This window comes from Sesamum indicum, linkage group LG12 (genome assembly GCF_026168435.1).
Source record: "Sesamum indicum cultivar Baizhima isolate 11 linkage group LG12, ASM2616843v1, whole genome shotgun sequence".
Lineage (NCBI taxonomy): Eukaryota > Viridiplantae > Streptophyta > Magnoliopsida > Lamiales > Pedaliaceae > Sesamum > Sesamum indicum.
The window spans coordinates 2,706,035-2,778,123 of record NC_142668.1 but is presented as its reverse complement, the minus strand read 5'-3'; the positions used below and the strand labels follow the sequence as shown (position 1 = coordinate 2,778,123).

The following is a 72,089-nucleotide window of genomic DNA, read 5'->3' as shown; positions in this document are numbered from 1 at the left end:
CCTTGAACAGCTTGGAGGACCAGTTCATCCGACCAAGGAGGTCACAAAGTTTTCAATCCGGATCAGGTATACTCTTACACCTTACTGCGCTTCCGCCCCTTTTTTGGGCTGCTTCACTTCCTTTCAATTTTTGTGCGTACAGGTGTTGGAAGAATGTTCTCTTAAACCAAGGGAGAGGAACCTCTTTATAGCCCCTTCACCCCCTTCGACTAAAAGAGTCCAGTCTCCTTAGGACTCAGGAGAGGGGTTATTGATGTGGGTATATTCCAGCTACTGTTGGGGTCCTTCTCCCTTAAATAAGGCTCCTAACCATTTGGGAGGGGGCTCTTAATCCCCAGGTTGGTAGAAATCCTTCTAAATAAGCCCCCTTATGAAACACTTGGAATGAACCAAACGACCCTTCTAGATCCTCAGACATCTCCTTTTGCAATGAGATCATCCTTTCTCCAAGCTATATCCTAATTAGGTTCAGCCACATGTTAGTTGGGTTCTTCCTAGCGCTAACTTGGCCGCCCATTTTTTTAAGTCCTTTAAGTTTCACAATTGATAAAATTTATCCCGAATTAGAGTTTTGCATGCTATTCTCCAGCAAAATTTTAAAAACCAGTTGGAAAGTGTCCACTTGGCAGATAATTTGTTGAATTTTCAACAACTTATGCTCGTGTACAGCCACGTTCAATGATACATGACCGTTAACGCTGACTGATTATTATTTAAATATCAAATTTCTAAAAAAATATAAATTTTTAAATTTTATATTTGAAATTGAAAAATTAAATTATAACTACAATATAAAAAGTAATATAGTAAATTCATTTTTCAAAATTAAATATCTATATGACTAAATATTAATTAATAATAGAAATTATATTTTGTTAATTAATTTGAACAATTATTTTGTTTAATTAAATATAGTTTAATAAAATTATAGTACTTACTATCATGCCATTAATCAACTTAGCTTTTTTCTAATTTCTTTTAATTACATTTAATCAAACTGACTAAAATTAAATTAACTTTTTATTTTTTTAAAATATTGATGAGAACGGAGACGCTGTCGCCGCACATTAGGGAACCGTGCCCGAAAGTGCAACCCCATCGCCCACTGCAGTGGAGGGCAAAGCCGTCACCTTGTACCTCTAGGCGACTAATGGGGGGTGGGGGGCAACTTCGGTGCAATGGACGCGATCGCGCCCCTCTGCGAAGGGAACTAGGGGGTGGGGAGGAGGGTCGGGGAGGGAGGGATTGAATTGTTTTTTAAATAATAATTTCATATTTATAAATTATAATATAATTTAAAACATATCAAGCATGTTTTTCACCTCATTTCAATTGTCATATAAGCTTAAAAATTTTCACAATTGTCCAGTTCGCTTGCCACGTAATATTTCGGGCCAAGAAAAAAAAAATTGTCTACCAGAGAATTTTTTTTAATCAATTTTTCAAATTATTGAACTTAAAAAAAATGAATATAATTATAGGACTAAAATTAATATTGGGTATACTTAGCCAATTAAAAAACTAATTTTTCCTAAATATTATTGTAAAATCTAATACCATAGAGTACGTAATTAAATTATTATGAATAAATTCCTTATGGAGCAATTGTCTATAATACTCTCTAAATCCTACAAAAATCATGTGTGCATGAATGGATTGACATAATTTTAATTTTTCATATCAGTTTATTTTAAAATATCATTTAATTTGTAAAATAATTCATCAAAATATTTCATGGATCCTCTAAAATATACTATCTATTTTAAGACATTATAATAAGAAGGAAATAGAGAAACATAAAATATGAATTATGTAATTTATTTGATACATACAAGGAATTATTAAATATCAAATGATGAAATTACTTTTTTCAACACTTTTGACACAACCCATTTACGATTTTATTAACGAATTACAAACAACCCAATTGATTTATTCTTCTCACTTTGTGAATATTGGAATTAATTTCACAATCTCATCTAAAATCTTTGTATTAAACATATAAAAATTTTCCATTTACATATATTGTGTTGTAATAAAGTGATAAATCAACAAAATGAGTCAGATTGTTTTTCCATGTAATACCCCAAAATGTAACATGATTATGAAGTCCAAATTTCACTTAATTAAGAAGGTCAGAGAACCAGATTTTTCCTGCAACTATATAAAAAAACATGGTGATTCTTGGCCTTTTTGCAGCACAATTCAACACAACACATACACTATAATTAAGGTTTTATTACAAAAACATTGGTATTAGTCTTATAATACTTATGGATTTCAAATGCATTATTGTTCTCATGTCGTTGTCCATTTGGAGCTGTGTTGTTCACTGCGAAAGCAACATTTTCAAGGTCACTGATTATGGTGCTATTTCAAATCAATCATCAGATAGCAAACAGGTAGCCATTTTGTAAATTTCTAGTTTAATAATCTCAACTTATATATTGTTTTTTGTCAGCAGATATAAAGAAAGGGGAAAATGTAATTTATGATATGCAAATGAGTAAAAACAAATTTTGTAAAAAACAATAGCAAATATTATCTTTTGTGTTTTAAAAAATAAAACAAATTACCCCCTATCTAAAATTTGCTTCATTTTTCAGCATAGGGGATAATTTGCTAAATGTTTTTTCACAGGAAGTTTTTTGCTCATTTCACGTATTACAGAATATAAGTTGCATTTAATCCTATAAAAAAAAGAAATTTCTAGTTCAAATTGTGTACTTAACATTAAAAAAAGAAATAAATTGCGCGCAGTTCCAACCCTTTTGTTTTAAATTTATATTTCTCATCTTATACTTTGTTTTACTTATATATAGACACCACGTGTATAAAAGTCGTATATATATGTAATTAAATTATATATTAGGTGAATTACAACAACTTCTTCTCTCCTGATTTTGGCGGTCATCATACAATTAGCCCAACTTGTTATTCTCTGTTGGGTTTCCATCTATATGATGAATTAATCAAAATACTCTTTTGGACTAAAAATTATAATTTTATTTATTTATTTATGGATTAAGTGGATATTCTTTTTTATGATTTTTCAAATATTTTCATCCACCCTTTTGTTCTTTTGCAAAATTTTAATTTTTGTTTAAAAATACAGTATGACAAATTAAAGTTGACAATTTCATACGTCCGTCCAAAACTTATATAATTTCATGAACCATCAGAGGAGTATTTGTAAATTTTCAAAAAATGAAAAATATTCGTAATTATGTCAAATTTTAAAGGATATCATTGTAATTTACTCTAAACTATTTTATATAGATTATACATGTACACAAAGTAAAATATAAAATAAAATTACCATCTTGAACTAAACTGTTTGACTATATGGGCATGTGAATGTTGGAATAGGGAATATTTATGTGAGTAGTAGCTCAGTTTAACTGAACGTCGATCGATACATTTGATATGAAATGATAATACATGAGGTGGGCGCAGGCGTTCTTGACAGCATGGAGCCAAGCTTGCCAAACTGATGGCGGCGTTCTTCAAATCCCACGAGGAAATTACTCCCTGAGCGGTGCAGAGTTTCGAGGGCCGTGCAATGGCCAAACCAGCGTCTTCCTCAATGGAACCGTAAAAGCTTCTTCTGATCCTGTACTGCCCCTCGACCATTGGATCCTGTTCGGGAATGTAGATAGCTTGAGAATTTATGGAAATGGCGAGTTGGATGGAAATGGAGCCGTATCTTGGGGACAATGTAACGATCTCCAGAAATCCAAGCTTCCCCCTACAGTAAGACAGACTTGTAGAATTAATATGCACATATATATATATATATATATATATATATTGAGAAAAATACAAACAATCCCGTTATGATATCGTAAATAACCAAATTACTTCTTTATTAAAAAATAAATAGCGATTTATCTTCCTATATTTTTTAAAATACAACAATTTACCCCACTATTATTTTTACCTCCCTGTATAGGAGGCAAATTGCTTCATTTTAAAAAGTATAGGGAGGTAAATTGTGATTTTTTTTGTAGGGGGTAATGTGCTCATTTTCAATATCACAGGAAGGTAAATTGGTATTAACCTTATATATATATATATAGAAAAAAAATGCTATTTATCCATATGAAACATGAACAAAAAAATTCCTTGTGAAAAATAAAATAGCAAATTATTCCCTATATTTTAGAAAATGAAGCAAATTACCACTTATCTAAAATATAGGGGGTAATTTTTTGTTTCATTTTCGAAATATAGGGGGTAATTTTCTAATTCTTTTTTACAGAGGTTTATTTACTCATTTCATATAATATGGGGGATAAATTGCATTTGACTCTATATATATAGGACAAAGTATTATTTTAGTTCCATAAAATAAGTGTAGAATTTTTTTTGGTACCACAATTATGGCATGTGATTTTTTTAATCCTATAAAACTCAACATCCCGCCTGATTAATCCTAAAAAGTGGGATTTTAGTTTTATTTTTTGTTCAAAACCATAATGCCTTTTAGTCCAAAAAATCACTACGCATATGACATGTGATGACTAAAATTGCGTGAATATGAGTTTTATAGAACTAGAAGCAACATTACCATAATTATGATACTAAAAAAATTTCTACTTTTAGTTTATTGGACTGAAAAAGCATTTTGGCCATATATTATATATGGATCCTTCGATTACGTGATTAATTAACTTCATGTTTTCGTTTATTATTGTGAAACAGTCGTTGAAGTTCAATGCGGTGACAAATGCTCAGATCCAAGATATAAAGTCAACCAACAGCAAGTTTTTTCATATAAACATAGGCGATTCTCAAAACATAGTCGTTAACAATGTGCATATATGGGCCCCTTCGAATAGCACCAACACCGACGGGATCCACATTGCGAGGTCCAGCAGTATCATAATCACCAATGTCAGCATAGCAACAGGAGATGATTGTATCTCCATTGGAGATGCATGCTCGAACATCAACATTACTGGGGTTTCTTGCGGGCCGGGACACGGCATTAGCATTGGAAGCTTGGGAAAATACCAAACGGAGAAGAATGTCAGTTTGATCAATGTTATGGGCTGCACATTGACCAACACTACAAACGGGATAAGGATCAAAACATTCGCATCTTCTCAATCGCTCGTTGTTTCTGGCATCACATATCAAAATATTATAATGAACAACGTGCGAAATCCAATTATTATCGATCAACACTATTGTCCCCACTCACAATGCGCCTTAGAGGTACACAAATATATATATATATATATATATATATATACACTCGTATTCATGAAACTGATCACTCGGATGAAATGATAAGTAGGGTTTGCATGTATGTGTTGGTAGGGGGAGTCGAACATTCTGATTAAAGGAGTGAGGTACATTGACATACGAGGGAGCTCATCAACACCAATCGCGGTGAAGACAAATTGCAGCAGTAACAGGCCATGCGAAGACATAGAGTTTAGCGGCCTAAACCTCACTTATCAAGGCCAACCGACGACTGCGTCCTGCTCCTTCTGTGATGACAGATTCCTGGGCTCTTCTCAGGTTCCCTCATGCTGTTCTTGACCACCTTCTTGTCAGGATCGACTAATAAGAGACCAAGTCACTTGCCTTGTTTTTTGCTTATTAACAAACAAATGCAACTTTTATGCTATTATATCCGTTGCATTATAAGGATGAGATAGAGTCCCATTTGTTTCAACAACTTGGGCATGACTCTATAAATAGGCATGAGTTTATTTCATTTTTCACACCAAAAAAATATCGAGAGCCTCTTCTTCTCTTCTAGCTCCTTTCTTTTCTTTCACTTCTTTCACTTTTGAGTGTTATTTTTGTTCGTTGCTCTAAATTTTCTTCCACGAGTGCGCATGTATGAAAGTAATAGCTGTGTTAACCTTGGGAAGTGATCGATTTATACTATCTGCACCATGGTAGTACCAAAATTTCGCTTTCAAGGCAGTGGTTTTTCACGGCACAGTCTTTCATTTTTCCAACAGTTGAAAGCGAAATTTATAATGGTTATTCCATTTACGAAGACATTGTCGGATCTCTCGAAGCTAGAACCACTTGATGGGACCAACTACAAACGATGATTGCAGTAGTTGCTCATCTTTTCCAACAATTTGTTCGTTACAGTCTGTAGTTGCTCATCTTTTCCAACAATTTGTTCGTTACAGTCTGTGCTTCAGGTTTATAAGCAAAATGGATCCTTTTATCCAAGTGATGTTAGTCATTTATTTCATAGACTATGTCTGATTTCGCTTCTTTCTAAAGATAGGTAAGTTCATATATGGGTCAACAACTTTTTTATTTTTAAAGAATTAAAGTAGAAAACAGCTTCACCACCGAATTTTTATAAGATAAATTCGCTTATGACATTGATGATTTTGTGCAATAATTAGCTTGTATTAGTTTGATACATATTTAATTTGCCATGTATTTCCAAAGTTCACTCTGTTTTAGGGTATTCTTGGATAACTTGGATGTAATTGAGAATATAACGATTTCAAATGGTTCAGATCATTATTTTATATTGATAAGAAAATAGGGTTGAGGAGAATTGGTTTCACCTTCCTGGATATTTTCTTTTGGGAAATAAAGACTAGAAGGAACATTTGTCTATTTTGGTTGGAAGGATCGGGAAGAGGAGCAAAACAGGAAATTGTGATGCTAGTTTCCATTCTTTCACAGAGAGAACTCTGATTCTCCATTTATGTACGAGAAAAGTGGCAAAGAGTTGAAGGATGGAACCCAATTAATTAGGTTCCATCAGTTTCTTTTCTGGTTCCTTCTCCTTCCAATCTTATTGCTTACCGAATTAGTTGTCATTTGCCAGTGTCTTCGCAACTGAAAATTTCCTACTTCTACTCAACTTTAGATCCTTTTTAGGTACCATGCAGCAAATCTATTGCAGAACATATACATGAAACCTTGAGTGATTTGGTCCTACAAGAAAGTGTTGTCCTTACTGCAGTGTGATATAATGGGCTTCTTGTACAATATGCTTCCAAATAGGGTTCTTAATATGGCTTTATCAACTGTATTTGACTCAGGGACTTCCTGCCATATACAATAACATGTTTAGTGTACCTGGTTCAACACTTCGCAAGCTGCTGCTTTACTGCATCTTTTTCATCTGAAAACTTCTTCGGTCACTTATTTCTTTGTCTTGTGTTTTTATGTACCTCAAGCATTGTATGTAATGCTAGGTCCTTTTTAACATCCAGTATTTAGAGTTCCATACTGCGTTGCTTATATCAATTTCTATAGTTTCTTGGTTACTCACTGTTCCATCTTGGGTTGTTTGTATAGCAATATGTTTCGTTCTATTTAATCTTTTTGGATTTTAGGGTGAGTGATTTTTCACCAAAATTGCAATATATGTGTGTTTGAATTTACCTGTATGTCTGGATTTATCAATGTTATCTATTTGGTTTTGATCGTACGCTATCTCATGCCTGCCTTTGTGGTTCTCAAAGACGTTTACAGGTGTAGGTTCTTGAACCCATAGTTCAAAGTATGAATTAGTATGTGCTAGATGGAAAATAATGACACTGAAGAATTGCATGCTCTACCGGCGTAGAAGATTTATGTAAATCACTTTGTTGTTTTCTTATAATTCATTTATTTTAAATTTTTAGAGACCATTTTACCAACGCAAGCCTTCAGCTCTGTTTATGGAAAATCACAGTAATTGATTTCGATCATTTTTCCTGTGGATTTTGTTTAAATTGTTCATGTGTTTGATTGTTGTGAACCAGCATGAATTTGGCATTTGCTCAAACAAAATCTTCCATTAAGACTGTGATTAATTGCAACAAATAACGGTGATGAGTGTCAGGCTATTTGGTAACGTTTCTTGTTAGGTTTCGGGAGTCATGATATTCTATTATTTCTGGACATTGGGCCTTTTGATTGCAGAATGTATTAATCAAGATAACTAGTGTTGCCCGGCTTGAGAGATGCATTCTATGAGGCGATTGGATAATCATTCGTCTGTCGCCGAGTCTGCCTTTGGATTTTTCCTTTTCCACATCTTTCCTCAAGCATTTTAAATTTTTTGTCTGCAATGTTATCATGCTTATGTGTCCTGGATAGCTGCTTTGCACTTCACTTTCCTATTTGCAGAGGGCTTGGGAAGATCAAGGAGTGTTGTTTTGTTCAAAGAGATGCACTCTATTTGGCTATTTGAAACTGTGTCAACAACAATCAAGGATGACCTATGATTTGGTACCTTTTATTTTCTTATCCAACAGTATCATGATTTTCATAATACGCTTTTTTGGATTTTGGCTTTGGCATTGCAAGGTGTGGTACTAGAGATTGATTGTAGGCACCTTATGATGCGGCTCCACTAGTTCCACATATGGATATACCTAACGAGTAGGTTTGCCTTATATCGGACCTTAGTTGTTTTGTTGGACTATTGTATTTTAGCTCTTGGTTGCAGAATGTTTTAGTGGAGAGGCGAAGCAATGCTGGTACGTTGGGATCTGCTAAGTCTGTCTATGTCTCCCCTCTCTACTTATGTTTTAATGTGCATGTGAATTTCCTAAGATGCACTGCTGTTTTTCCAGTCGGTCATCATATACTTTTGCCAACAGAACTTTGTAAAGAATAGAATATGGTAATGAACATATAAATCCATAGCCCTGTGTTTGGGTGGTCCTAATAAGGACTTGATGGATAAGCCTGACTTTGTTCAGGAAGATACCTTCATAGCTCAGTTGTTGAGTGGTCTATAGACTTGATGAAGCTATCTGGATGAGTGTGGAGGTGGGCCGCCTTCTATGAAAGAAAAATAAAAGTTCTTTCTAGAGCATTCATTAGAACCCAAGGTGTAAGCGCATGGCCATTAATAGCGCCTTGGAACTTTATCGCAGAACAACAAACACTAAAAAATTCATACGTGATTGTGGGGGGTCTCAATTTGAGCTATCGAAAGTTCAAGAGTCATATCACTCTCGTTAGCCAAATTGATTGCCTCACGTCACTAAGCATTAATTCAATCAAAAGATATTAATGCTTAAGTATATCTATTTCTTCAATCAGAAATCATATTCTTCTTCTATATTAGTCATTTGTGGGGGATTATTAGGAATGACTAATAAGAGACCAAGTCACTTACCTTGTTTTTTGCTTATTAACAAACAAATCCAACTTTTATGCTATTATATCCGTTGCATTATAAGGATGAGATAGAGTCTAATTTGTTTCAACAATTTAGGCATGGCTCTATAAATAGGCATGAGTTCATTTCATTTTTCACACCAAAACAATATCGAGAGCCTCTTCTTCTCTTCTAGCTCCTTTCTCTTCTTTGACTTCTGAGTGTTATTTTTGTTCGTTGTTCTAAGCTTTCTTCCACGAGTGCGCGTGTAACAAAGTAATAGCTGTGTTAACCTTGGGGAGCGATTGGTTTATACTATCTGCACCACGGTAGTACCGAAATTTCGCTATCAAGAGAGTGGTTTTTCACGGCACAGTATTTCATTTTTCCAGCACTTCTAACACTACTACTACTGCAAGACTAGTTACAATACTCAGGAGAAAGAGATATATTCTTACAGCATACTTAATGGGTGAGTCATAATCGTAGTGGATGACAATTTATTTGAAAATTATATCAAAGACATCCCTTGTTGATGGAAATTTATATAGATAATATATGGAGTCATTGGATTTTACCGGACAATAATGTTCACAGCACATTCCCTCTCGACCTCCATGGTTTTAGTATCTTCTCATTATTATTAAACACGCATGCATATACACAAAAGTGAAATAATTTTTTAAAAAAATTTTATTCTGTATACAGAACATCTCATATTAAAATTATAATAGGGTAAGATTAAAATTGGCCTGTTTTAAAATTGAATTTGTTACAATATTCCCATGAACTAAAAAATTTTGTTAAAAAGACACCTTAAGATTTTAAAAAAGAAGCGTGTAAAGTTGGATTTATTAGTCCAATATTATTGAATCCTTAATCCAACGTTGGGCTTATATGTGATGCCCCTAAAATTATCACTTAAAATTCTCATTTATTAAGTATAAGAATATGGATATAAAGAGTGGTAAATTATATAATATTGGTGGCCAATGAAACAATTATAAAAAATGAGACAAATTATTATAGGCATTCAAATATTTGTAAAATAGGAATTTCGTGTAGACTTGTAAAGATGTGGGGGAAACAAATACAATCTTTTCTCACATCTTTATCGACATATATATATATATCTTAATATATTCATATATATATATATACACACACATCCGTTTAAACTTATATGCACATATATACTTAGACACACAAACATATATATTTATATAAACATATGAGTTGTATAGATAGACATAAAACTAGAACGTAGAAGAAAGAAGAAACAAAGGAAAGAGAGAGACAGAAGAGATGCGGTGGGAAAGAGGAGAGGAGAAAAGAGACGAGAGAAGAGAAGACTGTTAGGATAGATGACTAGAAAGCTAATTAGATTGGTCTTAATGTATTCTATTTTGATAAATACTCGATATTATGTAATATTAAGTGAATCAAATGAGTGTTCGCTTATTTGATATTTATTTTGTTGTACTCATTCTGTATGTTTGCATCTTCTTGAATGTCACAACAAAGCCCACAGAACAATTGGCAACCGTGCAGTTAGGCCGAGCATTAGATGGCAGTCATAAAATCAACTGCCAAGAGGCTGGGTTTGAAATGTTCCAAGTCGAGGACCTCGAGATTAGGCATCGAGAGTCCTATGAAGACTTGCACTAAGAGTCGCATTCAATTGATAAGTACTATGTTTCATCGGTATGCGGTCTTAGTTGGTTGATTGACAAGGTGTTAAATCAATTGAACTGACTCATGGGGATCATCATATGGATGCCTTGGGGGCTTGGTAGTATGACCTGAATACCCTGATCCGATTGTACGGTAGTAGTCCGTTGACTTGAGGAATCACGGCAGTCACGTGCGTAGGATGACGGTACCTTGATGTGTGCGAGAGGTAATTATGTCGCAGACATGACCATCATAAGCCTCATCCAGTGTAGTCGGAGTATGTTGCGAGGACGGAGAGTTCCAAGAAGAGAATCTGTCCCCTATTAATATCTGATAGAGGTATCTCCTATGTACATGGAGACGTACTCACGCCTTACGAACCTGTGGCCACAGTAGTTGATTTAGTAGGAAAAGAGGTTCCTATGTCGATCAATTAAGCGTAGTGTGCCCTCAACTATTGAAGCATAGATGTCTAGTCTAGGGTGGGAACCAACGCCAAATTCTATGCCCTAAACTAAGATCGAGAGATGGCAGGACTGTACCTGTATAAACTCGAGAGCCTAAATATTCACACTGACGTTCACCTAGTCTCTGTTGTCATGGATCGTTGCTAAACAACTACCCATGGTGACGGGCTTTCTTGTTTAAAGGTTAATAAATAATTATTAATTAAATTAGATTTAATTAAGAACAGTGTTAAACACTAATTAATGAAGACAATGTGGACTTATGTATTTAATTGGATTAAATACATATTGGGCTAAGTTAGGTGGATTTTTATTCGACCTGAATTTAAATAAAAATTCATTAGGCCTTATATTTTAGTTATAAGAATCGGCCAACACATCCCTAATTGAGCACACTGAAAAATTTTATGGAAGAAAATTATTGCCTAGCAAATTGCAATTTTAGAAAGTGCAATTTTGGTCATCTTCTTGATTTGGAAATAAGAAAACTTACCTTCTAGATGGATAAATGTACCTAGACACATTTATGTACATCTATACAATGCGTATATATATATATTAATGTTTGTAATATTGTTGGGAATAATATTATTACAGAATAACACAACGCAAAAAAAATTTCTTCCCTAGTCTCTCTTTCTCTCGGTCGCCTCTCTGTCTCTAATTCTTGGAGTTTTTTTCTTTTGTTTTTTTCTAGAAAGAAAATGCTGAGATTCTAGTACCGGTGTGGTGTGGACGAACTAGAGGGTTTTAAGGTTGGCGCCACACGTGAACGTTTAAAGTAGCCAAATTCCATTAAAGGTAAAATTTCATCTTGGTTCCTTTTTTCGTTTCTTTATATTGTTACCTCAATCCCTTTTATGTAATTATTTCATTTTTATTCTGCATCGAACATTTGGGAACTCCAAAGCTACACCCCTTACACTTTAACTTTTATTATTGTATGCGTTTTACGTTACCGTTTCCGCTCACGTGTTCCTGGGCCAATCCACTTGATCCTTCAAGTTGTATGAGAGAACGATTTGATGTAAGGGCTGCTGGTTGTGTGTAATAAGCATGTTGACTTTGCTGTTTTAGCTTTTGAAGCATGTTTTATTACCTTTTGTTTTTGGTAATTATATGATGAAAATTGCTTGTTTGTTTTTTTCAATTAATTAGATGATTCGAGCATTTGAAAATTTAGAATTTTTCTACATGATGCTTGATTTCTATTACACATAATAAACAAAAAAAAAACCACTACAACAGCACTATAGCACAGTCTGCACGTGGCTGGGCGAGCACGCGAGCGAGGGCCTATGTAGGAGTGCGGCCACGCTCGTTAAACGGTAATGCGCACTGCAGACCGGGCTATTTTTCATGGTTTTCTGGAAATTTAATTTTCCGGACTTTTTTAAATTATTAATTGTGCTATTTTAATTTTTAGGAATAAAATTAATTTTTTTCTAAAATTAAAATTTCATGATTAATTGGATTTATTATGTGCATTGGATGTATATGGTTCTTGGTCTTAAAGAATCGGTATAGCCCGGGAACTCAGTGGAAGCGTGAAATAAAAAAAATTAAATTGGTTTAAAAGGGGTGTTCTCTTTGAAATTCCTGGACGTTAGGTATTTGTCGAAAGCATAATAATAAACATATGAACATGCTAGGCAAGTGGCTAGAGGATGAAACAAAAAGTAGAGAAACAAAACATGAAACTTTACAATTTTTGTTTCTATAGTTGAGCAGCAACATGCATTGTTCCCTCTATGCTCTCCCATTTCGTTCACTTGAGAATTTAAAGTAGAATTCCTCTAAATTGTCCACACCATAAAATGGAATAGATATAGTTCTTTTTCTATTGGAATATAAAATAAAAAACGAGAACAAAAACAACTCCAAACTCACACTATTGTTTAGTGCTTCTGGATTATTTTATATTCTAACATGAATTCAGTTCAATATAGAACAAAAAGAAGAATAATTTTTTAGAGAGAAAAGAAGCAAATTTCGTGGCCCATGTTATGGTTATCCTTGATATATGTGTAGTTTTGTATATTACATACAATTGAATTCAAAATTTAATAACTACCTATACACACACATGCATATAACCTCCAACCATGATGAAATAACCAGTCCATCATGTTTATCATGGTGAGAAGTTTCAACTGCTTCTTAACTTGCTCCAACCTCCTTCAAATGGGCTTGGACTTCAAGTGTGCACCGGGCTTGATATAATCAAATTAAATCAAGCCCAATCAAAGTCCACTAGATAATAATTAATTAGATTAATTTTAGCCCAACTAAGTCCAAGATTCATTTAATTCAATTAAATAATCTAGGCCCAAACACAAATTAAATGATCCAATCAATTGATTAAGCTAAACCTAATAAATTAATTCAATTAATTTAAAGGTGTTAAGCCCAAAATTTAATTGATCCATTTAATTAATTATTGAGCCATCCATCAAATAGATTATTAAATAAATGACCCAATCATTTATATATTCTCCTTGAATAAATTTAGTCTAATTAAATTAATTCATTTTTTTTTGTGTTAATACCAAATTAATTCCACCAATTCCATAGTGATTTATGTGTGACTCTTTAGGTTCACCCTCTGCTAGACTTTTTTTTTTCGGTAAAGGTAAATTTCATTAAGTAAAAAAAGTATAATAGTACAATGAATCTTACTTAATCTAAGTGGTTTCTTCGACAGGCCATGGAATTCGCCATAAGTGATAAAGCGCACAAGTGCTAATAGTAGTAGGTAATTCTATACTAAGAATCCTCTGTTGCACATCTCGAACTATCAGCGCACCCACAGTGCGTGTATCTCTATGTACTCCATCAAATCGCCTAATGTTGCTTCACGTCAGATATGGTACACACACGAGGCCAAAAGAGCGCGGTAGGCCATAGAAACATAGTGTTCGCCTCTCCATCTGCGAGCAACCCATAAGACGTCAGTAGACGAAGCTCGGTTAGACCAATCAAATCAAAGTGTGCGTTGAATCACCATCAAGCAGCCACGCGAATAAGTGCAGCAAAAAAAAAGATGATCATGGGTCTCATCAACACCATCAGAACAAAGTACGCAGAACTATTAATATGAGCCAACCAAGGCTTATCCATAGTAGAGAGTCTACCAAGGATCGCCACCCATAATACAAAAGTATGTCTAGGGGTTTTGAAGCGGCCCATCAATAGTGAAGACCAGCCTACCTTGGACCCTTCACCCCGTAGTGAACGAATCATCATAGCATCTGTTAGTTGTGTATCTCTTGACCCCAAAGGATACGATCAGCCCCTCCATGGATAGGTGGAAGAGACTGTAACAGCTGTAAGGAGTGAGTGTCATTGATAGAGGGCTAACACCATTGCCCATCTAAAAGAAAAACCGCAACCTTGTCCGTCTCCATAATATTTGTAAGTCGAGGGCCCTGCGGAAACTACTAGATGAGTGGACCAAGATCATGCCAAGGATCGTGCCATAGCGAAAAAGTAATTTCATCCCCTATGAAATAATGAATAAAAGGTCGGAGAAGTGGCCGTAAGCGAAGGAGTTTCCTCCAACCCCAAGAACCCCCTCACTCAAGGGCCATCCAGATAGTAACCTTTCTCAGGCGTGTATGATATATTCAATCAATCTAAATAGAAACTCGATTGCCGCGGATAATCTGCCACAATTTGAGTCCCATAAGTGCGCGGTTAAGAGTAGTAATATCTTGAATCCCTTGACCACCTTCATCAATAGGACGACATACGCAATCCCATGCCACCTTTGCATACCCTCGAGCAGATGATCTCTTCCATAAGAAGGTCCTCAACCGTTTTTCTATCTCTCGAATGATGCCTTTGGGTAGAATAAAAACGGACGCCCAATAGATACTAAGGGCAGTAAGAACAGATTTAATAATCTGTACTCGTCTTGCATAAGATAAAGCTGTGCCCTCCTATCCTTCAATGCGTTGATCCAGTTTTCACAATAAGGGTCGGCAATTCAAAATAGTGAGTCGTGATGAGATAAGAGGAAGTCCCAAGTACTTCATTGGCAGAAGTTCCTCTTGAAAGTGGAGTTGGTCAATAAGCAAATCCCGAATCCCCATAGCTGACCGTGAGATAATATAGTTACTCTTTTGCGCGCTGACCCGAAGGCCGGACAAATCCCCAAATAAGTCAAGTCCGTGCTTGAGCACTCGTATGAACTCTAGTTCAGCTCGACAGAACAGTAATAGGTCATCAGCAAATCCAAGCTGAACCAATCTCAACGGCTCGCATTTCCCGTGAAAAACAAACCTCCTGTCTTGATCAATTAGTTGCTGCAAAATAAGATTCAAAACTTTCATAATCAAGATAAATAAATATGGGGACATGGGGTCTCCTTGGCAAAGACCCCGAGCACCAGCAAAGAAACCATATGGTTTCCCATTAATCCCAATAGAGAATGAGGTAGTAGTAATACATTCTTCCACCCAATGAATAAGCCTGTCAGGAAATCCAAAGAGCTACAAGGTAGCAATGAGGAAATCTGATTCAACTATATCATATGCCTTACATATATCTACCTTAAGGGCACAACGAGGTGGCAAGCACTGTTGATTATACCCTATAAAAAGCTCCTGCGCCAGTAGTATATTATCGCTAATAGAGCGACCTGGAACAAAGGCTATTTGCGTTGGACTAATAAGTTTATCCATCACCAAACTCATTCTTTGCACAATGATTTTAGTAATGACTTTATACATCCCTCTGCTAGACTTAAGCACTGTGTCCAACACAAATAATTAACTAAATTTAATTTAATTAATTATTTTCAATTAACCTTTGATTGGAAATGTTTGTTACCATAGGTGGCCTTCTAGCAGCGATCTATGGCACTAGAGACTAGGTGAATGTTGGCCTGAACATTTAGGCTTTCGAGTTCCATATAGGTACGTCCTTCCGTCAACTATCTCCCGGCTTTAGACTAGGGCATGGAATTGGAGATCGATTCCTATCCTGGATCAGGCAACTATGCTGAATACTTGAGATGCATTTACTCTATTGATCGACACAGGAAACCATTTTCTATTCGGCTAATCGCTATGGCCATAGGCTTAGAGAATCTAAACCATCTCAGAGCGCATAAGAGATATATCCATCATATACTAATAGGGGATGAATTCTATCTTGAAATCCACCGTCCTTACCACATACTCTAACTACACTGGACAAGGCTTATAACAACCACATCGAAGATAAAGTCATCTATCGCCAAATCCAAGATATAGTCATAATATGCATGCGATTGCCATGATTCCTCAAGTCCAAGGAATGATCCTGTACTATTGGAGCCGAGAATTCAAGTCATACTGACCAAGCCTCCAAAGCTTCCATATAACGATTTTCGCGAGTCAGTTCAATCAATTAACAATCTTGTCAACTAATCTACTAAAATTGCATAGACATTCCATGTCTGTCGCCGATGAAACATGACACACATCCAATGAATGCAATACTTAGTGCAAGTTTCCATAGGACTCTTAATGTCCAGTCTCGAGGTCCTCGACTTGGAACATTTCAAATCAACCCTCAGAAGTTGGTTTCATAGCTTCCATCCAATGTGCAGCCCAACTACATGGATTATTCAATTGATCTGTAGGCATTTGTGCTGATGTTAATATACCATTCAACGTAAATAGTAAGCACAACAAGCACATGATGCCATAGATGAATGCTTAATACATTCATCAAGATAATAACACATTCATAAAGATTTCTAAGTGGTTCCCAAAACTGTCAATCTAATTGGCTTTCTGGTTACCAGTTCTAACATGGTCATCCTTTTGATTACAAATTTGAAACTTGCGTGTTCTTCGTATAATTATTTTATAATATTGGGTATCATGCTTTGGATTGTACATGGTATATATTATTATTTAATTAAGTGGCTGATAAAGGATGCTTCGTATACTTATTATGTTTGTTGGTGGGCTCGTATACCCTTTCAAAGTCTCTCTTCTCTCATTTTTTCCATTGGAATAATAAAGCTTGCTATCGTCCCCACTATCTACTCATCCTACTATTGATTGGAATTTTTTGTTAAATTATAATGAGAGTAGAATAGGTTTTCTTTTGGTGACGATATTTTTTTTATAATGCAAGCCCACGGAGAAAGGAGACCCAAACGGAGTTACAAGGCCCATTAGCATGTTAATGGGTGGATCAATTCTTTGTAACATCATAAGGCCACCCTAGACAGATCTTAGACTCATTACGGGCTTAGTGGGTCTCATAGGTGGGCTTGTGATCATCCAACAGGGATATGCTAGATAACATTGCATGTGATGTTTTTTTATTTATTGCTTTAATATTTGATGTTTATGCATGCAATATTATTATGTGATGAGGTCTCGGTCAAACATTCAAGCGCAACTCTCACTTTGTTGGACCAAGTTAAATATTAGGACCATAATGGACTTACATCAAGATTGTATTTATCTGTCCAAGCCTTCTATCCACAACAATGTGGTGAGGAAGCTGCCACTACCCAAATGTAGTCTCACGAGTCATGGCACACTTGGAATAGAAGAAAGCTGCACCATTGTTGTTAACAAAAGAGCACGTTTAGTGTTTTCCTGTCTCACGAGTCGTGGGGGGCGACGGCTAAAGTGTGATGGCCTAGAACTGAGTAACATGATTCGCTTGGAGTCCTCGGGATCATGTGAAAAGGTGAGGCAAAACATCTTGAGAATCTCATGAGAGTGTGAATAGTATTGGTTACCTCCCACAAGGATTTTTCAATGTGAATCTTAAAGCGAGGCATGGTAAATTGTTCTTGTGGATCCAAAGTCCACTAGAAAATGGCTTCCCGAAACACCACGAATCTAAGGATTGTTCTAGATTTTGAGAACTAGGCTATGTCTTAGACAAGACGTTCCCGACGGCCTTGCCAGAAGGGTCCTTGCTTGAGGAACGCGGGACGTTCGAAAAGTGGCTAGAGGACAACCCCAAGGTCCGCAGTATTATATTGGCTTCTATGACCAACGATATTCAAAAGCAATATGATATGCTGAAAGATGTTCCCTCAATATAATATCGAAAGGGGCATTGGAAAAGGGAGTTCCTACAACTCCTCTCCAACCCAGGTATGTTTGTGATGAAGTGAATATGATAACTAATTTTGCTTCTTGGGTATTGGATTCTGGCTATGGAGCTCACATCTGCAATGATTTGCAGGTGCTGGAAAGAAGCAAAAGGCTATGTAAGAATGAGATGGTCTTGAGGCTTGGTGATTGCAAGGTCGTTGCTGTGGAAGCTATGGTATCTCTCATCTTAGCTATTAGTAATCATATTCGATAGAATTAAAGAACTATTATTATGTACTGAGCAAGGTCAAAAACATTATTTTCATTTCCATTTTAGAAAATGATGGTTATGGGTTTATGATCGAAAAAAATGATTCTTATTTGATGAATAACAATAACCTTCATTTGCTTGGTATATTAATAAATGGTCTTTATATTCTCCAATAGTCAAATTGGATTATAACTACCCAACACAAAAAAAAATAGATAATGATGACAATGCACAGATTTGGCATGTGAGGTTAGGTCATACTCAGTAGAGAGACTGAGAAGTTGGTAGAGTCAAGGATTCTAAAGGTAGATGACTTCAATAAATTACCAACTTGGGAATCCTGTCTTAAAGGGAAAATGACCAAGAAGTCTTTTGTTGGACAAAGTACGCTTGCAACTGGTTTGTTGGACTTAATCCATATGGAAGTTTGTGGACCACTAAATACTCCAACTAAATGTGGATACTTATACTTCATGACCTTTACAGATGATCACTCACGATATAGTTATATTTATCGTACGAGGTACAAGTCTAAGGCCTTTAGAAGGTTTAAGGTATTCAAACTTGAAGTAGAGAATCAAACTGGCTGTAAGATCAAAACCCTTAGGTCAGACCGAGGTGGGGAGTATTTTAAGTGGTGAGTTCATGGATTACTTAAAAGACAATGGAATTTTCTCTCAATGAACTCCTCTTCGAACGTGCAACTTAACGGCATGGCTGAAAGGAGAAAGCGAACCCTGTTCGACATGGTCCGATCCACAATGAGTTTTACCGAATTGTCCCTATCCTTCTAGGGATATGGTCTTGAGACAGCGGCCAAGTTGCTCAACATAGTGTCGTCCAAAGCAGTGTTCCAGACGCCATGAGATATGGCATGGAAAGCCTGCATCCTGCAACTACTTGAGAGTGTGGGGTAGCCCTCATACGTCAAGAGGCTAGTGGGAGACAAATTAGAATCGAGATCCAGTCTGCGCAGGTTTGTCAAATATCCAAAAGAAATTGTAGGATACTATTTCTATGACCCGTCAGAACAAAAGATCTTTATCTTGAGAAACATAGTATTCTTGGGAAAGAGTTTTTCTACTGATAACCGACGTGATGAGAAACTGCTTGAAGAGTCAAGTGAGATACCTAATCAGGATAATTGAAGCAATCTGTACCTGTGGTTCCCAGTGATAATGCTCCAGTCCTACGTAGGTTAGCTAGATTAACCAACCACCTGATAGGTATGGGTTCTTGGGTTTCACTAGCCAATTGAATGATGATCCAAGAACATATGAAGAAGCGATGTCTGATATCGACTCGGATAAGTGGCTTGCGGCCATGCAATTCAAAATGGACTCGATGGGTTCAAACTAAGTTTGAAACCTTATGGACCCAACTAAAGGCAATAAGCCAGTTAGTTGTAAATAGGTCTACAAACGTAAGCTTGGAGCTAACGGCGAAGTTACTGCCTTCAAGGCTAGGCTCGTGGCAAAATGATACACTCAACGACCTGGGATCGATTTTGAGAAAACCTATTTGCCCATGGCCATGGCCAAGTCCATTTGGATATTGCTTGCCATAGCAGCATAATATGACTATGATATATGGCAGATAGACGTGAAAACAGCCTTCTTAAATGATTTCGTGGAAGAGACTTACATGGATCAGTTGGAGGGTTTCACCTCGGTTGGAGAAAAACAGAAGGTCTTTCATATCTAGAGGTCCATCTATGGCCTCAAAAAGGCTTCCTGAAGCTAAAACACGCATTTTGATGAAGTCATTGTTAGAATAGGTGACTTGAAAGCCAATTAGATTGGCATACTTGTACCAATTCTGACAATAACTCGATTTTATGTAATATTATTTAGTAAATAAAATGAGTATCCGCTATTGGCATTTCATTTTGTGCTCATTTTATATGTTTGCATTTTTTTTAAATATCACAACAAAATCCACAGACCACTTTAACAGTAGTGCAACAGTGCAATAGTTGGACTGCGCATTGCATGACAATCATGAAACCAACTGCCAAAGGTTAGGACCAAAATGTTCCAAGTCGAGGACCTCGAAAATGGGCATAGAGTGTCCTATGGAGACTTGCATTAAGAGTCGCATTCATTTGATAAGTGTCATGTTTCATCGGCGACAGACATGGGACGTCTATGCAATCTTAGTGGGTTGATTGGCTAGGTGTCGAATCGACTGAATTGACTCGTGAGGATCATCGTATGGAAGCCTTGGACGTTTGGTTGATATGACTTGAATCCCCGGCTATGATAGTACGGGAATAGTTCTCAAACTTGAGAAATCACGATAGTAACGTGCATGCAATGACTGTATCTTCGATTTGTGCGAGAGGTGCTCGTGTCTCAGACATGGTCATTATAAGTCTTGTCTAGTGTAGTTGAAGCATGTAGAGGATGGTGAGTTTTCAAGAAAAGGATCTGTCCCCTGTCAAAAATTGATAATGGTATCTCCTATGCACTTGACGATGTGTTTACGTTCTATAAACCAGTAGCCATAGTCATTGGTCGAAAAGGAAGAGGTTCCATATTGAGCAATTGCCGTAACGAGATCTCCAGTATTAAGCATAGACACGTAGTCCAGAATGGAAGTATCATGCCCTAGACTAAGGTCGAGAGATGGTAGACGGAAGGACCGCACCGGTATAGATTCGAGAGCCTAAAAGCTCACATGGATATTCGCCTAATCTCTAGTGCCATGGACCGTGGCTAGACAGCCACCATGATGATGGGCTTTCTTGATCAAGGGTTGATCAAGAATTATTAATTAAATTAGACTTAATTAATAGTAGTGTTTGACACTAGCCTAGGTCTAGCTGAAAGGTGAAGCTAAAGAGTCACACAGAAATCACCAAGAAGGGACAAGGAATTAATTGAGAATTAATTCCATACGTAATTCGATACTTATAAATGAGATGGATCCATTGGACGGAGGAGCCCGAGAATAAATTAATAGGATTAATTTATATTGGGTTTGCCCTTAATATTTCATAAGTTTGACTTATTAATTAATAAAGGCTTATTGGGCTCACATATTTAATTGAATTAAATATATGATGGACTTAATTAGGCGGATTTAATTAAATTAAATTTAATTAAAATTAATTGTGCCTTGTATTTTATCTTAATAAAATTGGCCAAGCACCTAATTAAAAGTTTTTGGAAAATTCTAGAAAAGAAAATTATTGACTAACAATTATCACTTTTTGAAAGTGCTATGTTAGTCATTCTTTATTTGGAATAAAGAATATATTACCTTACAGATTGTAGAATGAACCTAGCCACATTCTAGTACATCCATACCAAGTAAATATATGTGTATTAGTTATTTGGAATAACTAATAAAAACTTAACATAACACAATATAATTTTCCAACCCTAGAAGCTCCATACGGCCGCCCCCTCTCCTACACACTTGTTGTGTTCTTTTTTCTCTCTAGTTCTTTCTAGCAAATTGAATTGTAGGATCCCATACCTCGGTGTGGTATGGACGTGTCTTTAGAGGACTTCTACGTTAAAGTCTCACATGTACGAATCAAATGAAGGAGGTTTGAAGTAAATCAAGTACATGAATAAGAATTAAAGAAGTATTCTTAATGCACGTTTTTTTTTTAAAGTTAACTCTGGATGACTAATGCGGTACTAGCTTCCAGATTCATTCGGATAATATTTAGTCTCAATGTAAATATACGTTCAAATTTAGTGGTGCTGTGGTGGCTTGAAAACGTTTCAAGCAAGATACCACAACGAGTATCACCACCAAACTCGAATATATGATGACTTTAGAAGTTGTTTATGGAAAATGGTATGGACTGCAAAACAACATCATTGGATAAATAAGGTGCCTAACACTACCGAGCTAGTAGTTACCTTGGAGGATAACACAAGGCTATGGCACGAAAAAATAGGTCAAGATCTCGTCATAGATTCAGAAAAAATTCTTAGATACCACTATCTGCTGGAGTGATGGAAGAAAAAGGTAACAGGCAGTTGGACCGTGTTACTTTGGCAGAAGATATGATAGACCCAAGAGACCATCCTAGTATTGCAGTTGCTCATGCTTAGATATATCTGAGGGACATGGGTGATAGGCTTTAGGTCAAGTGGGAGATAGTTAGAATAGGTGACCAAAACGTCAATTGGATTGGCGGTTTTGTAAACTATTTAACAATCTTCATTAATGTGATATTAACTTGATGGATGTAGTAAGCATTCACCTATGGCACTATGTGTTTGTTGTGGTTACTTATTTATGTTGAACGGTGTTTTAATATCACAACAAATGCCCACAAACCAATTAGATAACCCATGTAGTTGGGTTGCACATTGGATAGCAGCTCTGAAACCAACTTTCTAGGATTGGTCTAAAACGTTCCAAGTCGAGGATCTCGAGACCGGGCATCAAGAGTCCTAGAGGGACTTGCACTAAGTATTTCATTAATTAGATGAATGTCGTGTTTCATCAGTGACAGACGTTGGACGCCTATGCAATTTAGTGGGTTAGTTGACAAGGTTGTCACTTGACTGAAGTGAATCCCGGGATTCATCATACGGAAGCCTTGGAGGCTTAGTCAGTATGACTGGAATTCCTTGCTTCGATGGGATTAGTCTTCGGAGTTAGGACTATTACAGTTACGTGCAATTATGGTTGTAGCTTGGATCTGGCGAAAGATGATTGTATCCTGGATGTGGTCATTATAAGTCTTGTATAGTGCAGTCAAAATATGTAGTAAGAACAGTAGATTCCAAGATAGAATCCGTCACCTGTCAGTATATGAAAATTGAGTCTTGTATGTACTCTAAGATCGTTCAAGCTCTTAGAGTATGTGGGCACAATAGTTGGTTGAGTATGGAATGATTTCCTACGTCAACCAATAAAGTAAATGCATCTTGAGTTTTTAAGCATAGTGTCTAGTCTAGGATAGGAACCGACGCCCAATTCTATGCTCTAGACTTAGACCGGGAGACGGATGATAAAAGGACCATACCCATATGATACTCAAGAGCCTAAATGTTCACACCAACATTTACTTAGTCTCTAGTGCTATGGACAGGTACTAGACAGCCACCTATGGTGATTGAAATTTTTGTTTAATGGTTAATTAGAAATAATAAATAAATTAGATTCAATTAATTATTATATTGGACACAGACCCAAGTCTAGATGAGGATAAACCTAAAGAATCACACACAAATCACTATGGAATTGGTAGAATTAATTTAGAATTATGATCAATTAATTAGTGCTTAGGTTAGATTTATTTAATTGGATTAAATGAGTGTTTGGGCTTAGTTGGGTTAAAACTAATTATATTAATTATTACCCAATGGACCTTGGTTGAGTTTGATTTAATTTGATTAAATCAAGACCTGTCCACAACTTGAAGTCCAAGCCCATAAGAGATAGGTTGAAGCAAGTTAGGAGGAGTTTCAACTCCTCCACACCATATGACCAGCCATGATGATGAATATAGCGTGGTATACATCATGGTTGCAGGTTATATGAATGTGTGTATGTATAGGTTGCCTTGGAGGCAAACTTGGCGATTTGAACTTGGAATTCAATTTTGTATGTAATATACAAAACCACACACACAACTTGAATGTATCATGCATGCTCTCACTCTCACCCTAAGCCACGAAAATTACAGCCCCTAAGGCTCTCCAAGCTTCTCCATTGTGTTCTATGTTGAATTAGATTCACGTTTAGAACTTGCAACCCAAAAGTACTAAATAATAGTGTTTATTTGGAATTATTTTCTTCTTGTTATTTTCTATCTAGCAATGGCTCAGAACTTTGGTTCCATTTTATGGTGTGGACAACTTATAAGATTTCTGCGTTGAATTTACAAAATGAACAGAACGGGAGAAAGTAAAGGGAGCAATGCATTACTACCCAATTAAAGAACGAAAAGGTAGAGTTTCATTAAAATTTCTATACTTTTTCTTTTCATCCTCTAGCCACATGTCTAGTATGCTTAAATCTTTGTTATTTTGCTTTTGACAAACCCCAAACGCCTGAAAATTTCAAATGGAACACCCATTTGAAATTGATTTTAAATTTTTCGATTTTCACGCTTCCACCGAGTTCTCGGACCATACTGATTCTTTCATGAACATATATCTTAAGAGCCTCAAATACTTGAGGGATGAGATCAATAACCTTCACCAACGTTTGGAGAAACATGTTGAAGCAGGGGCAGATTAGGAGAGAGAGGAGTCACGACTATCCATCTGCTAATGAAGGGAAGAAGGTGCTGGAGAATATGTGGACCAGCAAGCTGGAGGAACTCAACAAGTCTTTAGATTTTCAAAACATGCTGACAACAGTGCTTTGGAGTACTATTACCACGAGTTCCAATCCTATGTCTTTTAGTTTGTGGATGTTGGCTATCCTTCTCCAAGCACTCCTGCTTCTTTCTTGATACACACACTAGGCTGGCTGATCACCTAAACTGGAGGAGGAGGTCCCTGGTGAGCTACTTGAGGTCTTTCCCCGTGTTAGGCATGAGGAAGAAGTTCCAAAGGCCCTAAGTGATCAAGTGATGGAGGATGCCTTTTTCTCTTAACGTGGAACCCCCAGTTAGTGGTGATGAGAGTGTCCCCCCCGCTTGATGATAAGTGACTATTTTTTCTGCACAAACAAATAATTTAACTTTTAGGTACCTCTTGAGAGGTTACAGAAATGCGGGTGTTGACCTAACAATTGTCAGGTTTCTTTTTCCTAGCACTTAGAAGCATTGAGTTCTATTATTTCCCCCTTCTTCTTGCTGCGAAACATGGTTTTCGTTTAATTAATTGTTGTTGGGTTTTTTCCCACTTCTTTTCCTGTGAACTGATGGAGATATGTGCATGAATACAACTTGTTTTTCCTGCAGGTTAAAATAGAAAGTTGTGGGATATAATATGCTTGCATAGTTGCTTCCTTGTAGGTGGTTATTGATAGAAACAGAGGGGAAACTCTATACTTATTTTTCATGCATAGATAAGTATGGTGTCTTTCTAAGTAAAGAAGAAATAATTTCTTAGCTTGTTAAGGTGGTAGCCTAGTATGTTCCTTCCTGTTGATAAGGCAAGTTCATTCGGTCTGTTTCAAAACCTTCTCATTTACCATCAAGGCATAATTGTCCATGTCTAGCAAAGATAGACCATGATCTATTACACTTTGAAATTAGCAAGTTTAGGAATACTAGGAAAAAAAAAAGGAAAGTAATTCATACAACAAGTGAGGATATGCAAACCATAAAATGGTGATCAAAGTAAATGCATCTGCTAAAGGCATTTTATTATGGCACATGGACTATGAAATGAGCTAGCAAACGCCAACTATTTATAGGATTGGGTTGATGTTACCAAATGACTACATAATGCCTCTATTTATAGGAGTGTATAGAGTAGGATACAGGAGTTGTTAACGTGTCTTGCTGGAATGGGCTTGTTTCTTAGGCCTGCCAGTTCAGTCACACAGGAGCTAATCCTATGAGCCTTGCCTCCCTCCTGGTAGGCCACCTGGGCTCTTATCAAACTGGGCTAATCTGCCTTGCTTGCGTGCTTAGTCCATAAAAGGTTTAGGGGGCTATTATCATGGGTCTATTCCCTGAAAAAAAATGTGCGGAAAGAAATGAGCTATCTACTCAATAAGTATAGCTTATTATTTTATATTAAAAAGCTATGCAATTGACACAACCAAAAATCCTTCGTCATACAATTACCACAGAATCACAAGATGACCAAGACCAATATTCACAAATTGATACAAAATATAATACACTCAAAGTTGTTATTTATTTTCTTGTGGCCTTGCTTACCCAAGCTAGAGTATATCATTCAATGATTTTGTCATATATCATAATCATCATAGATCAATTTCTGATAGGAATCCATTTTGTACTTATTTCATGTAATATTTTGACCTATTTTGTGATCAAAATGCTCCTAATTAAATATTATCTTGCAGCATTCGGACAAACGAAATGGAAAATGAAGAAAAGCACCAAAATAAAAATTCGGACAAGACTCAAACTCAATTTTTTGCAAGAGTTTGGAGCTGCTTGGACTACCTTTTGATGAATGAGGAGTTTAACTAGGACAATAATTTTATTTTCATAAGTCTTTTAGTTCAATTAGTAATCTAATTCTAATCCTAGTAGAATTTGGTATCTAGCTATTATAAATAGGTGATGTAATTCACTTTAAGAGAAAACTTTTGAACTCTTCAGATCTCGATGTTTTTATTACATTTTGTTACTTTGCTTTTCATGCATTCTTCCATGAGCATGTCTAGCTAGTTCTCTCATTCCGGTTGAAGACTTGGTGAATGCTTAATTCCAACAAGTTGTGAGATCTAATTTATGCTTTCTACTTTTATTCATATTGATATTTGTGTTGTTCTTTATGTTTTTATTACAAATAATTTGATTCATTGTCAAGAATATTTGCCTAGCCAATTGAACTTGCAAATCCGTAATTCTTTGTTTAGTTCAATAACTAACGGTAACAAAACATAATTGATTATGTAGAAGTTTTCGATTATGTTGTGGGGAATGCACAATCTAACTTAAATAAATCCTCGTAGGAATTTATTGGTTAGAATTGGCCCTTTCTAGTTCTTAATGTTGCTGGTAAATTAAATCTTGAGGACGTTCCCAAGGTTGTTTACTGATTAGAAATTTAGTTAACGGACGTTCCTTGACTATCCACAAGGTAAGGAAAGGTGAGGTCGTTAGGTCGTACCAATGGCCATAACCAATTTATCAATTATGAATAATTGTTATCTTTGCATCTATGATCAACCATGGAATTAAGCATGATCCTGTCCTTAACTGGAATACTCTTCTTATATTTACCTCTTCTAATTTTATTAGCTTTTTAGTTTAATTTAGTTTTTATTTTTATTCTTCTTCACAATCAAAACTCCCCCTAATTATTTTTATTTTTTAAAGGAATTAATTTAAAATCAATCCCTGTGGATTTGACCCTACTCACACTTCTACAAAATTATTCGTAGGAATTATTTTTGGTGGAATCGACACCCATCAATTTTATATAATATATAGCATATGATACCCATCATATGTGATATCTCTACACCTCTCTAGTATATAGCAATATCAGCATAGGACATCACATCGAACAAAGCATCACCAAACCCTAATTAACTATACTTACTGATTGATCCCACATTTATTTATAAGAGATTATGGATGTTACATCTGGTGCTCTGCTCTTTTCCTAATTAGGAGGATTGTCCTGCTCCACTAGCTTAGGAGCCTCGAGATCCACTAGAACTGTTGGAGCTACTCATGAGCAATGGGTTTGTAGCAGTAGGTCTAGCCATGGGGTCGAGAGATGGATCGGGGGCATAGAGTACTACAACATGCTATGAAGGTGGGATAGTTGAAACCGCTACAACAGGGAGGGAAACCTTTCCCTCAAAAGATTCATTATCACTTCCATTATCTGAACTCATGTCCAAAATCAAGCGTTCCCACAAATGACGCCAATGATACGTATCGTGTTTCAGGTACCAGAAGGAACTAAGGACCTTCAAAAAATATTTAAGATTATCGAGGATTAACTTGCACCATTGAGGTTACCACTTTCATGTTTAAGTCGGTAATGGTTTACTTAATAAAGTGAAAGAAAAACTCAAAGTGATGTGAGAATAATGGTTAAATGTTAAAATAGTAAGATATAATTCATGGAGAGAGCAAAGTGTGGGATTAAAATAGCTTTAAAATCGAGAAAGAGAGTAAAAGTTTAAGTGTGAGAGTAGATATTATCAAATGACATAATGAAACCTTTACTTTTAGGTCTTCGTGGAGTAGGAAGCAGAGGGTCGTAAGGGTGAATCAGAAGCATTGGATAGCAACATCTGTTAGCTAAATAGCAGAAAAAGAATATCAGATTTTGGACTTATTTTGAAGAAGTTATGGTCTTTTTGATTGAGTTTTGTATAGTCTATCTCAATCTTTCGGGATTCTATTACTTGCTGGTTATCAACTAGGTTGCCACCGAAACGGCTAAGAGTTTGCTGGAGATATTTTAGAGTAACATGCTCAAATGTGTTGGCAACTTGTACAATGTGTTCACCTAGCTGTTTGATGATGTGTCAGTCTTATAATGCGCTTGCTCCTTGGGCCTGCCAGTAAAGATAAGAGAAATGGCTTAATGGGCCTGACCTTCCTGCTCATGGGCCAGCCGATTTAGGTCCAGCTAGGGCTAATGAGAATGCCTTGGGCTGTACAACGAATGTAGAGGGCATGTTATATATATATTTTTAAAAACAAGTTGCAACATTACCCCAGTTTTGGGTAGCTTTGCAAAATTCGAGTGAGCCTTTAGTATTTAACTTCTTTTAGAAATATTACTAGATAATGGCTCATGATTTTTTTTATTTTAAGAAATAACGACCAATGTAATTAGCTCTTATTGGTTGGGTAACAACTCAATTTTTTATTTTAAATTTAATTATTATTTTATATAATCAATACAATTAATAATTAATTAATAAATTAGTTTTACTAATTAAAATACTTAATTAATAATATTATTTTTATTTATAATTATATAAAGTTTTTATCTAATATTATTATAATTAAAAAGATTAATAAATAAAATGTATCAAATATTTAATTAATTTTTAATAATTAATTAGTAAATTAGTTTTACTAATTAAAATACTTAATTAATAATATTATTTTTATTTATAATTATATAAAGTTTTTATCTAATATTATTATAATTAAAAAGATTAATAAATAAAATGTATCAAATATTTAATTAATTTTTAACAACTAATAAATTCAAAAAAATTACATACAGATATAAGAATTTGTAAGAAAAAATACAATAAAACTAGTGATAATTACAAATTTTAATAATGTCCATTAGTTCCACATGTGCATTGTTGGCATTGGCTTAGTTCTTCTTTTTTCTTGACCTACTAATTCTATAATGTTTATTTTGTTCTTGATCATCATAGTCGGCATGAATGTACCACCAACTTGATGATGTTGCAGAACTCGACTCTACTTGATCACAATATGCACTAATTATGGAAATTGGATTGATGAAATTTTATATCGTGACTTCATTTTTCCTCATGGTAAGCACCGATATTACTTGAAACATGTGTGTTTCACTTTTAATAATTGTTATAACAATGTAGAGTTGAATGATCTTTGTTGGAGATTTGGTTTTGAATATCAAATCATAAAATTTTATCACACTATGGATGTGGTAAGAAGTATAAAGCAGAAGCCTTCATGTACTTATACCCGATTTAAAAGAAAATATGGGTAGCTTTTCATTATGGTAAATGACGGTGCAATATTATGGCAACCAACGTGTCAGAATGCATCAATGGAGTTTTATTGACACAGCACCTTCCTGTGACTGCAATTATGGAAATTACTTTTGCTCATGTACCTTTTATTTTCGTGAAAGGATGATGAAGAGTAGTGCAATATCAAATAACAACTAACTATGGACAGGTTATGTATATAAGTTGTTCAAATGTTAGTTCAAAAAGTCCGTAGAGCATGCAATTACGAGATTTAATAGATCGACTTAGTGGTTACAAAACACTATCATGGACAAGGGTGTAGTACCCATGTTCTCAAAATCGCTGCGAGAATGTTCATGTGGCAAATGAAGTCGGTTTGGAATTCATTGTTCTCATGCTCAAACGGTACATGTTGCCTATAAGCTTAACGTTGCATCAATAGTTAAACAACATGATTTAATGCATTACAAAAGGACATATCCTAAGTCTTTTAGATATCCTACAATTTTAGCTGGTCCATGATACTATTCTTCGTGTCTCTACTCTTCCGGTTTGCTAGCAAACTACACACATTCCTATTGAGATGAATTAATTATTGGAATGGGTGGCCAAAAGCCAATTGGATTGACTATTTGTCATTCTCCAATCTTTATCAAATAATATTAAATTGATGAATATGGTAAGAATTCATCAAGTTGGCAGTGTGTTTCATTGTTCTTACCACTGATATTGAACGAAGTTTCAATGTCATAACGAATTAAATGCTTACTGACTGAAAGGTAAACCCCATGGAGTTGGGCTGCGTATAGGTTGGCAGCCATGCAATCAACTCGTGAGGTTTGATTTGAAATATTCCAAGTCGAGGTCCTTGAGATAGGGCATCAAGGGTCCTAGAGAGACTTGGAGTAAGTACGACAATCATGTTCCATCGGCAGGAGACATAATTCGTGTGCAGTTTTAGTGGGTGGGTTGGTTGGTAAGGTAGTCGACTGAACTGACTCATGAAAATCATCATACGGAAGCCTCTTAAGGCATCAGTATGATTGGGATTCTTAATTCCCATAGTACGAGATTAGTGCTCCAACTTGAGGAATCATGGTAGTCGCGTGCATGCGAAGACTGCATCTTGGATCTGGTAAGCAACGACTATGGTGCAAGACATGGTCATCATAAGTTTTGTCCAGCGCAATCGGAATATTAGTGAGGATTGTGGATTCCAAGATAGATTCTGTCTCCAGTCAGTATATGACAGCTCTATGCGCTTTCAGATGGTTTAGACTCTTCAAGTTTATAGGCATAGTGATTGATCGAGTGGGAAAGGATTTCCTACAATGATCATTACAGAACACGCATCTCAAGTTTTAAGCATAGTCGCTTAGTCAAGGATGAGAATCGATGCAAAATTTCATACCCTAGACTAAGGTTGGGAAACAGTTGACAGTAGGATCGTACCTGTATGGATTCCGAGTCTAAATCGTATGGATTCAGAGCCTAAAGATCTCTAGTGCCATGGACTGTTGTTAGACAGTCACCGATGGTAACAGGTTGTTTTTGGTTATGGGATAATAAAAAATAATTAATTAAATTAGATTTTATTAGTTGTGTTGGTCACACAAGCTCAAGTCTAGCTGAGGGTGAACCCAAAGAGTCACGCCCTACCATTATAATGGGATGAAATTAATTTTAAAAGCGTTGGATTAATTAAATTAAATTAAATTAATTCTTAGAGAGAATAAATGATTAGACCATTTATTTAGACCAATCCATTGGATGGATGACTTAAACTTTACTTAATTGGATTAATTAGAATTTTAAGTTGGCCACTTGAATTTATTGAAATAATTTTATCGGGCTTGGTCTTATTTATAAATAGAATTTATAAATTAAAAGAAAGATAATAAAAGACCTTGATCCTTTAATTGGATTAAAAGATATTATAATGTTGGGCTTATAAATTAAACTAGGTTTAATTTGAAGTTCATTAGACGTACGCTTGGTTTAATTTTAATTAAACAAGTCCGATTCATTAAAATACAAGTCCAAGGTTTTTGTTTTACCTTGTATGTTAAGGAGCCAAAAATCCTCCTTGGGTGTGGTTTGGCTGAATTTGTGCCCTAGGATGCACAAAATTCGGCCACAACTTGGCCTAGAGGTATTAGTTGGTTGTAGGAGTTTTGCTAGTTCAAGACTTCTTGGTATCTTGTGACTAGGTCACATGTAAAACACCTTAAAACCCTCATAGCCGACCAGCAGCTACTGCACACACACATACCAACGAAATTTCTCTCTAATTTTCTCTCCAAACAACCCTCTCAAAATCTTAGAGATCGAAAGAGGAACTAAGGATCCATCATTAATCAATATCGTTATTGATTCTTTGCTCATCTATGGAGGTTTTGCTAGCACGAAACCTCCACATCCTTTAGTGGTGGTGTGTCATTCTTTGGAGGATCTCCAAATCGAGATATCATCATGAGCGGAATCAAAAATGGAGGGGAACCAATGTTTGTAGCCATGCGAGAAAACGACAAGGGTAAAACTTCTATTTAAGTTTTTTGTACCTCTTATCTTATTTTCTTGTGATTCTTGGCCTTCTTGTTTTTATTGTAGACCAAACGTCCAGAAAAAGATCAAGGGTACATCCCTTGATCGGGATTTAATTGTATGTTTAATTATATTTTTTTATTTTTCGCACTTTTTAGGCCGATCCACTCCCATCACTGGCCACAAGCACGTGCATGACAACAAATTCATATACAACAAGAATCCCAAGAAAGCCAAGCTACTTTCATTAATCTAAGTGCCAAGATGGTGTTGAAGACAGCAAAATAATGGAGCTACAATTTGATTACATTTTTTCTTTTATTTGTATGTAAATTTTGTGATTAAAAATTAGTTAAGTATTTAATATATTTTTATTTTTAATAATAATTTTGTACCAGGACATCACAATCAAAATGAAGTTGAATATTAACACCATTATTGAACCCACATAAGGAATTTTAATGATCTTGAAAGAAAATATCAAAACAATAAATTTGAAAATATATGAATAAGTGCTAAAAATAAGAATAATATAGAGAAAACTTACTCAAAATAGATCTCTAAACTGAAAGTACAAGAATTTTCAATACAAGGAGGGATGCTCAAAGATATTAGGTCTAATAGTTTCTAAGGTTGAATGTCTAGAAGGGGTAACATGATGAGAGTAAAAGTTTGTATTGATTTTTAAAGAATTTTGTTGAAAGAACTTGGCTCCTACAGATCCATTAGGATGTTTAATTTGATCAATTTCTAAATTTTCTATGTGTTAAAATAGGTGGCCACAAAGCCAATCAGATTGGGCTTTTGTAAACTGTATTTGATAATTTTGATGTAATATAATATTATAATTTTGAATAAAAATAATATTCAATAATTGGCAGTGTGCTTTGTTGTGTTTTTTATTTTGTTAATATCCTTAACTGCATAACAAAGCCCACAGACCAAACGAATAAATCCAAGGGTTTGGGGTGCGCATTATTTGGCGGCCTTGAAACCAATCCCTTGGATTGGTCTAAAATGTTCCAAGTCGATGACCTTAAGATAGGGCATCGAATGTCCAATAGAGGCTTGCACTAAATACTGCAACCGTGTTTCATTGGTAAGAGACATAAGTTGTCTATATAGTTTTAGTAGGTTGGTTGGCAAGGTAGTCAATTAACTAAACTAAGTCGTAGGAATTGTCATATGGAAGCCTCCTAAGGCTTGGTTGGTATAATTGGGATTTCTGGCTCCGATAGTACGAGAATAGTTCTCGGACTTGATGAACAATGGCAGTCACATGCATATGATGGCTGTAGCTTAGATCTGGCAAGCAATGTCTGCATGGAAAGATACGAAGGTTATAAGCATTATCTAGTGCAGTCAGAGTGTGTGGTGAGGACGGTGTATTCCAAAAAAAAATCCATCCCCTATGAGTATCGTGATAGTAACATCACTTATACGCTATGAGACATGTTTCTTAAAAATCTATGGCCATAGTGACTGAATAAGTGGGATAGGTTTTCCCATGACAATTCAGTAGGGTAAATTGGTGGTCTCTAGTTATTAAGTCTAAATGTCTATTCCAGGATGGGAACCGACATCCAATTCCATGCGCTAGACTAAGGCTAGGAGATGGTTGATTGAAGGACCTTACTCATATGAATTCAGTTACCTGGATGTCATCTATATTACCTAGTCTCTAATATCATGGAATGTAGCTAAATAACCACACATGGTAACGGGCTATTTTTGGTTATGAGATAATCGAAAATAATAAATTTAATTTAATTTAATTTAATCTAATTTAATTAATTATATTAAAAATACGCTAAAGTCTAGTTGAGGGTGAACCTAAATAGTCACACCCTGCCATTGTAATGGGATGGAATTAATTTCAAAAGAATTGAATTAACTTGATTGGATTAAATTTAATTCTTGGAGGGAATAAATGATTAGATCATTTATTTAGACCAATCCATTGGATGGATGACTTGAAATTTAGTTTATTGGATTAATTAGAATTTTAAGTTAGTATTTACAATTATTGGCTTGATTTTATTGGGCTTCGTCCAATTTATGAATTGGATTTATAAATTGATGGAGAGATAAAAAGGCTTGGATCTCTTAATCGAATTAAGGGATTTTAATTTTAATGATGGGCTTGTTATTAAACTAGGTTCAATTAAAGTCCATTTGACGTGGGCTTAATTTAATTTTAATTAATTAAGCTCGATACATTGAAATACAAGCCCTAGACTTTGGATAGGTCAAGGAGGAGTCACACTCCTCCTTGGGATGAGGTGTGGCTGAATTTGAGCCCTAGATGGAGCACAAAATTTGGCCATTAGGTTTGGTTGGGTAAGGTTGGTTGTTGGAGTCTTGCTAGGTCATATATAAGCCATCCTAACATGCCTAGCCGACCAACTTGTTGCATTTACACACATCCTCACATTTTTCACTCTCTCTCCTCTCCAAAAAAACTCGCTCAAAATCTTAGAGATTTGAAAAAGAAAATTCAAGGATCAAACATTTATCAATAACATTATTGGTTCTTGTGCTTCTGTGGTAGGCCTGTCAACGAGTCGAGCTCGAGTCGAGCTCGACCATTTTTGTCGAGCTCGAGCTCAAGCTCGACGAGCTGGCCGAGGTCAAGCTCGAGCTCGACGAGCTGGCCGAGGTCAAGCTCGAGCTCGAGCTCGGTTTCTCGAGCTCAAACTCGAGCCGATGAGCTCAACTCGAGCTCGCCAAGCTCGACAGCTCGAATCATCATCATCATTATTATTATTATTATTGCTTTAAATTATGAGATCGAATCATAAAATTTTACATAGATATAGTTAATTATGTTCATACCGTCTGATATGATTTAAATCATACCGTCTGATGTGATCTAATTGACACAGTCTTGTATATATTTGAATTTCGTATGAATCGGGTGCCTGAATTTTAAAATTTCATAATTATTGATTAAACTTTTTAATCTCATTATATATATAATAAAATAATAATTAGAATTGTTCAACCATCATCATCATCATCATTATTATTATTATTTTAAATAATGAAATCGAATAATCAAATTTTTACATAGATATAGTTGAAATTAATATATGTCATTAATTTGCAAAATTTATATATTTATAAATGTTAGTATAACATTGATGTAACTATCATCTTACATTGTTGAAAAAATATGGGTTAATCGGGCCATCAAAATTCAGATCTGACCGTTAGATATGATAAAACTTACAAAAAAATACATTTGGTAAAGTTTTAGATTTATTGGATATACGGATGTTGAGATATCGTACTCGGAACATAAGAGTAATCATTCAAGACGGTGTATCATTGAATCAGGCCATGTGATTTTAAATCATACCGTCGGATATGATCTAATGGGCACAATCTTGTATATATTTAAATTTCGTATGAATCAGGTGCCCAGATTTTAAGATACCGTACTTATTGATTAAATTTTTTAATCTCATTATATATATAATAAAATAATAATTAGAATTGTTCAACCACCACCACCATCATCATCATATTATTATTATTGTTGTTGTTATTATTATTATTATTATAATTTTTAGATTAATTCATAGGAATTACTAAATCTTGACATAAATTTATAAATAATAAAAAATTATAAGTGAATTAATTGTCAATTTAAGAAAAATATAACGTAAAACAAATATATATTAAAATATAACATAAAGTTTATATATGTCATATTAAATAATAATTTTAATTATAAAAAAATTATAATTTACTAAGTTGTTGATTAAATTTATTTTTATATAAAGATTAAATGTATAAATAAAAGTACCACAATTTATTAGTATCTAAAAAATAAAATGTATGATATTGATTAATAATTATAATATATGGTCAATTTTAATTATAAAACTAATCAAATATTAAATATAAAATTAAATATATAAAAAATTCAAAAATAAAAAAATATATAAGAAAAATAAAAAAATATTCACCAGCTCGCGAGCTGGTGAACAGCCAAATATGAGCTCGAGCTCGAGCTGGCTCGACTCGAGCTCGAATTTTTCGAGCTCGAGTCGAGCTCAAAGTCGAGCCGGCTCGCCGAGCTCGCGAGCCGGCTCGACTCATCTGCCACCCCTATTCTGTGGTGGTTTTGCTAGCACGAAATCACCACATCCTTTTAGTGATGGTGTGTTAGTCATTAGAGGATCTCCCAATCGAGATATTGGACTGAAAGATGAACAGAATCAACGCTTGTAGCCTGATGTGGTCGAGGTTTTTTTGCTACTGAATAAATCGGGATTTTACCACGACGGAATTTTACACCAGGTGAAATATAATTTTCGCAAAAAATGTGTAATTCCCAAGAATGAGAGGTCTTGTCAATGAATAGTAACTTGACATTAAAAAATTAGTATTTTGGTATTTATAGTGGTATTGGCAATTATACGGTGTGCTAGGTTGTATTTGCTTATGGTGTGTCTCTTACCTGTCCAATTACTATTTTACCCTTACCATTTTATATGTATTTTTTATTAATGTATATCATACAGCCCCCCACTCTCGGACGGAATACGCACCTGCTGGGTGAATATTTTGTGCGAGAGTAAACACCAAAGAAGGCTAAGTACAAGTAATAAATGGGAGTGGGTGGGTGGTTGAGGGCTATTAATTGTCTCCCTTCACATACTTACTCTTTTTTCTTGCATTTTCCTTCATTTCATTTGCCTCCCTATCTCCAAACCTCTCCACATGGCTAGCAAAGGTAACTTCCTTAGTTAAATTTTTGCTTATCTTTTCATTTGGTGCACTTGCTTGTTTGTTGCTTCTTCGATTGAGATGTGGAGTGGAGAGGGTGAATGCGAGAGTAGTCGACGGGTGACGACACGCCCGGAGGAAGGGAGGGCAAGGCGAAGGTGGGGGGAGGGGCACGCCCCGCCGCTTGGTCGAGGCGCGGCCTCGCGGATGGGGGGCGAGTTCCCGCCTCCAGCTCGAGGTCGTGCCTCGGGCTGGGAGGAGGAGACCCCCCTCCCAGCTCGAGGCTCCGAAGATAAATACCTCTTCAGCGCATCAAATGCTTCTTGGCTAGATTTGTCCCACTCAAATTTTGTCGCACCGCGAAGTATTTTGAAGAAATGTAGTCCCTTATCCGCAGACCGCGAGATGAATCTATTTAGGGAAGCCAGTTTTCCGGCGAGCTTTTGCACCTCTTTGATTGACTTGGGAGGGCGCATATTCATGATAGCGCTAATTTTCTCGGGGTTCGCCTCTATACCTCTCTCGGAGATCATGTAACCGAGGAATTTTCCACCTTGCACCCCAAAAGTACACTTGGCGGGATTCAACTTCATGCCAAAAGCTCTTAGGATTTGGAAACACTCTTTCAGATCTTTGACGTGATCTTGTTCTTTGACACTCTTAACCAGCATGTCGTCTATGTATACCTCCATGTTCCGACCTATCTAGTTTTTGAACATGTCGTTGACGAGCCGTTGATACGTTGCTCCGGCATTCTTCAAGCCGAACGGCATGACATTGTAACAGAAGATACCTTGGTCAGTGACAAAGCTCGTCTTCTCTTGATCTTCGGGCGCCAACGAAATTTGGTTGTATCCTTGATATGCGTCAAGAAAACTTAACATTTCATACCCGGAGGTTGAGTCAACCAGCAAATCGATGCGCGGTAGGGGGAATGGGTCCTTTGGGCATGCCTTATTCAGATTGGTGAAGTCAATGCAGAGACGCCACTTTCCGTTTGGCTTCGGGACCAGGACGACGTTAGCCAACCACTCCGGATATTGCACCGGGCGTATGTGCTTCGCTTCCAACAGTTTATCCACCTCCGTTTGTATTGCTTGACTTCTCTCCAGTCCGAAAATCCTTTTCTTTTGCTTCACGGGTTTTGCTTCAGGGTTTACGTTGAGCTGGTGAGTGATGACGTTGGGTGGGATTCCATAGAATTCCGTCATGCTCCATGCAAACACCTCCTCATTTTCTACCAAAAATCGCGTTAAACTCTCTTCAGTAGGCCGACACATTTCCGTGCCTATTTTTACGGTCTTCTCACCATCTTCGGAGAGATGGATCACTTTCAGCTCTTCCACGGCTTCGACTCTCTTTTCCCCTAAGGTGCGCCCACGTACTCCTCTGGGGGGTTCGTTGTCCCTTGTCTCCCGTCGGTCATTTTTTTCTTCATTTTTCCATCGGTCGCCTCATCCGTCTTCTCACGAGATCTTTTAAGTGTATTCATATAGCACTCCCTCGCCATTCTTTGGTCCCTTATCGCTTCCCCCACGCCGTCAGGAGTGGGGAATTTCAACTTCAGGTGGTAGGTAGATACTATTGCTCGGAAGAGGTTCAGGCTCGGTCTTCCCAAGATGACGTTGTAAGCGGATGGGGCTTTCACCACGAGGAACTTCACTAATTTCGTGGATCTTTTTGGAAGAGAGCCGAGGGATAGTGGCAGCATCACCTCCCCCATTGGTTGGATCATGTCCCCGCTGAAACCCGTGAGAGGAGTATTGACCTTCCGAAGTTGTGCATTATCAATCCCTAACTGGACATATGCATCGTAGAATATAATATCAGCGGAACTTCCACTATCCACCAAGATTTTCTTGACCCAGAAGTTAGATATTGTGGCGGAGATGACCAGGGCGTCATTGTTCTAATTCCTCGTAGGGTCTAAGTCCCGTTGGCCGAATGAAATCTCATCCTCTTGCAGCGATCTGATTGTGTGAACTTGGATAGGGGTTTGCGCGTGACTCCCCCTAGCTGCTCGAGTGAGGGCCCTTCTAGCATTGGCCGAGTCGCCCCCAGCGGGGCCACCCGAAATCACGGCGATGACCCCTGCCGTGGGGAGGTTGTCGCCGTTCCCGGCTTGTTTGGAGGTTGAGTCCCGAGGTTGGTGCTTCGGTTCCTGATTGACATATTCTTTTAAATATCCTCTTTGGATCAACTTTTCGATCTCATTTTTCAAATGGTGGCACTCCTCCGTAGTGTGGCCTCTGTCTCGATGGAAACGACAGTATTTGTCGGATTTGAACCTCTTAGGATTGTCCTTCATCTTTTTCGGCCATTGATTGATCAGTCCCTGCCGCTCGACCACGACTAATATCTCTCCTCTGGGGGCATTCAAAGGGGTGTAGCAGGCGAAACCAGCTGGAGGTACATGTTTGCGTTCCTCCTTCTTCTTCGGCTCTTTCTCTTCCTTCCGACCCTTCCTCTTGTTGTTGAAGGAAGGATCCATCGCGTTCGACTCCTCTACGCGGATGTATTTCTGTGAACGCACAATCAAGTCCTCCATAGTGCTAGGGGGTTTACCGGCTATAGATTCCTTGAATCTTCCCGGTTGTAGATTCTGCTGGACGATACTAGCTAACAACTCTTGATTGACGTGAGGGACCTCATGAACAGCATCTACGAATTTTTGCATGAAGTCTCTCAGGGTCTCGCCTTCTCTCTGGCGAACAGTGAACAGGTATGCCGCTGTTTTCGGGATCTTTTTGTTCATTGAGAAATGGTGCAAAAAATGCTGAACTAACTGCTCGAGGCTGGAAATAGTTCCAGCGGGCAGTTGGTTGAACCAAGCTAACGCACGCTTCGAAAGTGTAGTGCGGAAGACTTTACAGTACGCGGCATCACTCAGATCATACCAGTCAATCTTGGCATAGAACTTGTCTAAGTGTTCCTGTGGGTCTCTTGCCCCGTCATATTCTGGTAAATTCGACACCTTGAGACCGGCTGGGAGCGCCTCGGCTAGAATATGGGAGGCAAATGGGCTTCGTCTCGGAGGCACCACAGCCAAAGGCAAGTAGGAATCTTCGGCTCCCCGCGTTGGTGGGGGGGCGGAAGATTCTCAGTGAGGGAGATTCCGGTCGTGAGTTTGTGCTACTTCAGGTCTAGAAATCCGACTGTTTACTTCCTCTCGCCTCTGCTCCTCCTCCTCGGGAGCCGAGGATAGTTCTCGACTTCTGCGAGGGGAAGGAGGGGGCGGGTTTACTGGTTGTTGCGCCACAAATTGGGCCACGGCTTGAGCCGCAGCTCGTGTGGACGCATCTCGAATCAAGGCTAGTAAAGCCTCCTGTGTTAGCTGAATCATCGGCTCTTGGGGGGGATCTCCGGGGGGAATACTCCGGTTGGGGGTACAGCCGGAGATTTCTGATGGGACGAGGGGACTCCCCCCATTGAAGGGTATCTGCTGGTGAGTCAGGGGGGTCGCCTCCTGAGGAACTGATTGTTCACCAGGGGGGTTCTGCTCCATTCCGTTTGCCTGGGCTTCTTGGATGGCGTCTAGATCGTGCACGTCACGAGCTCGGGACCTGGTCTGCATGCTCAACGTCGAGGTAAATTTTCCCACAGACGGCGCCAATGATGTGGTCGAGGTTTTTTTGCTAGGGAATAAATCGGGATTTTACCACGACGGAATTTTACACCAGGTGAAATATAATTTCCGCAAAAAATGTGTAATTCCCAAGAATGAGAGGTCTTGTCAATGAATAGTAACTTGACATTAAAAAATTAGTATTTTGGTATTTATAGTGGTATTGGCAATTATACGGTGTGCTAGGTTGTATTTGCTTATGGTGTGTCTCTTACCTGTCCAATTACTATTTTACCCTTACCATTTTATATGTATTTTTTATTAATGTATATCATAGCCAAATAAGAAAACAACATTAGTTTGTAGGTTTTGTTGCTACGGATTCCTGTAGTTGTTACTGTAGGTATATAATCTAGGTAGGTTTGTAGTTAATTTTTCAGTAATGATGAAATATCCCTTGCAAATATCTAATACTTTTTTATAATTTTAAATACAAAATTTATACTGCTATATTCACAGTGTCATGGCCCAAGCCCGCTCCCATGAACGCAGCACTTGATCTCTTAATGCACTTAGTTTCCGACTTTTCCAGGCGGTTGGCTCTGATACCATTTTGTCGTGCCTCGGGCCCACGAGCCTATTGGATGCGAATTGCTTCCGAGACCACTCGAGTGCATTCTAAAATCCAATTACTCATGAAAACACATTCAATTGATGCACTTGAGTTCTTTTCCCTATGCTTATATATTGTTTATCTTATTAGTTCATAATCCATGTACGATCGGGTATCACATAGTAACAAACAATTTGTAGCCAATATTGCCGCAATAGAAATGAACATTTTGTAGCAATTAATTTTCAACATAGCTACAAAAATTATGTAGCAATTTTTTCACCAAAATTCTGTAGCAGTATCGTTACTATAGAAATAGAATTTCTTTAGCGATATATTCATTACTAGAGCAACAAAATATTCGTAGTTATTTTTATTTCCATTGCAAATGAGACTTCAAAGCAAGTTTTATTTCCAGAACTACGATAATTTTATAGTTCATTTTGTAAATAAGATACTCCATAGTTTTTATTTTTAAATTATTCCTTAGGGAAAACTTTGTAGCTAATTTGTTGCACTAGCAATAGAAATTGGCAACAGAACTTAAGCAACAAAAAATCAACTAATGCACACTTTGCTGCAATATTTGTAGTAATTTCATTGCCTATGTACCTAATTTTTATTGAATATTTTTAATACAGAATTTGCTACAAAATATCCATTGTTAGTCCATCTCCAAAATTAAAATATTAACAGTCATTTTATCGCCTACATATCTTATTTTTTTGAATAATTTTAATACACAATTTGCTATGGAATGTTCATTGTTAGTCCATCTCATTAGCTATGAAATTAATTCCGTTGCAATATTAGTTGTAATATATGTCTTGTCTTCTTGTGGTGAGAGTTTTTTTTTTTTATCTAAACTAGTGGTAGGATTCGTTCTTCAGTTTTTATAGTATATGCAGATTTAAAATCTATGAGTGATTTCTTATAAGTATCTTTGGTACTGATTTTTGGAGGTTTAGTAGATCTTTATCTTCCCATAGCATTTCCCTTGTGCTGATTATATTTGAAATTTCTTGATTATTCCCTGACAAGGAGGCTCCATAATTCATCCTTGTAATGAATTTATCGATATTGTTAGATATTTATATTTTGCTCTCTCGAAACAGCCAATGATATTGCGGCAATAGGATTCAAGAAAGCAAACTTATTACATGTCAAAGTTCCCAAATTTTAAATCTCTTCATATGAATATATTGAAGAGTTGCATGGCTCCCATACCATTCGATACCAAGATATCAATCAAAATAATATTTATAGTAGTAAAATTTTAGGAGGGAAGATTCCAAAGCAGTCATCTTCATTTACTAATTTTTTTATAATATTATAATTAAAAATAATAGTTACTAAGTAATTATTATTAGTAAACCGAAATTATTAATAGAGATAAATTATATTATAATAATTAAATTTAAACAAAAATTGAATCGTGAGCCCAACTAATGATCAAGAGTTGTTACTATAAGATTTTAATATTTTCCCTATAGTTACATCAAAAGTATAAAAAATGTCTATATGTAATTAAATCAAATCTCAGAGGATTGGAGTGTAATTACCCCTTTTTTTTAAATATCTTATAGATGTTTGTGTGCTAATAAGAAACTAAAAAATGTTTGGCAATTTTTTTTGTGGAAAAGTAATGATTTGCCAACTTATTTTTAACATCTTAATAATTTTTTTTTAAATTAATTATAAATTTATCATTAATAACGTCTTATAAAGTTCGGAATCTTATTTTATTCAAACACGAACATATTTTCAAATAACAAGTTTTAAAAATATTTTACAAAATAATATATGAGCTTATAAGATTTTTTAAATAAGTTTAGCCAAATACCCTCTAAATGCAAAATAATTTGATTTATATGCACCAAAATTACTTATTTATGTACAATATATTATGATATTTAATTTAATTTAAATGTTATTTAGTCTTCATAGACTTTGTAAATTACTTATTAATAGCTACATGGATATCCCAATAAACTCACCGTCGAATAAAATATATAAATAAAATGTTAAATATATGTGTTTTGTTCTTCTGAACTAAGAGCCATTATTAATCGAAATAAATTTATTACAATAATTCTTATTCGATATTTAACAAAGAACATTACAACAATCATACTCTAACCAATAATATCGAATAATTTAAATTCAACCAACACCTATTATTACAGTAGAACCAATACCTACTATTAAGTAGAAACAACACACCTACTCAGTAGACATAACATTTCACATATAAGGCGGGATTTATACCTATGACCTTTGAGAACTCAATTTCACCAACTGAGTTAGGCTTCGTTAACAAATATATGCTTTTACACATTAATATGCAAGAACCTTCTTGTATTGTATAGACCATGTCCTTGATTGCAAATTACATTTTTTGGGGGGTTAAAACATAATTATTTATTAGTTTTTAGGTCATCTCCTTTTTATTCACTGTTTTACTAGTGATTAGGGTTCGGCCGCAGTGCGGAGGCACCACAAAAGAAACGACATGGATCTCAGGATCTAATCCAACGGCTAAAAGCGAGTCAGCTGATTCTATAAATACCGTCTTCGCATTCTTCCCATCGCAGTGCGAAGTTGTAAGAGTTAGGGTTTTTGGAGAATCTGCCGTCCCCATAGCACAGTGAGTAACACACACAGAGCGGCTACAATTGAATTGTCATTTGCTACTCATTTTTACGTAGATATTCGCGACGATTAACACAGAATTGGGACGGGCTTCGATCGGTGTTCGTATGACTCAAGAGTGAAAATCGTCGCTAAAGCAAGCCCTCCGTCTTCGTTGAGATTTCTTTTCGAGATTTCCGAAGGTAATGGGGCGATCTCATATCCTATCGCCTTGTTTAGCAGATTCTGCTATGATCTCTTGGGATTGGCCATGAGAAATACATTCCTATTTCTGTTAAATCAAATATTTTCACATTTCTGATTTTTGAGTTTTGTTTTGGCCTGTGAAGAAATCACTTCAAAATTACACCATCTTTCGGGGCTGAATGGCCTTCGAAAGACGGCCTTGCTGATATTCTGCAATTCTGAGGCTTACCTGTTCTGATTTTCTACTTTTCACTTTATTATTTTTTCCTATCCAAAGTGTTGAAGATTTGATGTTTTATTAATGACGTAGATTTGTTGAGTGAACTGTGCTTATGGACGGTCCAGTGCTGTTTGAATAAGCTGGCAGCACTTAACATTAATCATAAGCTATAGTGATTGAGCTTCCTTTCGTCTTTCGAGTCTCTTCTCTTTAACATCAGAGGAAAGGCTATCCACGTTGTGGCTCATATTATAATCCGAATCACTAAGCTTTGCTAGCTTCTTTTTTTATTTTTTACTATGTTATGCTGCATATACACCCAATTGTAGAGAAATAGGTTTTCGAACTGGTTTTCTCTTCGGCATTAACCTGATACAATTGAACTGCATATGTTGTGAATTCATTGTTTTAACACTTAATTGATCATTCTAGGATTTTTGTGGTATCACCACGCCTATCAATGAGATTGTTGCAATTTAATAAGAGTTATTCACCCACGATAATGGTCTTCTACAAGTTAGTAACTGTTATTTGCTCTGTAGAATCATTTTACTTTTGTTTGTGTTACGGTTGGAGATAAAATTCAGAAAAATTTTGAATTGGGGGTGGGCAAATTCAGAGAGAACAGAGAGATGAGGAAGAATAACTTGATAATTTCATTCATAATCCTCAATGAACATCCATTGCTGTTACATAAAATGGAGACAAAAATCTTCTAACAAAAAGTTGGAATTACAAAGCGCAAAACAAATTCTCTCTTGAGATGGACTCCTACAATTCTCTCTTGCTTCTTTCACAATTAGCACACCATCTTTTACACACAAATTTGAGGTTCTACTTTGAATTGGTGATGGTTCTACGATCGATGATGATATTGGAGAGGATGGAGAAAGTGATGAGGGGAGCGTCGAAGGTTTGGTGTGTGGATTTGGAGCGCAGCTTCAAGAGACAGAGGAAGTGGTATGCATGATTCCGACGATGGAGGATAGCTGTATGTTGAGCATGAGGATTGAACTCCTCCAAAAGATGGCTAACGGTGACTTTTCGACTTGTGAGGCACCATCCAGACCTAAGTGCAAAGCCAATTCATGGCAAACACGGTTTGATATCCTTCAACATGCTTGAATTTTTAAAACTTGCACATACGGTTATTGATGATGGCGATAAATAAGCTTTGAAAGGGGTGCGTGACTTGAAAAACAAATGGACGGAATGATTTGGGGACGAAGCAATGACGTGCTGCTTCGCACCATCCAAGGGGGCAACAACCACGCTGTTTTTGCCAAGGATTTTACGGCCGTCTATGAGGAGTGTCCTGCCATCGAATGGAGATTACAGAAATGACGTCAAATTGTCCGAATCCGGTTTCGACTAATTCGCCGGTTGGAGGAGGAAAAGTAGCTGACTTCGTATTAAACTTTGATCATGTAGCAATTGTTGATGAGATGGGGGTCGATTCGGTCAATGTTGACCTATTCACTAATAACGTGGTCAAAAGTGTTGCAGATAGGAAGGAGACTTGTGTTGATGTGGTCAAAGGTGACTCAGTCAACAATGATGAGATCAACATTGAGTTGGTCAACCATGCAGTTAATGTTGACATGGACAACGACGAAGATAGTGTTGACATGGTCAAGGATGGTAATAGTGGTGGATTCGGAGCTAGACAAAATTATGAGACAAACTCTATTTATATCGGCTTATTTATAGGGAACATTCCGTTGCAAACAAGCTCAGATCCAGTTGTGGATGACAAGATTGCTGATGCGTTCAATAATTCATCTCGTAAGACTCATTCATCCGACCTACGATGGATTTCTATACAAAACGAAGCTAGGCAAAGGGAATCCACTGCGGTTGGTTACTTTCTAGGAAAGCAACCATATTTTTATCATGTCCAAAAGTTCGCCTTGTCCGCTTGGCTTGGTTTACGGGTGGTTAAGGCCACCTCAAAGGGATTTTACTTCTTTCAATTCAAGACAGTTGCATATATGGAAGAAGCAATTGAAGGAGAACCGTGGTTGTTTCAGAGGCAACCAATTGTACTCCAAAAGTGGGAATCGAGAATGGCAATGCGAAAACTCAAACATACGCAAGTTCCAGTTTGGATAAGATTGAGACATTTGCCGGTTGAACTGTAGACGGTTGAAGGTCTTAGCACGATGGCGAGTGGATTAGGCAGACCCCTATATCCAGATGCGATCACGAGAGCATGCACGAGATTGGACTTCGCTCGTGTATGCGTGATGCTAGATGTGAGTTCCAAATTACCAAAGCATATTATTATCATGATGCCTAAAGAGGAAGGAGGAGAAATACCATGCAAAATTGATGTTGAATATGAGTGGTTACCTCCTAAATGTACAAGTTGTATGACGCTAGGACATACGGCAAAGGTTTGTGCGTTGATCAAGTCGTCCAACCCAGCTAAACCACCGGTCTCTATTTATGTTCCTAAACCGATACCTGCAAGGCCACCACCCATGCAGCCGACTCAAGGAATGGACAAACAGAGAGAGACGAGAGCTTCCGAGCGAGGAAGACCAAGAGAGAATACCATTGACCTAAGGGGTGGACAACCAGCGAAAGAGACGAGAGCATAAGCTGTCGACCCAAGAGGAGGACAACCAAAGAGAGGGACGAGAGCGTCCTCGTGGAAGAAGGCTGGGTCGTGAGCAAAAGGGTAAGGCAATTGCCGTGTATACGTTTGATGCTCTACAATTGCTAGATGATGCAGAAGATACATCTCAGAGTCATATACTGAGATCGGAGACTGGAATACAAACATTACATCATGTGTTAACCTTATTTGGAAGGAGAGCAATCTCAGACGACTTAAATACACGAAATGAACACCTACCACCATAATGTTAGTAATAGTCGAGGATACTAGAAAGCGAATGCATAGCATCATCTTGCCTAGATCGATCAGTACACGTGCTTTATTTCGACTGAGGCGTGTCCCTTGGCCTGTCAAGGGAAACACCGCTGGTTGATCGAATTGTTTTATTTTCTTTCTTTATTTTTTTACTTAATGCAACTTACCTTTCCCGGAAAAAGTTAGAATTACAATTAAAGAATTGCAGAAAAAGGAACATTGCAACTCGTCCTTGCTCTTCTCCCATTGGTACTCTTCTTTCCCACAAGGACACAAAAGACAGTAGCTGTTGTTTTTCTCGGTCAAGCATGCTCTTCAGCTCGACACGTTGCCTCTTTTGGTTCGTCAATTTATGTAGTCTTCAGACAAAAAACTCCAAATCGCAGCCCTAATCTTCCTCAGACGACGACGTTTCAAGCTAGGGCAATCCAATTTTGGCCCAATTTAACCCCATCTTTAATCGCATGGTCCTCTTTAAACTCGCAGATCCGACAGTCACCTTCAACAGTTGCATTTCCAGTTGAAAACGCGACATTACCCTTCCCTTTTTGAGATCCTTGTCCTTAAGGAAAAAACTTAGAAAATCGAGCTGCCACTTCATAGTAATCCTCCCAGGTTGCTTGATCTGGGGAAGAATGAGCCTATTGGATCAACACTTGAGGAACTCCTGTGTTGTTTCAGGGAATCAGACGCCTAGCAAGAATAGCTGTTGGGTAAATTTTGAACACCTCATCCTCGAGCTCTGGTAAGTTCATTGAAGGGAACTATTTAGCTCCTATTTTCTTCTTTAACAGTAAGACATGAAAGACTGGATGTATTTTTCAGCCTTGAGGAAGTTCCAGCTTATAAGCTACTTTTCCAATTCGTTCCACAACCTTGTAGGGGCCATAGTACTTAGCAGAGAGTTTAAGCTTTTTTCTGAGGGATATTGAGGTTTTCTTATATGGCTGAAGCTTCAGGAAACTTCATCCCCCACCTCGAATTCTCTTTCTGTTCTTTTTTGTTGAGTTTTTACCCTTTCCTGCATCAATTCATCTATCCCTGAGTGATGGCTTTGCAAGTATGGTCCAATGGACAAATTGTTGGGGAGGGTATTCATATAGTGCCTGAAATGGTGTTGTCTTTAGCCCCGAATGGAAGTTGGTGTTGTACCAAAACTCTACGAGAGTTAACCACTAAGCCCACTTCTTAGGCCTTTGATAACACATGCACCTTAAATAACTTTCCAAACACTGATTCACTCTCTCAGTTTGACCATCACTTTGAGGATGGTAAGCTGAGGACATGTCTAAGGAGACTCCTGACAAAGTAAACTGCTCCTTCCAAAACTTGCTTGTGAAAATCTTGTCTCTGTCTTTCACTATGCTCACAGGTAGCCCGTGCAATTTATAGATATGATTAAAGAATACCTTAGCAATTGTAGTGGCAGTATAAGGGTGCTTGAGAGCTATGAAATGTGAGTACTTAGTCTGTCAACCACCACCAAGATAGAATCATTGCCTTTAGAATTTGGGAGCCCTTCAATGAAATCCATAGAAATGCAAGACCATGCTTGGTCTGGAATAGGTAGAGGTTGCAACAGGCTTGGATAAGGTAGGTGTTCATGCTTTGCTCTCTGACATATTTCGCGTTCCTTGACCCATGTCTCAATATCACTTCTCATGGTAGGCCAGTAGAAGAGGGATTTAACCCTCTGATATTGTGGCATCATGCAAAGACTTGATCACTTAAGAATTCCAGTTTCAAGGTTATAATCAGGGTAAGAAGAGGGATCCCACCTTTGCTTGAAGGATGGTTTGGAACAAGGTGTTCCGCTCATAATTATTCTGCACTTCTTGCATCCAAACTGGAATGTGGGTAGTAGTGACAGCTTCCAAGTTGGCTTCTTTGTTGGATGTTGTTATCCTAGAAAGAGCATCAGCAGCAGTCCTTCCCCTTTTTATACTGCACTTCATAGCTCAAACCAAGCAATTTGGTTACCCCCTTCTACTGCATTACTGATTCAATCCTCTGATCTAGTATATACTTGAGGTTTCTTTGATCAGTTTTGATAATAAAGTGACTCCCCTGGATAGGCCCAGATTCCTTGGAGCTAGGGCCTTGCTATGATATGCTATGGGCTGCATGAGTACTACCCTAATACCATTGCCACATGCATCAGTCTCCACTGTGAATGGTTGAGAAAAGTCTGGCATGGCTAAAACAGGTGCTGTTGTCATAACTTTCTTCAGCTGATTGAAGGCCATTTCTGCCTCTTCAATCCATTTAAAAGCATCATTCTTCAACAAGGCTGTTAGTGGCTTGCTGATAATTTCATAGTTCTTAATGAACTTCCTATAGTATCCTGTAAGCCCCAAAAATCCCTTGAGTGCCTTAGTAGTTGTAGGGATAGGCTAGTTGATCATACTTTATATTTTTTTAGGGTCAATAGCAACACCTTATATTCTACCTTCAGTTGAGCAAAGGAACATTTGCTTTTCTTAGCATAAAGCTGATGTTTCTTCAATGATTCCATAACCTCCTTTATGTGGCCCAAATGCTCTTCCCATGTCTTACTATAGATGAGGATATCATTAAAGAACACAAGGACAAACTTTCTAAGATAAGACTCAAAGATGTTGTTCATAAGGGCTTGGAAAGTAGATGGTGCATTACACAATCCAAAAGGCATAACCATGAACTCATTATGCCCACTATGAGTAATAAAGCTAGTTTTGAGAATGTGCTCCCTCTTCATCCTTATTTGGAAATAGCTAGATATCAAATCAATTTTAGTGAAGTACTTAGAACCATGAAATTCATCCAGAAGTTCATTAATTACAGGTATAGGGAAATTGTGCTTAACTGTGAGTTGGTTGAGATACTTCTAATCCACACATAGTCCCCACCCACCATCTTTCTTTTTGACCAATAGCACTAGGGAGGCAAAAGAGCTCTGGCTTGGCCTGATAATCCCATTGCTGAGCATTTCTTTAACAATCCTCTCAATCTCTGTCTTCTGCCTATAAACATACCTATATGGGTGTTGCTTCTTTGGGATGGCTTCAGGTATCAATTCAATACCATGTTCAATACTTCTCTCAGGTGGCAAGGATTTGGGTTCTTCAAACACTCCCTCATACTGCTGCAATATTTTCAGTATTTTCAAGGGCTTCTTCCTCGTATTTGATCCCTTTACTGCTCCTTGTTACACCATCTCTAGCCACTGGGGCCACCTTCCTCAATTGCTGTGTCGGAGAATATGTAGTCAATGTTCTAGTTAAAGGCTCTTGAGGTAAAGTCTCAATAACTAACTTTTGTTGGGGTAAGGATATAGAGACTCTCAATCTGTGGAAATTCAGTTCAATGGGGTTGTAGGTGCTCAACCAGTCACAACCAAGTACCAAATCATACCCTCCTAGCTTCAGCAATCTTATAGGGTGAGTAAAAGTATATCCCTGCATCTCCTACTTGAACCCAACCCACATCAAGTCACTGACAATTTGACTTCTATCTGCAACTCTTACTGTCATAGGCACAATGCTTTCTAGTTTAAGATCAAGAATTCCAGTAATTTTCTCATCCAAGAAACAGTGTGTGCTTCCAGAGTCAATCAAAATAGGATGTCTTTATCCTTCACCTTCCCACAAACCTTCAGAGTTTTGAAGCAGGTGCTCCCTCTCATTGCATGTAATGACACTGACACATCTTCCTCCTCATGCCCTTCCTTTACTGCTGGAGTTTTTGTTTGATCTTCCTTGTCATCTCCTTTGTACTCTTTATCATTTAAAAACATATACACTTGCTTATACTTGCACCTATGTCCTGGGACATATGGTTCATCACAGCGGTAGCATAAATTCTTTTCCCTCTTAGCTTTCACTTCAGCTTCTGTCAAGAACCTCTTTGGGTAGTCAAGGTTTTTAGGAGGTGCATTCCTGGTCTGAGGCCTGAATGGGGGCTTTGGAGCAGGGTTCTTATGCATTTGGTGGGCTCTTTTGAGAATAGCATTCACAGTGCAGTCCAAGGATAGAGTGGCTCTAAGGCCAAATGTTACGGTTGGAGATAAAATTCAGAAAAATTTAAAATTGGGGGTGGGGAAATTCAGAGAGAACAGAGAGATAAGGAAGAAGAACTTGATAATTTCATTATAATCCTCAATGAACATCCATTGCTATTACATAGAATGGGGACAAAAATCTTCTAACAAAAAGCTGGAATTACAATAAAAGAATTGGTGTCTGTTGCTGTTGATCGGTAGGTTGTTGCGATGGCGAGATTCTCGCTCATAATTTTTTCTTGGTAATTGAAAAATTATGTTTGATATTCGGGATGTTAACATCCTTTAGTTATGTTTTATAATTCTTATAGAAATTTCTCGCTAATGATTTTCCAAAAGCAGTGCTCTGATGTACCTATAGTTCATGTTAAGAACTCTAAAATTTTTAATTTTGTAGGGTAATTGGCATTTTCCACATTGGAATTAAGTTGCTTTCACGCTTCAATTGCAAATATTTTTTACTTTGCACCCCTTCAATTGTATATTTGTTAACAACATGCACTGAAGAAAGTTAGCAGAACAAGCTGGAGCAATGGAGGAAGTCCTCAGACATGGCTCGAGTACAGAGTATGCAAATTGAGGAAGACGATTGTAGTCTGCATTTTGTATTTTTGGTAATTCTCCTTGTTGCATTTGTTTTCTTATTAATTTGATGACGCGTACAGAGTTGTTACTAGTCTGTTAGTTGGTTATTTATACAACCGAGCAATTGCAGCTTCATAACTTCAATGAAAAGATAATTTTTTCACAAGAATCGCATCCAAGATATTTTCTATCACTGCATTTTGTTCTATGGATTAAAACATGGTATTAGAGACATCGTAATGATGGTATCTACATATTGAATCGAGTAAAATTCTTGTTTTTTGCTTATTGCACTCATTGATTCAACATACAGTTGATATAGCTGAAGTATTCATGGCGAGTGATAATTTGATTGGTGAAGTTAGATCTTGAAATGAACCAGTGTTTGTATGAAATCAGTCATTGGAGATTTCAAGTTTGGTGATGAAATATGCACCCTTCAATGGTACAAATTGGCTGACATGGAGTAGATCAATTCACATAGCTTTTGAAGGAAAACATACATTAGGATTCATATATGGATCCTGCTTGAAACCTAATGAGGAATCGACCGAATTGAAACAATGGTGGATTACAGCCTCCATTATAAGAACTCGGACTTTAAGTATTATGACGGAAGACATAGTAAATGCTTTTCTGTATGCTTCTTCAGCGTGAACACTTTGGATAGAGCTGGAAGCGAGGTATGGGGAATGTGATGGTCCCTTATTGTATAAGATTCAAAAAGAGATCAGTTCGATGACATAAGGCAGGTTGAGTGTTACTACTTACTATACAAAACTAAAGCAATTGTAGGATGAATTGGTGTGTTTGATGCCACCACCCATGTGCACTTGAGGGTGTAACAAGGCAAAGGTAGACCAAACTGAAGCTAATCAGTTGATGCAATTCTTAATGGGATTGGGTGAACCATATGATAACATTAGAAGCCAAGTTCTAGTGTTAGATCCTCTACAAATGTAAACAAGGCTTACTCAATGGTGTTACGTGTTGAAAGACAGCGAATTGTGAATCTGGAATACGCAAATGTTGGTGAGAATTCAGCTATGCAAGCAAGAGGGACGGAATATAGGTTTAATGCAGGGCATAAGAATTTTGTGAAGAAGAAAAGTCCTGTTGACAAAAGGAACATGATTTGTGAATACTGCAATAAACCCAGACATAATCGAGAAACATGCTTCAAATTACATGGATTTCCAAATTCGTACAAAGATTTGACTGAGCAAAGAAAATAAGGTGCAATTACGAACAAAGCTTATGCTGCAATTGAAACTTTGAATTCTGGGAACAAATCAAATACACAGAGAAGTGACTTGATTTCTGATCTGCTGAGGCTTTACAGATAGTACAGAGCAAAGTTCCTCAAGATCCTGGCAGGGTGCATCTTGCTCACGATATTGAAATAGCAGGTATGATGGTGCAAGGAGATGGTTCAAAAAAATTAGCACTAGTAACTAAATTGTAGATCGAGCCACAAATCACATGAGTATGATGCATCTCTCTTTCATTTAATTACAAAACTTCATAGCCCCATAAAAATTCATCTCCTTGATAACAACATATCCCTTGTAACTCATCATGGCAACATCACATTATCATCTAACTTCAGTTTGACTAATGCGCTTTTGATTCCCAAATTTCATCATAATCTCCTATCAATTTCACAACTATGTAAATCTATTCTTGTTGCTTTTGTGTTCCTTACCTCGTCATGCCTTTTGCAGGACCAGATGACTAAAGAAATCATGGCTATAGGGAAACAAATAGGCAAGCTATATCTCTTGGACAATAGTTCTTTCATTTCAGCTGCTTCTCATCAACATTCTTTTCACTCTGCTATAAACACCTCTACTGCTTCTAGCAATTATGTAGTTTGGAACAAATGTTTGGGACATGCCAATCCTCTTGTACTCACTCGTATTCATGAACTCAATATTACAGAAATTAATAAAGACCATGTTTTCTCTGTTTATCCTATGGCTAAGTAGTCAACAAAGCCTTTTCCCTCTAGTAAAAGTCATGCTATGAACCATTTGACGTTATTCATGTGGATATATGGGGGCCTTATAAACAGCCTTCAATGTCTGGCTGTCACTATATACTAACAATTGTTGATGCTTATTCTAGAGTGACTCGGACGTATCTAATGCACCATAAGTCTCAAACCACAAACATTCTATCTTCTTTTTTTCAAAAACCCTAACTCAATTCAGTATCAAAGTTAAGGCCATTCAAACTGATAATGGGTCTGAATTTATCATTCTTTCCTACGAAGAGTTGTTATAGAAGCATTAAATAGCTCATGAAAAAAGCTGTGTCTACACACCACAACAAAACAGAGTCATTGAAAGAAAACATAAACACCTTTTGGAGGTTGCTAGAGCTCTCATGTTTGAGTCTCACCTACCTAATCGTTTCTATACAGAGTCTATTCTTAAAGCAACACACATTATAAACAAATTTCCTTCACCCACACTCGGCCGGAGATCTCCTTTTGAGCTTCTATACAAGACCCCTGCATCCTATGATAACCTCAACCCTTATGGTTGCTTGTGCTTTGCTTCTAACACTCTTCCACATAAATCTAAGTCTGATCCTAGAGCCTTTAGATGTGTGTTTATTGGTTATGTCCAAGGACAAAAAGCATACAAGCCATATCATCTAGATAACAAGAATATCATTATTTTTAGACATGTTAGAGCCCGTTTGGTTGTGTTTTCAATGAGATTTTTTTTCACTTTTCACTATTTGGATAGTTGAAATTTTGTTTGGTCAAGCCATCTTCATTGTGAAAGCATTCCTATTTTAGTCTTGAATTTTCTGAAGTTATAGGTCACATGGGTTGGTCATACTTGTCTTATCTTGTCATCATGTCTTTTCTTGTTTCAAATCAATTAAAATTGCTTTATCTCCCAACCATGCCTTTCAATGGAAGCCTCAAACAAAACCAGCTCTCCTCCTTCTTCCTCTTCCCTGGACACTTCTGCACGCCTGCCGATCCATCCATTTTTTTCGGCCGTTGAGTCCTGTGGCTCTAACAACGACGTCATTTGTCGGAAGAGAAAACGCGACACTCCAAATAAGGTGAGCTTTGTACCGATATATATATATATTTTAAGCAGATTTTGTGGTGTGTGTTTATGCCATTTGTGAATGTAACATATGCATGAATCTCCCGAGTTTTATGCTACTGGTTTCAGCCTTTTTACAGAAAACAGTTATCATAGTTAGTGGTGGTCTGTAGTCAGTTTGATGAAGAAAGGGGAGTTCACTTGCTCTCTGAGAAAGTAGAGTAAAATTTGAACTGTATTATGTATTCAGTTTGGGAAATGGGTTGTAGTAGTAGTGTTGTTATCTTTCTGTAGCCCTCACTGATTTATTGATTACCACAATTAAGAGATTCTATTTGTTTAATTTTAAGGTTAAGCAATGAGAGCTGAACATCAGATAATTGGACAAAGTGTTCTTATTTCATAATGGATTGTGTGTCTATTGGGTCACCTGATTAGTCTTTTGGAGTGAACTTGTGTTGCATGATTTTGTGGCTTTTGATTTGTGGAAGTTGTATCTTTGTAGCTCTCACGGAACAAAAAATAGCGTTAGACTGTTGCATATTTGGTTGTGTGTAAATGGTATAATAGGTACTGCATTTGGAATATATTTGGTTGTGTGTAAATGGTATAATAGGTACTACATTTGGTATTAATATTTAACTGTTGCATAACTTTTTAAAATAAAGGGCATGTGACAGTTATTGACACAAAGGATAAATAATGAAGGAGCGAGTAGTTTGTAATACAGTTCTTGAAATGCATGAACAAAATGAGATTTCTTTCCAAAATACAACCATGACTTTATTTCATTCACACAAATGATGATGAAAGCTTCCATTGTTCTCTGTCCATAAACAAACAAAATGCTTTCAGTTTACTTTAATTCTTTGGGCACATTATTATAGTTCTTAATCTACGACAAACAAGTTAATGTACAGAACAGAACCCTTATTTGTTGAAATCAACTCACCAGATGGACATTTCTGAAATGCAATTATGCTCTTCTTACCAAGTACTTGAAGATCAATTTCACTAGGTAGTGAGGGGTTGTATAGAAACTAACATAATCTATGAAGTTCGTGATTCTGTGATTATTTATATATGTACTCAGTCTTCTCTGTCTATTGAATGAACTGGACACCACCGTCTTCGTCTCTCTCTGTGAATTTCAGAGGATTTGGTATCCATAGAGATCTTGGTGTTAGTGATTTATCACCTCAGTTTTCTTTACATAATTGATTTGAGACTTCATGAAAGCATCAGATGGCTGGTTTTAGTTTTGGCTTTGTTGCAACTTTCTCTTCTCTCATATTTTATGTGTATTTTCCCGTTCTTGTCATTCTTGATTTTGTATGTGTGCTGTGTGCTAAGTGTGCATTGTACATTTATTTAGGTCCTTTTGTTAATGATGTTTGTTGTTGAGCTAATGAGAAGCTATTGTCAAATTCTGAAAATATAGTTATAAGAATGAAGCTATTTTTGCAATTTATTACGACAATTATTTCATAGTGTTCGGTATGAAGGAACTGTTATTCTTGAATGAAACATTGGATCAAATGTGGTAGATATTTTAGTAATACTCTATTAATACTTTAGATGTTTTATTAACGTACGTTGTGACTTTAACATGGTAGATGAGTCGGAAGGGGAAGGAGCCATGCGGTACGTCTTCGGAGCCAAGGTCACGAATTGACGATGCTTGGTGGGATATGCCACAGGTGTCTTTGTTCATTGAATTGATGTATGAACATTACAAGAAAGGACACCTTATCTCATCTACATTTAGTGATCAAATTTGGCGTGAAATCGGAGTTGAGTTGTACGAACGTAATAAAATACAATACACCGTTGCGCAACTTAAAGGTAAGGCTAACAAGTTTCGGATGCTTTGGCGTAAGTTTTATGATTTGGTATACAAACGGACTGGTTTTGGTTGGGAGCCAACAATGTGTACTGTGACTGCCAGTGAGGATCTGAATGGATCACGGTAATTGTATTACATTTCTCATTTTATTTTCAAACATTTATTCATCATTTCTTGTCATACGTCAATGAAGTATGAATGATTATGCAGGCTAATTCGTGAGAGCCTGACTCGAAAAAGAAGGGTCTTCCTCATTTCGAGTTATGTACTGAGATGTTCTCCGCTTTTGTAGCCACCAACAATAATGCCCGTTCCTCTGCCATGCCTCCTGTCGACAACAATGACGATGATGAAGTTGATGTAAGCTATCCTACAATGGATAGTGGTAATCCACTCTCATCCGAGATCGGGAAAATTCCAAGAGCAACAAGAGGAGTGCAGCAAAAAGGGGGGCAAAGTGATCAGTCAAATCGAATTGATGCCATAACGGCTTGCAGTGAAGCCAAAACTCGAAAGCTGGCTAAAATTTCCAACGATGATATTGAAGATGCATGCTTACGCTGTCAAAAATGGAGGGACTACCGCAGGATTTGTTCTTTGCAGCGCAAGATCAATTTGTGTTGAAGATGAGGCATCAAATGATTCTTCTGATGAGTGATGAGGACAAACATGCTTGGGTTGAGAGATTGGGCAAGTAAACAAAAATCTGTATGGGCTGCATTTGAAATATTCTTTTTCATAAACTTGTATGATGTTAGTTTTTTTTTTTAAAAAATTTATTTAAATAATAGATTATAATGTTCATGGTAATGATTTGTTTGAGGTTTTATTTTTTAAATACGGTATTCTAACAATTTCAATTTTTGTTAAAATTATTGCTATAAACAAAAATAATATTAATTCTTCATTTTATTAAACTCTTTTTGTTACAATTTAATGAGAATGACAATTTGGTTATAATTATTTTTGTAAACAAAAATAATATTAATTTATCATTTTACTAAACTCATTTTCTGGTGTATTGGGGATAGATCAGTAGACCAGCTATTCTATTTCCCTTCGTGAAATAGTGCTGGTCGGTATTAGATCAGTACGAGCAATTTATAGAGAATGACAATTTTCATTATAATTATTTTTATAAACAAAAATAATATTAATTTATCATGTGACGCCCCAAAGATTACAATACCTAATTGGGGGATTGATAAATTTTTATGAAATTTAGTTAATTAGTACATAAATTATGAGCCATAATTAGAATATAATAAAACTTGAACGGATTAAATTGGAGTTTGTTATAATATTTTGGGACAATTTCTATTAATTAAGAAAATTAGAAAGGACGCAAATGGTATTTTGAGAAAATTTTAATTAAATAAATAAAATAATAATAATAATAATATATAAAATATATATTAATAATAATATATATGTGTAAGTAACATATGTACATATATATATATGAAAGCCAAAAAGAAAAGAAAAGAAAGAAAGGAAAGGGTTTGGGGGTGGGCCCTCACCCACCGTCCCACCCCCTACATATATATATGTGAGCCAAATTATCAAAATCTCACATTTATAAAATTTGCAATTTCCTTCTCTGTTCGATAATTCACAGCGGGAGGTAAGTTTTTATTTTAATTTCTATTAATTTATATAATTATATTATTTATTTAGTTCATTTATTAAATGTTGATTATATTGAGCGATGTACTATTTAATTGAAATATTTTACGAGTTTGGCTATTTAAATTAGTACCGAATTAAATACCAAATCGCATATAAAAATGATATCATTGGTTAATTAGATTATTAAATTTATTAGATTTGAATATTGCTATAGCCAATTTATATAATTCCATCGAAATTGTTAACCAAATACGCAATTCTATGTATTGTTATTTAATTAAATTATATAATAGCGAGAAATTGATAAGAAATCCGTAGGAATATTCCAAAAACTATACTTAAGAAATAATATATTGTTAAAGAGGAAGAATGAGGTTTTAATGATAATTTAATTTAAGGATGTTATTAAAAATGATATTTATAAATGTATAAGGGGTTTCGTTAAATAAATTCCTATGAATCACTTGATAAATTATAAATATTTTTATGAAACCTATAGTGTCAAGTTATTGAGAAGAACTAGAACGAAGATTTATATTTCGATAGAAGTGGAGTATTAAAGAATTATTGAAAATCGTACGAATAAGATTTAATATTATATTTAAAAGAAATTACAATATTCTCGATATATTAATTGTATGTGGTATAACTCATTATAGGATATGGGGGTGAGGTGAAAGGACTGACAATTAGCGATTGAGTAGAAAGAAACGTTGTGAGGTTGAGGTAAGTAAATAATTAGTATTATCTATATATGTTCCATTTATTTGTGATATTACTGTTATATAAATTTGTGGTTCATGGTGACGTTGGTTTATCTAAAAATATATAAGTGGTGAATGATTCAATTTGATTGACGATATTGTGTACGTGGAATGCGAAGACACGTTGAAATATTATGTTTGTTGTATGTTGTGTTGTGGGTGTTTGAAAATGAGAATGTATTGATATATGGTTTTACGTTACTAGTTGCTTACAAGAATGGTGATATGTGAAAATGAGGGAGTGGTGGAAATTGAATATAATTGTGGTGTGAATACCCCTTGATGTGTTGAAAAGTCTATAAGGCGAAATGATATGAAAAGAGCGATGCTGCGATATGAAAAAGATGTGAAATGAAAAGAGCGATGCTGCGATATGAAAAAGATGTGAAATGAAAAGAGCTATGTGCGAAATGAAAGAGCTATGTGCGAAATGAAAGAGCTATGATGCGAAATGAGATTGATGAGCCGGCTGTCAAGGGGATTCACTTGAATTTATATAACGGTGAGATTGAGTTGATGGGAAAAACACGATATCACCTTCTGGTAAGCAAACTAGAGGAAAAAGAGTTTAACTGGTTGTTTTATTGCGAATTAGCTATGTGGTGCGATGAAGTCGATTATATTGGAATTAAATTGACTGTATTCCATGCATGTTGCTTACTTATCTTATCTTGGTTGTGTTTGGTATACATATATAAATAGGGCTGGTTATTTGCTTACTGCGTGGCAGGCTCATTCCTCTGTTGATATTTTCTTTCAGAAGTAGACTTTGAGGTGTCTGATTGTTGAAGATTAGGTCTACGCGCTATACTCAGGCAGGTCGGGCCAGTATGCTGTTTTCTCCTCTTTGTCAGTTAGAGTACAAATCATATTTTGTTGTATAGAGGGAACGTAAGCATGGAGATTACTTGTGGTGTTTGATATGTATATATATATAATGTTGTGGGTTGATAATACCTATTATGACGTGTTGGGATTAGGTATGCAAATTGATTAGATGATTATGTGCAAATGTATATATATGAACACAGGGATTACTATAAGTATGACGTTTAGGGCAGATATAGCTCTTGTAGCGAAGGGGGTGCTACATATCATTTTATTAAACTCATTTTCTTACAATTTATAGAGAATGACAATTTGGTTAAAATTATTTGTAAAAACACAGTAAAATTATTTTTATAATTTCGTGTAAACAAAGATTAATAGCTAAAGTATCACTAACAGCACTTGCTAGGTAAAAAAAAGTCAAACCCCATGCATGAACTTGGTCAGGCTAAAGATATGCAAAATCAATTCGTCAGGCAAAGTAATGCAATTGTTATAAATATTATGTACGTCATATTTATGGCACTTTTTCACCAACCCTCTTTCTTGTCAAATAATGGTGGTTGATGCAGTGATTAATGCATATTTTTATTATAAATATATCCCCAATCAATTTGAGCAGAAATAGAGAGATGGATGAATCAAGCGGCAACACTCGTTCTAGTCATAGAGATGAAGACACAGATTCTTCTGGTATGTCCTCGGATGAGGAAAACCACTTCATGTTAATGCATGAAGTGTTATGCCCTTCATATTTTCGCACAAAATAACCATAACATATTTCTTCTCTGCAAGGCTCTGATTGGATGAGCGAGCTTATGTCAGGACACCCAAATCAAATCTATAATATGTTACGGATGAACAAAGAAATATTCCAAAATTTATGTTTCTTCCTACAAGCGAGAGGTGTTTTAAGAGAGTCGCAACGGGCGCGTGCCTCTGTCATGGAATCAGTGGCTATTTTCTTACAAACCGTTGGTTTAAGCGAGCGTCAAAGAACGAGCTGCGAGTGGTTCCAGCACTTATTGGAGACCATCTCCAGGCACATGAAATGTGTTTCGCGGGCTTTGAATCTTCTTGCACCGGAACTAATTTGTCCTGCAAATTTCAATCATACTCATCCCAGAATCCATTATAATTGATACTTCAATTCATATTTTAAGATAATGTATACTGCATTCATTAAACCCTGAAGCCGCTAATTTTCCTTCTCATAATATTTCAAATTTATTTATTATTAGGATTGCCTCGGCGCAATTGATGGCACACTAATACCAGCAAGTGTTCCGGTGTCTATGCAAAATGCATATTGTTCACGACACGGTGAAATCTCATAAAATATTATGGTTGTTTGCAATTTTGACTTGATGTTTACATATGTCATGGCTGGATGGGAAGGTAGCGCAAACGATGCCCGTGTGTTCATGGACTGCCTCAACAATGATCAGAATTTTCCTTGGCCACCAAATGGTATTAAATTTACATTCTCCAAGATTTTACACCATTATTTTGCAGTATTCATTCATGATTACATCTCTTGTTATTTAAAGTAAATATTACTTAGTGGATTTCGCTTATCCCAATTTTTTTGGATTTTTGGTGTCGTACCGTTAAGTTCGTTATCACATCAACTCATTTAGAGGTAACAACCGGCAAGCTCGTGGACCGAAAGAATTATTTAACCAACGTCATTCACAATTGCGAATGTCATTGAGCGAGCATTTGGTGTGCTAAAGAATAGATTCCCTATTTTGAAAGGACCTATGCCGCCCTACAGTTTAGATCTTCAGCGGGATCTTGTCATCGCATGTTGTGTCATCCATAACTTTATACGAAAATTTGCCATCGGTAACCAATTTTTTCAACGTGGGGAACGCAGAGAGTTTGACAATCTTGACAACGAAGCAAACGATCAATTTCGTCGTTTACCTCAACAATCATAAGAAGATATTGATATACAGCAGCTTTTCATGATGCAATGGCCGCCCATTTGTGGGATGGCCGGGGGACCGATAACGGCAATGTTAGTTGAATGATTGTATCTGCGATCTCTTAAAGTTGAGCGGAATGGAACTAGTTTCATTAAGAAAATATATTGCTATTATTTTGTGTGTTGAATTTACAGTTCAAATATTTTATTATACATCTATAAATTATCGTTAAATTCCAAAATCAACTTCATGTCAAGTGGTGTTGGTAGAATTGTAATTGGTACTCAAATAAACTAAAATATAATTTAAAAATTAAAAAAGTTTATTTTTTAATTCTTAAATATGCCCTTTTTTTTTTAGTTTGAGATTGGGCAAGTATATAATAACTATTGCTCATGTTCAAAACTGAAATTAAAGACATAATAAATTATATAGTGAAGAAAGAGAAAAAGTGGGAGAACTCAATGTAAAGTGAAAATTGAGACGCTGTGGGCATTAAATTCCAACCCCCTTTTAGTTTTGTTTTTTATGCTGCTACAAAGTTGACCAAGTTTTTTCAGCATTGATTCTTAAAAATGTCAGTGGAATGTTAATCACCTGACATGTATGTCCAATCATTAATAAAATAACACTTGTATTTTTAAAGTGATACATAACAATTATAAAAATATAATAATATTTGTTTTACAATTATGAAAATATTGTGTTTCACAATATTATTTAGAAATCAATTTTCAAGAAATGCTGCTTAACTTTTACTGAAGTTTTGTTTTATTATATATTATAAAATATTTGATTTTATTTTAGAAAATAAACTCTTTAAATTCTAAATAGGGTAGACCATAATTTATCAAAAATTAGCCGCAACAATTTCATAATCTTTATAATAAATTTCAAGATACTTGTTAAAATAAAAAAAATAAATAATTCATTATATATTCATTTTTTTAAGAAATTTTTGTATCATTTCTGATCCAAAAGTTGAATAAGTATTATTCTTTCACATATTTTTTGATATATATTTGAAAATTTATAATCAAATTCATAGGGCTCATAATTTGTATGTTACGTATTCATCAACATATATATATATTACATTTTGCATTAGACCATACATTACAGTTTCATCAACAATTACCTCAAAATAAAAAGAAAAAGAAGAATAAAACTAATTTTTTATGATTCCCGAAACTACACTTCAACAAGTTTTCAAGTGACATTTCCTACCATTTGTTTTCCCTGTATAATACTATCAAATGACATTTTGTCCCTCATATTTTTTTTGTGCATAAAAAAGATATAATATTAAGGACAGTGAATAAAACAAAAAAAATTAATATTAAGGGCAAGTAAAGATCCATTTCGAACAAACCATTCACGGGATTATATCAAAATCTTTCAAAATTAACAAAAAAATCAAACCAAGACCTTCATCCAACGGCGGGGGGCTCATCCGGTGGGCCGAATTTTGACGAGTTTGCACCGTCGTCTTTCGAAGCCTTTGGGAGAGTTGAGTCCACGTCATCGTCTATGTCTTTGGAAATCGCAGCAAACGACGTGGATTCGTCCTAGCTCAACGACATGTGCATGCATATAGAATCGAAAATTACAGACACAGGCTCGTTGCATGGGGGGGCCGCCATACCTGGAATTTCCGCCAAAGGATCACCATCGTCTTCGTCGTCATCGGATATCGGGATGCCGCCATTCTCGTCATCATCGAAGAAGTTAAAATCGCCCATAATGAGCAATGGCATGCTCAATGTTTTTTCCAAATCAGAAAGCTTCTCTCACATTCTCCTTCTATTCACAACAGAGTAAAGCCCATATGTAAACGAGATATAAAAGGAGAGTTGAGAAGACTTATTCGTGGCACAATAGTGGATCACTTGGGGAGAGATTCCTCCGGATGAAGGTTAACGACTGTCGGGTTCCATACAACAAGGATGTGTTTGCCGGCTATGGTGTCAAAGTTGTTGGTTTGGCACCACCCTGGGAATGAGCGGCTGAGAATCTTTGGAATTGCCGATGCTGCAAGCTTTGCTCCAAAATGCCCAAGAGGCAAAACCGGTTATTTGTTGAAGAGGTGGGCTACCCCATTGTGTTTGAGAGGCCGATTAAAGCCCCTTACATTTTAGAAATCGATCTTTATAGGGATTGAGGGGGAGACTCCCCTCCGGCCTGGTTCTCCCATTTGCTGCCTTTCGTAGTAATTCCAACAATCTTGATCCCCGGCATAGCATGTTGCGTGAACGTCGGGGAGTTTGGATCAGTAGATGAGCTCGATGAGTCTACCGGCGAGGTAGCCTCATTTTCCTTCTGTTGGAGTGGCTGCGGTGTCATAGTGCCCAGCCGTCCCTTATCCATCTTGTCGGCCGGTGGAAAAGTCAGCCACTGCACGTCCGTTGTCAATTTAGCTGCGGTGTCATTGACCTTGTCCTTATTCCTCTGCTGCACCGCTAAATCCATTCAACGGGCTGTGTCTTTTATGCTACAGCAAACTTAACAATTGCAGCAGGGGTAGCTGTGGCAGGAATAGCCAGTGGGTGGGTGCCTTGGCAAGACTCCTGCAGGTGGCCGAACCGGTTGCAATCAGTGCAGAATTTGGGCGTGAACTCATACACGACCAGCTGCTCTCTGGTTACGCCGTTAGGCATAACAAACTCCACTTGCTCTACCAGCTTCTTCGAAGCATTAACTTCGACTAGAATTTTAGCATACGATACTCTCTCCATCTTCATCGTTAGAGAGTCCACGACAATAGGTGTCCCAAGTCTCGAGCCAATCTTACCCAAGGCGTTCGGATGCCAACACTCGAGGGGAAGTGATGGAAGTGTGGCCCAGACCGGGGTTAGGCTAATATCGTCCTCCTTGAATTCAAAGCAGTCCAGCATATGCTTCAAAAGGAAGGGCCGTCTATCGACGAAATAGCGTCCACCGGCCAGAATACGTTGTCTATCATCCTCTCGTGCAATCTGAAAATTAACCAGCCACTCTCATGCTGTTGGAAGCTGGCTCCCCAAGATTGAAAAAGTGCTCAGATTGTCTTCAGCCCTAGGAATTTGCCGGCGATATAGCCGACGAGGCAAAAACCATGCTTGGTTCAAACATCTAGCAAGTCGCTTGACCCCAACGTAAGGGGCCATCATCAACCAAAAATTTGGTGAGTTTGTTGTCTTCGGTAAGCTTGCGGTTGTTGCTAAATAAGCTCGCATAAGAGACCTTTTCATGCCTGCATTTTCAGTGGTAGCATCTTTCACCGGCAGTTTTTCCTCTGGCTGGGGACCGGTTGCTTTCGCTGTATCATTCTTGGTTATAAAGGAGGGGGAAGCCTCCAAGTCAGAAATAAAACCACGAAAATCCGACGGACTAACCTTGGAGGCAGTGACGGTGGTGCTAGGCTGCTGGCCGGTTGTTGCGGTTACTTTGACGGAAGCAGCTACTGCAGGTGACTGGCCAGAGGGCTTTAGCAGGCCAACAACAGCAACTACAACAGGTTGCCTATTTTTCTTGGTCTTTGCCATGGCAGATGTTTTAGGCATAGAGGGAATATGCAGCAATGACAGCAACAGTGGTAGGCTGCTGCAGCACTAAAAGAGGAAATAGCTGCAGTGAGTGAAATAATGCAGCAGGCTGGCAGGGCTGGATGCAGTAAGGGGCAGGCTGTGCAGCAGCAGACAGTGTCTTGATGTACCAAAAAATGGAAAAATCCCCAAGTACCACCGGGCAGTTGGAATTGGCCGGAAAAGATGGAGGAAAACGCACCAGCAACAACAAGGTAGTCGTTGGGCAAGCTTCAGGCCGTGAAACAAGCTGCGACTTGCAGCAAAACTTTCGCCAAACTGCAAGGAGACAGATGCAGAGGCTGAAAGAGGAAAGAAATGGCAGAATCTATTTCTCACCTTCGGTAGAGGTTTAGCAGTTGGCAAGACACCCTCAAAACCCCAAAGCCCCAAAAACGTTAGGTAGAAATGCAGAGCAGCATTAAGGGATGCATTTAATCGGTCCAGAATTTGCAAAAACTTAAAGAAGAGTAGTTAAAGAGCAAATCGAAGTTGAGGCACTATAGAGAGAAAGGAGAGCATTCTTTCTAGAGAGAGAAACTTCTTGACCTCACTACTACTAAGAGCTCTTTCTTAAAGAATGATTATTTTGAGAGGGTGTTTGGGTGAGTTTATAAATTATTTAAAGGGATAATTTTTTTTTTAAATTTGGTATAATTATACATATATTTTTTGTGATTTAGAATATTATATTTGGCACCTTTGAGGTTTGCTTCTACTAATAAATAAGTCTCCCATTAGTAAAAATTCACCGAATTTACTGATATTGATAAAGAAATTGAATTATATGTAACCCTGATTGACTTATTACTGACTTATTGCAGGTCAAATAAATTTTTTTGTGACCAAATTACCCTCATACGCCTTTACGCATTAATGCATATGAGGAGGTATATTTACCGTTATAAGGGTAATTTAGTTCGAAAAAAATTATTTAACCTACAATAAGTCAGTAATAAGTCAATTCCGGATGAATATAAATTTTCATTCATTTTCTTTTGTTAATATAAGCAAATTCAGTGAATTTTTTGATCAAAAGGGAAATTTATTTATTAGAGGAAAGCAAACCTCAGGGGTGCAAGATGTAATTTTTCAAATCACATGAGTATACGTTCAATTACACCAAATTTTAGGGGATTGGAGTGTAATTATCCCTTTCTTTTAAAATATCTTAATGAAGTTTGAGAGCTTATAAGAAACTAAAAAATGTTTGGCAATTTGTTTAGGAAAAGATGGTAGCCGATTATAAAATTTTTAAAAAAAGTAACGAGTTGCCAACTTATTTTAAAATTTTAATATTTTTTTCTCAAATTAATTACAAAGTTGTCATTAATAACATCTTATAAGCTCCGTAATCTTATTTTATTCAAACACTTCAAGAACATATTTTTAAATAACATCTAATATTATATAAATTTTAAAACTATTTTATAAAATAAATATATGAGCTTATAAGATTTTTTTAAATAAGTTTAGCCAAATACCCTCTAAATGCAAAATAATTTGATCTATGTGCACCGAAATTACTTATTTACATACAATATATTATGATATTGAATTTGATTTAAATTAACTGTTATTTATTCTTCATATACTTTATAAATTACTTATTAATAGCTACATGGATATCCTAATAAACTCACTGTAGAATAAAATGTATAAATAAAATGCTAAATATATGTATTTTATTTTTTGAAGTAAGAACGATGAATTATTATTAATTGAAATAAATTGATAATAATAATTCATGTTCGATATTTAACAAAATATATTACAACAATTATATACTGATAAATAATATCAACTAATCTAATCCAACTAACACGTACTATTTCAGTAGAACTAATACCTACTATTTAGTATAAACAACACACATATTCAGTAGACACAACATTCCACACATAAAATGGGGTTCGAACTCATGACCTTAGAGGCCTCAACCTCACCAAATAAGTTAGATGTCATTATCAAATATATGCTTTTACACACACTAATATGCAAGAATTGTCGTGTATAGGGGTGTAATCGAGCTGAGCTCGATCATTTTCGGTGAACTCGAGCTCGATATAATTTGTTAATATTATTATTATTATTATTATTATTATTATTATTATTATTATTATACTAAATCATGGGATTGAATCGCCAAACTTTTACATAAATTTATAAGCAATAAAATAGATTGCATGATGTATATTATGTTACAAATATACCAAAATATAGTATGAAATTTTGATTTATTGTTATAAATATAAACTACTAATTAGTTTAGTAGTAATATAATTAGTAAAGTATACCAAAAAAAATTCTACTGAATAATTTAAAATTATATAAAAGTATCCATTATCTGGAATAATGCAACTGAAATACATAAAAATATTTTATAGTTGAGATTAATATATGTTTAACAATTTGCAATAAATTTATATATTTATAAATGTTAGTATTACATTGATGTAATTATCATCTTACATTGTTGAACAACATAGGTTAATCGGGCCATCAAAATTCATATCAAACCATTATATATGATCAAACTCACAAAACGAATACATTTGGTAAAATTTTAGACTTATTGGATATACGGATGTCGAGATATCGTACTCGAAACATAAGAGTAATCATTCAAAACAGTATATCGTTGAATCATGTAATGTGATTTTAAATTATACGGTCCGATATGTCTAATGTACACACTTTTATATATATTTAAATTTACTATGAATCGGGTTTCTGAATTTTAAGATATCATAATTATTGTTTAAACCTTTTGACCTCATTATATATATAATAAAATAATAATAAAAATAATTAAAATTATTCAACCATCATCACCATTATTATTACCATTATTTTTAGATTAATTCATAGGAATCACTAAATTTTGACATAAATTTATAAGTAATAAATAGATTACATAATGCATAGTATGTATCTTGATATAAATATAAAATTCAGAAATAGAAAAAAAAATCATAAGTGAGTTATTTGTCAATTTAGAAAAAGTATAACACAATACAAATATATATTAAAATATAACATAAAGTTTATTCATAATAAATCATAATTTTAAAAAATATTATAATTTACTATGTTATTGATTAAATTTATTTTTGTATAAAGATTAAACGTATAAATAAAAGTACCATAATTTATTATCTTTTAAAATAAAATGTATGATATTAATATAATTATAATATATGGTCAATTTTAAGTATAAAATTAATAAAATATTAAATACGAAATTAAGTATACAAAAATTTTAAAAATAAAAATATATATAAAAAAATAAAAAATAAACTCGCAAGCTGATGAACAAAAAGAATTGAGATCGAGGTCTTAGGACCTGCAACTCGAGCTGGTCGAGTCGAGCTTGAAATCAAGCTCGCGAGTTGGCTCGACTTGTCAACCACCCCTAATGGTGTATTGTATTGTATAGTCTATGTCCTTGATTGCAAATTACATTTGGGGGGGGGGGGGTTAAAACATAATTATTTATTAGTTTTTAGTTCATCTCCTTTGTATTCACTGTTTTACTAGTGATTAGGGTTCGGCGGCAGTGCAGAGGCACCACAAAAGAAATGACATGGATTACAGGATTTAATCCAACGGCTAAAAGCGAGTCACCTGATTCTATAAATACCGTCTTCGCATTCTGCCCTTCACAGTGCAAACTGATAAGAGTTAGGGTTCTAGGAGAATCTGCCGTCCCCATAGCACAGAGAGTAACTCACACACCGCAGCTACATTTGAATTCTCATTTGCTACTCATTTTTAAGTAGATATTCGCGACGATTAACACAGAATTGGGACGAGCTTTGATCGGTGTTCGTATGACTCAAGAGTGAAAATCGTCGCTAAAGCAAGCCCTCCGTCTTCGTTGAGATTTCATTTCGAGATTTCCGAAGGTAATGGGGCGATCTCATATCCTATCGCCTTGTTTAGCAGATTCTGCTATGATCTCTTGGGATTGGCCATGAGAAATACAATCCTATTTCTGTTAAATCGAATATTTTCTCATTTCTGATTTTTGAGTTTTGTTTTGGCCTGTGAAGAAATCACTTCAAAATTACACCATCTTTCGGGACTGAATGGCTTTCGAAAGACGGCCTTGCTGATATTCTGCAATTCTGAGGCTTACCTGTTCTGATTTTCTACTTTTCACTTTATTATTTTTTCCTATCCAAAGTGTTGAAGATTTGATGTTTTATTAATGACGTAGATTTGTTGAGTGAACTGTGCTTATGGACGGTCCAGTGCTGTTTGAATAAGCTGGCAGCACTTAACATTAATCATAAGCTATAGTGATTGAGCTTCCTTTCGTCTTTCGAGTCTCTTCTCTTTAACATCAGAGGAAAGGCTATCCACGTTGTGGCTCATATTATAATCCGAACCACTAAGCTTTGCCAGCTTCGTTTTTTATTTTTGACTATTTTATGCTGCATATAAACCCAATCGTAGACAAATAGGTGTGCGAACTGGTTTTTTCTTCGGCATTAACCTGATACAATTGAACTGTATAAGTTGTGAATTCATTGTTTTAACACATAATTGATCACTCTTCGATTTTCGTGGTATCACCAAGCCTATCATTGAGATTGTTGCAATTTTGTAAGAGTTATTCACCCACGACAATGGTCTTGTACAAGTTAGTAACGGTTGTTAAGGTGTGAATATTGTTTACATGTTGAAGAAGTTAAGGATGATTTCAGTACTTAGAGATCCCAAGATGAATTGGAGACTCTTAAGTCATTCCAGAGATGTTGAAGAAATTAGCCAAAATGGTGGCTATAAATACTCTTGTTGGTATTGTTTTGTAGACTCTTAAGTCATTCTAGAGATGTTGAAGAAGTTAGCCAAAATGGTGGCTATAAATACTCTTGTTGGTATTGTTTTGTAGAGTAGAGTAGTAAGAAAAATATATAAGTTTTCTGTGTAGTCGAGAGATAAAAGAAAGAGTAGAGACAAGAGTGAGTGTTGTCTTTCATGTGTGGTGAAGATTTACATGCAGGTGTGTGTGTTGTACTCTTCAATTTTCATTCTCTTTGAGTGTTTTCTCCTGGCTTGGTATCGTCCCCATATGTAGGATTTATATCCGAACTGGGTTAATAAATTTTTTTGATTTTTATCTCATTTATATTCCAGTTGTTGTCTATCTTGATCCGGTTTATTTTTTAACATATGACCCTGTCCATTTTCTAACATATGACTCAGTCCATTTTCTAACATCTTGACTCCTTAATGATTTCAACCAACTCATGACACAGCTAGCGTCTGTGGATATCGTGTTTGATGATGAGGTAAAAATGTTAATTTTGCTATCATTTTTACCTGACATTTGGGATGTGGTTGTTATTTCGGTGAACACTTTGTCTGGGAAGGAGAAGATGAAGTTCGACAACATCAGGGACATGATGTTGAACGAGGAAATCCGTAGAAAGCAAACGGGTGGATCATCTGGCTCTGCACTACCTACAGAGTCCAAAAGGAGAGTTCACACACGGGGTAAATACCGTGGAAGATCAAAGTCGAGAGTGAAGAACAAGGGCAAGAAGGAGATGGTGTACTGGAACTGCGAGAAGTCCGAATACATGAAAACCAAATGTCGGGTGCCAAAAAAGGAAAAGGAGGGTCGGACAGCGAATGCCGACACGAAAGAGATCACGGATGCATATTGTTGAGTGTGAGCAGTTCTTTCGATGATTAGGTCGTGGATTTAGGGGCCTCATTCCACTCATGTAGTAATAAAGACATCATGGAGCCAATGCTAGAAAATGGATTGGGTCGGATCGTAGTATTGGGTTGCTGAATCATTTTTTCGAACTACCTGTTAGTGGATCCTGAGAACAAAGCAAACGTGAGACTAGCCGACGACGACGAGAATGGGTGTCGAAGCATCCTATGGAGACTTGCATTGAGAGTCACATTCATTTGATTAGTGCCGTGTTTCATCTGCGACAGACGAGGGACGTCTATGAAACTTAATGGATTATTATTTAATGAAGGGTTAAAGAAAACTTTAGTCCCCTAACATTGTCATGGATTAATTTTGGTCCTCTAACTTTGGGGTCTTAATTTATTTCGAAAGTATTTGGGCCAAACTTGGAGCATATAGTGGACTATGGTTAATTTTTCACTACAAGGACAATATGGTCATAAATTAGGCTGAAGGACCAGATTTATGCACAATTGAAAGATAAAGGACTAAAAGTAATATTGTCAAAGTTAGAGGACCAAAATTAATCCATGACAATGTTAGGGGACTAAAGTTTTCTTTAACCCTTCATTAAATAATAATCCATTAAGTTTCATAGACGTCCCTCGTCTGTCGCAGATGAAACACGGCACTAATCAAATGAATGTGACTCTCAATGCAAGTCTCCATAGGATGCTTCGACACCCATTCTCGTCGTCGTCGGCTAGTCTCACGTTTGCTTTGTTCTCAGGAGCCAATGCTAGAAAATACCGTGGAAGATCAAAGTCGAGAGTGAAGAACAAGGGCAAGAAGGAGATGGTGTACTGGAACTGCGAGAAGTCCGAATACATGAAAACCAAATGTCGGGTGCCAAAAAAGGAAAAGGA

The 72,089-nt window shown here is 36.3% G+C and overlaps 2 protein-coding genes and 2 non-coding genes across 4 annotated transcripts; 3 read left to right on the top strand and 1 right to left on the bottom strand.

The window, feature by feature from the left end:
- Positions 1 to 38,503: 38,503 nt before the first annotated feature.
- Positions 38,504 to 39,892, bottom strand: LOC105178794 (uncharacterized). Its single transcript, XM_011102341.2, has 2 exons — positions 39,122 to 39,892; positions 38,504 to 38,935 (listed from the first exon to the last, which is right to left on the bottom strand). The coding sequence occupies exons 1-2, from the start codon at positions 39,890 to 39,892 to the stop codon at positions 38,504 to 38,506; spliced, it is 1,203 nt and encodes a 400-aa protein (XP_011100643.2).
- Positions 39,893 to 43,791: 3,899 nt separating this feature from the next.
- Positions 43,792 to 57,571, top strand: LOC148784629 (uncharacterized). The gene is made up of 3 exons (XM_088876603.1): positions 43,792 to 54,959; positions 56,563 to 56,915; positions 57,003 to 57,571. The coding sequence occupies exons 1-3, from the start codon at positions 54,804 to 54,806 to the stop codon at positions 57,082 to 57,084; spliced, it is 591 nt and encodes a 196-aa protein (XP_088732729.1). The 5' UTR covers positions 43,792 to 54,803; the 3' UTR covers positions 57,085 to 57,571.
- On the top strand, positions 44,285 to 44,380 carry LOC148784630 (small nucleolar RNA SNORD96 family). The gene has a single exon (XR_016063489.1). It is a non-coding gene; the product is annotated as a small nucleolar RNA SNORD96 family (small nucleolar RNA).
- An 11,979-nt stretch (positions 57,572 to 69,550) lies between the features above and the next one.
- LOC148784628 (small nucleolar RNA SNORD96 family) lies at positions 69,551 to 69,646 on the top strand. The gene has a single exon (XR_016063488.1). It is a non-coding gene; the product is annotated as a small nucleolar RNA SNORD96 family (small nucleolar RNA).
- Positions 69,647 to 72,089: the final 2,443 nt, after the last annotated feature.

Bases quoted from the DNA above. Each gene is read 5' to 3' on its own strand.
- LOC105178794 (XM_011102341.2), bottom strand. From the start codon at position 39,892: ATGAACAAAAAGATCCCGAAAACAGCGGCATACCTGTTCACTGTTCGC. The intron at 38,936-39,121 runs GTTCACACAATC...GCATATGTCCAG, and splicing joins ACGCGCAAACCCCTATCCAA to TTAGGGATTGATAATGCACA.
- LOC148784629 (XM_088876603.1), top strand. From the start codon at position 54,804: ATGGAAGCCTCAAACAAAACCAGCTCTCCTCCTTCTTCCTCTTCCCTG. The intron at 54,960-56,562 runs GTGAGCTTTGTA...TTAACATGGTAG, and splicing joins AACGCGACACTCCAAATAAG to ATGAGTCGGAAGGGGAAGGA. The intron at 56,916-57,002 runs GTAATTGTATTA...ATGATTATGCAG, and splicing joins GAGGATCTGAATGGATCACG to GCTAATTCGTGAGAGCCTGA.